This window comes from Anoplophora glabripennis, unplaced genomic scaffold (assembly GCF_000390285.2).
Source record: "Anoplophora glabripennis isolate ALB-LARVAE unplaced genomic scaffold, Agla_2.0 scaffold814, whole genome shotgun sequence".
Classification (NCBI taxonomy): Eukaryota; Metazoa; Arthropoda; class Insecta; order Coleoptera; family Cerambycidae; genus Anoplophora; species Anoplophora glabripennis.
In genome coordinates, this window is record NW_019416908.1 from 116,424 (window position 1) to 183,618 (window position 67,195).

The window sequence follows — 67,195 nt, forward strand, 5'->3', positions numbered from 1 at the left end:
CTGCTGGAGCAGCACCTGGTGGGCCACAAGATTGAAAGGCGTTTTATCTGTGACATATGCGGGGCCGGCCTGAAACGGAAGGAGCACCTAGAGCGGCACAAGCTGGGGCACAACCCCGAGAGGCCGTTCGTCTGTTCCGTGTGCATGAAGGGTTTCAAGAGGAAGGAGCACCTGAACCTTCACTTTGTGATCCACTCGGGTGAGAAGACGGAGATATGCGGCGAGTGCGGCAAGGGGTTTTACAGGAAGGACCATTTGAGGAAACACGCCAGGTCGCACATTACCAGGAGGGCCAAGGAACAGGCCGAAAGGGCGCAGGAGATGCTGACCAAAGACCCGACGGGAAGCAACGGCACCGGGACGGCGCAAGTTACCATTCAAGTAGGCGGGATAAATGTGAGTACGATAATTCGGTATATTGTTTAAAGATGAATGGATGAAGTGAATATTCATGTATTTGCTAACGTATTCCTGCCCTTAAATATCACCTAGTCTCTAGAAAAGTGATTAATTGTAAATCGAACCAGACTGATTATTTAGACCATTTGATTTCCACTAGACACTTGTTTAGATGAATATTTGTGTATTCAATAGTAAATATTTATATATGAATATTTGATAAAGTTGTCTGTCTTAAGATACCTACCTAAAATCTTATTATGTGTGAACAGAGGTAGATCAAATATTTGGGTCCTTTGATTTCTGTTTTACTCTTGTGTAGGATATATTCGAAGTCTACGAATATTCCTTAGAGAATGTTAATGTATGAATATTTGCTAGAGCAGTCTGTACTTACAGTTCACTCTAAATATGGAGATAATTTATTATTTGCGAAATTAGACCGAATATTATGGCTCTTTGATTTCCATTCTACGTTGAAGTAGACAAATAGGTACTCCTAAATTCTATGAATATTCACTAGTAAATGTATATGAATATTACTAAAGCAATATCTTTACATATCACCTCAAATAAGAGATGGTTATGGTTATTTGCCAACAATTAGACTGAATATTTGATATTCATGTTAAACTTGTCTGTAGAGAATATTCATTAATTCTATGAATACTTGATAAGTGATGATAAGTAATGTTAAAATCTCATCTTTAGAAAAATAATAGTCTGCGAACAGAGACAATTTGAATATTTTGGTCCTTTGATTTCCATCCTTGTGTGGATAAATATTCGTGAATTTTATGAATATGTGTTAGTAAACATTCATGTATAAATAAAGCAGCATGTCCTTACATATCATATAAAATGTTGAGAGAAATGAAAATTTGTAAAATTAGACGGAATATTAATTTCTCCACTTACGTAGATGAATATTCATTAATTATACGAATATTCGCCAGTGATTGTAAGAATATTTACTAAAGTAGTCTACCCCTAGATATTACTTAAAATGTCATCTATAGAAAAATAATTGTCTGCGAATAGAGACTAATTGAGTATTTTGGTCCTTTGATTTTCATCCTATTCTTGTGTGGACAAATATTCGTGAATTTTATGGATATTTGTTAGTTGTTATTCATGTATGAATACTTATTGAAGCAGTATGTCCTTACACATCATCTAAAATGTTGAGAGAAATGAGCATTTGTAATGTTAAACCTAATATTCAAATTTTTAAATTTCATTTCTCCACTTATGTAGATGTATATTCATTAATTATACGAATATTCGCTTGTCAACATTTATGTATGAATACTTTGCTAAAGCAGTATGTCCTTATATATCACCTAAAATGTTAAAAGAAATAAGCATTTGTAAAGTTAGACTGAATATTCAAATTTCTAATCTTTATTTCTCCACCTATGTAGATGAATATTCATTAATTATAATATTCGCCATTCATGTATGAATATTTACTAAAGCCCCGACTGCCTTACATATAACATAATATCATTCTTATCTTTTAAAAATTTGTGAACAGAGTAGACTGAATATTTACATTCTTTGATTTCCATTGTACAAGTATGCAGACAAATATTTGTAAATTCTATGAATATGTACTAGGGGACATTGGTTTATGAATATTTGCTGTTCTTACATATCATCATACAACCCAATATTTGGGTCTTTGAATTTTATTCTACACTTGTGTAGACGAATATTCATTAATTCTATGAATATTAATATAATGAAGATTCATGTTTGATATTTGATAATGCACTATGTTAGATATCTTTAGAGAAATGATTGTGAACAAACCTAAACCGAATATTTGGGTCATTTGATTTCTATTCTATGTTTGTGTTGACAAATATTCGTAAATTCTACGAAGTATTCTGTCTTAAGATATAACCTAAATCTTCAGAGAAATTATTATCTGTGAACTACTATATAGAATATGTTCATAAGTCTGCGAATATTCGGTAGAGTTCATGTATGAATATTTGCTAGAGCAGTCTGTACCTCCAGATCATTCTAAATCTGGAAAGATTTTATTATTTGTAGAGTTAGACCGAATATTATGGTCCTTTGATTTCTATTCTATAATTTAAGTAAACAAACACTTTTAAACTTGTGTATAGAAAAATATTCATTAATTCTATGAATATTTGATGTGAACATTCATGTAAGAATATTTACTAAAGCAGTTTGCCCCTAGATATCACTTAAAATGTCATCTTTTGAAAAATAACTGTCTGCAGAGACAAATGGAATATTTTGGTCCTTTGATTTCCATCCTACATTTGTGTGGACAAATATTCATAAATTTTATGAATATTTTTTAGTAAACATATATGTATGAATATGTATATTCTTACACATAATCTAAAATGTTGAGAGAAATGAGCATTTGTAAAGTTAGACTGAATATTCAAATTTCTAATTCTCATTTATGTAGATGAATATTCATTAATTATACGAATATTCGCCAGAGAACATTCACGTATGAATGTTTGTTAAAGCACACTGTCTTTGCATATAGCATAATATCTTTTGAAAGTTGATTATTTGTGAACAGAGGTAGACTGAATATTTGGATTCTTTGTTTTCCATTGTACAAGTATGTAGACAAATATTTGTAAATTCTATAAATATGCACTAATGGACATTGGCATATGTATATTTGCTGTTTTTACATATCATCATAGACCGAATATCTGGGTGTTTCATTTTTATTCTACACGTAGAGGAATATTCATTAATTCTATGAATATAATTATAATGAACATTCATGTATGAATATTTGATAATGCAGTCTGTCCTTAGATATCATCCAAAATATTTAGAGAAATGATTATGTGTGAAGAGAACTAAACTGAATCTTTGGATTATTTGATTTCCATTCTACGTTTGTGTAGGCAAATATTCGTAAATTTTACGAATATTCTCAAGTATTCATGTATGAATATTTACAAACCGAGTTAGACTGAATATTTAGGTTTCAGATTTCTATTTGTGTAGAGGAATATTTGTGAATTATTTATAAGTATTCATCTGTGAATATTTACATTTGCTGAAGAATTCATTCAAAAGCTAATTATTTGTGGATACAGACAGATAAATTATTCTGGTAAATATATTATGTTAAATATTTGCCAAAGAATACGAACTTTTCTCCTGTGTGTGTGTTTTAACTGTATATCTGTACACAAATAGCTCGGAACTGCGATGTTTATCTCTTCTTACCTTTGTTCCAGGTGCCAAACTCCCAGATCCAGATCCCAGTCCAGATCCAGGTGCCGCAGCACCACATACAGGTCTCTCCGCACAACGAGGAGGAAAGCGAAAACCCAGTCAGCACCGTCGTCTTGCCAACAGCCTCCGAGGGTTTGTCCATACTACCCAATTAAGTTTCTTCAAGGCTCGGACTCTAAAACAGTTTTGGTCCTTCGGACCTGTCTATTCAAAAAGACAAAAACAAAGGTCGTTAAGTTTGTTAGGCCTCCGGGATATGGTTCTGTGTACATAATAGCTAAACATTTTTCATATTTATTGCCCGCGGATGCGGTTGAGGTTCGCCGCTGGCCGGACGTATTCGCGAGTTAATTTTTTTTGTTCCATCAGTATTATTTTGCAATATTGATAAAGGCCGAGGGCATCGAATATGTCCGGTCGGGTGGGTTCTAGATGTCGGCCATGCCCTTCATGTTACTACCGAGCTCGAAAATTCTTCGGAATTGTAATCGTTTTTCTTAAATAAAGTGGACCAAAAGTGTCTTTTTTGAGTTTGGCGGAACGTGAAGAAAAACAAGAGCCCAAGATATGACAACCCCTATTTTTATTTAATTTATGCTTTACTATCATATTTTTTACTTCTATGTACAAAAATAATTATTTAAATTTAGCGTAGCAGGTTTTGGGTATTTTTTTTTATGATTATTGAATATTTTTTTAATTGCATCGAAGAATACGGAATTCTTGCGGACGGGTTGTCCCGATTATTGTTAACATAACCTCAATTTCTCGATCGACATACAGGATGTCACGATTTAGAGGCGTACAGGGTTGTCGATGTATCTTGGGAGACGTGTTTCTTTTGGAAAACGCTGAAAGTAATAAAATTCTGAAAATGGTGTTACATTTTCAGTGGCTATCGCTCAAATGTCGTGTAAAATTTTTTTTTATATACTGGGTGTTCATAAAAAACGCTGCGAGATGTACCTCTAGCATTTTCGATCACATTAAAAAAAAGATGGACGTTAACGACTCCAATAACACTACAAACTGACATTTACTGAAATTTTTTTGCTAGGCCTACTTTAAGAGGGGTTTATAACAAATAGGCAACCAGCAATACATTTTTATAGATTTTATTACACAGTTTGTTTAAATATGAATTAATGTACAAATAACATACTTTCCCCCATTCTAACGCAGATTTTCTATAAAATGGAGTTAGTTTGAAACTCAAATTAGTTTTTATTGCGAAGAAATTTGTAATTTACGATGCAAATTATAAATTTCTTCCCACCAAAAAGTTATTCAAGTTTCAAACTAACTCCATTTTATATAAAATCTGCGTTAGAATGGAGGAAAGTCTGTTATTTGTGCATTAATTCATATTTAGATGAGCTGTGGAATGAAATCTATAAAAATGTATCGCTGGTTGGCTATTTGCTATAGAGCCCTCTTCATAGCAGGCGATTGTCAATTATTTTTTAAGTGGAACAATATACAGTGTGGTTAAAAATAAAAGACACCGTTTTTGAAGCTAGAGATTCCAATAAACTATATATACGAGAATATATACAAGGTGCAACAGTTTCTATCTTGCTAACTTCAGGAGCAAATGAAAAGATAAACATATGTCGAAAACTTATCCGTTTTCGAGATACAGGGTGTTCAAATTCCACAACGAAAAAGCATTTTACAAATAATTTAAAACGGTTTGAGCCGGAGAATTCTTAATTAACGTATGTATTTATTTATTTGAGTGTAATAAAATTATTAGAATGTGTAAGAAATTGACACACAGGGTGTTATTTTTTGGGGAACCCCACCACCTTTTACCACCCGTTTACATTTTTATAAGTACGTTGCCAGTTTACTTTCATCAATAGAAAATTAATTTTATTCGAGAATTTCATTTTACATTTGGAGGAGTATTTTTGGCATAAAAATAAGAAAAAAGGTATACATGAACATGAATCCTAAAGTGATCTTGTCTGTTTAAAAAATTGTTCAAAGATGAGTTTTTATACGTTTGAAACCATCGCAGTACCCTTGGAAAGCATTTAGAAAAGTATATACAGGGTGTCGTGCTTAAATATGATACAAGTTTGTAACTTCTTTATTTTTTGGCCGATATTTCAAAATTTTTTTTAATTAATTGTAGGGTAAAAAAACTCTTATCTGACTGTGATACTGCTGTTTTTTATTAATGCAATACACTGCCAACTAGTGCTCGTCTGAAGATGTATCGAATTTGATGAAACTTGGTGATAAGACATTTTAAGGGATTCTGAATGAGAATACGTAATGTTTTTTGAAAAAAAATCCCTAATACCAATTAGCTGTTTTGACGTAAAAAAAACGCGTCCTATTTGCCGTGAATTACATTAATAAAAAGAGCAGCATTACAATTAGATAGTTTTTTTCATCCTACATTCTGAAAAAAGGAATTTTGAAATCGGTCAAAAAACAAAGAAGCTACGGCTTGTATCACATTTAAGCGTGACATCCTGTATAAATTTCCTTATTTTTTTTTAATTTCTTTTTTTTTCTTTTCTAATTTTCGTATTTTTGTGGAATCCTGTACATGACGAAACAAAATCCTTCGAACACCCTGTATTTCAGTAAAATAAGCATTGAAGATTTTTCTGTATCACTTCAAATCCCTGGTACATACCAAATTTTACAAAAAAACAAAAATCTCAAAGTAATTTTTGTATTGTCTAACGTTAATTAAATAACTACAGGGGTACGTTCAAAAAATGTTACTGGGTAATCATGGGGGCGGATCCCAAAAAAGTAACACCCTGTGTGTCATTTTCTTACATACTCTAATATGTTACAGGAATAAATACTACGTAACTAATTGTAAGAAGTTTTTAAAATCGTTGAAAAAATATTTTTTTCGAAGTGCAAATTTAACACCCTGTATCTTGGAAACGCTTCGATTTTCGATATAAAAAAAAAGTTAATTTCTTTTAACTCCTATCTGCTCCTGGGAATATCAATATAAAAACTGTTATATCATGTATATTTCAAGACATACGTTTTTCTTGAAAACGTATATTTCCCTCAAATGTAGGATAAAAAGAAAATGTTTGAAAAGATCGGCATTAATGGTTTCAAAAATACTACAAACTAACACTTACTGTAATTTTTTTCTGGACCTACCTCAGTCACCTTTTTAAATGAGATGATATATATTTTTGTATTTAATCCGATACAGAATTTTTTTGTTGAACCCAAGAATACAGCGTGTCCACGAATGTAGTTGTAAAACTGAAAAACATTTTTCATTTTATGAAAAATTTAATTCTTTTTAAAAAAAAATAATCTATACAATTGAGCACAAGCAGATTTTTTGTACGTAACTCAAAGTGAACCAACTTATACAGGGTGTTCTCTACAAAGAAACCATAGAAATATAGTAGTCGATTTTAACTTTATAACAAAGATAAAGCACTATGCCAGCTGAGGAACTCGTGTCAGCCTTTTTCCAATATTTAATATGTACAGGGCGTCTCAAGATGGTCAACCATTGGTGTCGATTACATAAAAAAATTTAAATGGTAATTTGATATTTATTTTGGGAAATTTTTTTTTGGAATTAATTCTATTTAATTATAAAATAATCTGTAACGTATTATTTCTGAAAAATTAAATAGGTTTTGTTACAGTAAAAAAGAATAATTTATATGTAAGTAAAGTGTAAAGTGCCTCTCACATAAGATATAAAAAAAAATTATGAGAAAAATTACGAACTCAAAGAGTGACCGCAAAAATCGCCCATTTTTTCACAATTCGCAAAGAACTAAAGAAAATAGATAAAACTATGTTTTTACTCTCACATTACTCATAAAAAATTAAGATGAGCATAGCTTTTAGTTTTTTGAAAATTTTCAAAAATCACCCCTATATAGGGGTTGAAAAGACGCCCAAAATGAAGAATTGAATGTTACCAATAAGTATAAAAACTATTAGCATGTGAATTTTTCTATCGAATGATTCTTAATACAAAGAAAGATTTATTCTCATGACTGAAATAAGCGTGTTGAATTAGAAAATCCACCCTTAAGCGCGCTCAGGGGGTGGAATTATCCCCAAAAATAGAGAATATCAGAACTAATTGTAAAAATACCAAAAAAAAATATGTTGAGATAATTTACATGCTACTGTGTAGTTTTTATATCAATTGGTAATATTCAAATTCTTAATTTTTGGCATTTTTTCAACCTCTAAAATTTTCAAAATACTAAAAGCTGTGCTCATACCAGTTTTTTACGACAAGTAATTTGCGACCAATAACATATTTTTATGTATTTTTTTTTAATTCTCTGCAAATTGTGAAAAAACGGGCGAAGATCACAGGTGTTTTTTGCGGTCACTCTTTAATCCTATGTTCCAAATTTGGAAGTAATAGGTCTACTTTGATTTTTTTTAAATTCCTCCATCTCCTGAGGGTAAAGTGCCCTTTTTGTGTAAGAAATCAGGAAGTAATGTTATTACAATTAAAATTTAATGTTAAAATACCAAATTTGGTGTCGGTCCAGTGTGATTTTAAAAATCAATAATTTGTTAAATCAAAAAATTTCAATAGGGACCGATTCTCTTTAGTTCTTCATTTATGAAACTTTTTGATATTTTGTACGAAAAAGGCATTTTATGTACACAGAAAACATTTTGTTCTCCTTACAAAGCCTACTTAATTTTTCAGAAATGGAAATATGTTACAAATTACTTTTTAATTATGCAATCATTTTTCAAAATTCCAAAATATCAACTTAACCCTTTTTCTATTGTCGACATCTACGGTTAAGATTATCTAAGAACATATACATATTAAATATTAAATGTCCTAAAGGATTGATTATTTATAGGTTTATTCTTAACTGACATGTGTATTATTATGTTATAAACATAAATTCAAATCAACAGTGGCAGATCTCGATAAGGGTTGCACAAGTAGTTGCAAAATATTTTTTTTCGTAATCAAGTGATAGGTACAAATATACTACTTTTTTAAATTTTTCACAAAGTTAACGGCATTATGAAGTTTGAAAAATAGATTGTTAGTATCAAATGAAAATTTAAATAAATATAACTACAAAGAAAATTGAATTTCGTCTACTATTTAGTTGATTATGAAATAAAATATTTTGTACCAATATGTGCAACACTTTTCCAGATCTCAGGGTGGGCAACTTCTATTTTTATTTTTTATTTTGCAAATTCCATTCGAAATGTTTTCGTTACGAAAGTTCTCTTTGTAAAATCATATTCCCTAAAAAATGGTATGGGTTCCATACTTCATTATCAAAGTATAAACACTTTAATTTTCACGAATTGCCACTCAAAATCAACCATTATTTTTTTATTATTTCTTTGTGGACATACTGTTAAATCACTTAAAACTATATTTTTATATTTTTGATTACTGAATTTTTTTAACAAGAATCATTTTCATAAAATGAAAACTAAAATAGTTTTCCTTCTTTTCAACTCCATACAGGCTGTATGATAACTTCACACGCTGTATGATAACTTGATTTTCCGATGCATCGGAATAATTATAATTATTTTTTTTTATTTATAATATCAAATTTTACGAAGATAGTTAAAGACAGAAATATATACAGGGTGTCGGCGCTTAAATGTAATACAAGCCTGTAGCTTCTTTGTTTTTTGACCGATTTCAAAAATTTTTTTTTAGAATGTAAGATAAAAAAACTCTAACTGTAATACTTATGTTTTTATTAATGCAATTCATGGCCAACTAGGACGCGCTTTATTTGACGTCAAAACAGCTAATTGGTGTTAGCGGTTTTTTTTCTAAAAAACAGATTACGTATTCTCGTTCAGCATCTCTTAAAATGTCTTTTCACCAAGTTTCATCAAATTCAATATATCCTCAGGCGAGCACTAGTTGGCCGTTTATTGCATTTATAAAATACACCGGTATCACGGTTAGATCGTTTTTTTTTTACCCTACATTCTATAAAAAAAAATGTTTGAAATCAGTCAAAAAATAAAGAACTTACAGACTTGTATTACTTTCGTGACATCATGGAGTACTCGCTTGAAGATGTATCAAATTTGATGAAACTTGGTGGGTTTTTTGGAAAAAAAATCGCAAATACCAATTAACTGTTTTGATGTCAAGAAAACACGTCCTAGTTGGCCATGAATTGCATTAATAAGAACAGCAATATTACAGTTAGATAGAGTTTTTTTAGCCCACATTCCAAAATAAAAATTTTTGAAATCGACAAAAAAATAAAGAAGTTACAGGATTGTATCACATTTAAGTGTGACACACTGTATATGCTATAACTTGGTAATAATATGTTTGTACCACATATAACATTAAACTTTTGGTGATTTATTTGTCTTCATGGCACATTTTTTTTCCATAAATTTTCCACAAGAATTGAAGCTAAAATCAAATTGCCACATATCGTTGAATTCGGAAAAAAAATTTCTACCAGATAAATTATTAAAAGATATCTTTTCATTAAAAACAAAAGAAAAATTGCAATTGACTGTCATTAAGACCGGCATTGGAAACAAAATTATAGCAAATACCAATCTATAATATAGTGAGAGCCATTAATGTTAATCTTTTACGTGACACCCAGTATATTTCCACCACTCAGTCGTACTCCTAAGTTATTTTATTTTATTATTTTTTCTCAGACATATCCTGATCCTGCTGGAAAGATCTTTTAAACCACTATGTAACTAATATCTTTTTGTCTTGACATTTGTGCGACAGTCGATTGATATTACAACACCATTTTCCGAATATAATTATTTTCAGCTGTTTTCATGAAAAACGAAGTTCCCAAGATATATTTTCAGTCTGTACAGGTCATTAACAGACTCAAGGAATGTACATATTCAGAAAATTAACTTTCTCAAAATTGCGTAGATATTCTACGATTTTTTTGTAGTTGCCCTAATTTTTGAAAAATCAGCAATTTTTCTGTGAGAAATCTAATTCTACACCATTCAAAATACATCCCATACCGATTTATGTAAAGATCTGTTCATTTTTATATTTTGAATATTTGAGTATTTGAATATTTTGTTATTTTGTTTTACTGAAAAATTAATCCATACTAAAAAAAAAAGTATAAGTCAAGCCAAAGGGTGTAGAATAATAAACAAAGAAATTGTCACCCAATTTTTTTCAAAATGGCACTTACATAAATCCTGCTAAGCAGGTTCTAATAATCTATTTCATAAAAAAACTTTATTTGGTTTTTATCTTTTATGTTGATGGCCTGTACACCTACAGTTCAGGACACCCTGTATAAATCTTAGTAATTTTAACTTTATTTAAAAAAAATTTTGTCGCTTTTTATTCTTGTCAAAATATGCAACAAACAGAACTTTTTTTCATGAAAAGTGAGGTTATGTCTCTGAGATATATGTGCCTACTTCGTTAGTACACTATAAGTAATTGTTATCAAAATATTTTTACCACACTGGTGCAACATACAATTTTTGACGTTACAAGTGATGAACGAGCAATTTATATTTTTTTATGCAACGATTTAACTTTGAGGCGAGAAATTAAGAAATTTCCAAAAAACGCCATCACTCGGTGGTCACGTTAAAAAATGATTCAAGTTAGATTATCAAAAATTGTTTTGCTTCACTTTTAATGTCAGAAATTGTATTTTACTTATAAGTTTCAAGTTTAATGATTTTTCATATCTCATCTCTGTGAAATCTGCTTTAACTTTCTGTATAAAAATAATATGTGATTATACACCTAGAGTCACGTAATCAATGAATTATAAATATTAGATGTATATATTTATTAGAAGTTAAAATGTTAATTATGGAAACGAATATAAATATTATAGAGGTAAGTTTTTATACTATTGACAGCATTTCTTTATAACTAAAAGGAATAAAATGTTTTCTTTTTAAATCCGTTTCTTTTAATTTAAAATCCGTAAAATGGAAAGAGAAAAAGTAAAACGTTAACCCTTCTTTGTTGCGCACAAAATACTTTTTTAATCTCGTATTGGCATAAAAATTTAAAAATAAACAATATTTAGGTACATATTAAATTGAAAAAAAATATTTCTACTCTTAATAAGTTTAATCAAAGCAGTTATCTCTGTATTATTGCCTGGAGTCATTATCTGAAGTGAAAACGGTGAAATAAAAAATTTATATTGTCGTCTTCTAAGATTAAGAGCGATTAAAAAATCAAGTCACGTAATTGATGAATTATAAATTTTGAGATACCTACATATTTATTAGGAGTAAAATGTTAATTATGGAAACGAATATAAATATTATTACAGAGGCAAATTTTTATAACTACAAGGAATAAAAATTTTTTTTATATAAAATGTAACGAAAAAAATAAAACTAACTCCTCTGCCTTTCGAACCAATGGTTTTTTAATTGTTCCTTACATTTATGTATTAACCGTATTCTATTTACCCTCAACTAATCTGAATCAGTTATTCTCAATATTGAGAAGAGTTGAGCATTAAGTAAGATTATAATTATAAAACCTCAAATAAATAAAAATGAAAAAAATACGTACCTCCAATTCATTAAATGTAAATTACTCAAAAACATGATATTTAAAAAAGTATTTCTACACTTCACTTGATAAATTTAAAACAGTTACCTTTGCATTAATGTTTTTCCTTTTTTTTTGAAAATAGCAATAGCCAACCAAAAATAAAAAATAATAATTTATGTGATGGTTAGCGCCACCTATCCACACTTTTCACAAAATACTTTTTTATATTTCTGGAATCTTACAAATCTCTTCCTTCAATTAGTTAGTTCGATTGTTGCGTAGACAAATTGTACTTGATGTACCTACCTACTTCCGCAAGAAACTGAGTTACATATTTTTAAATATTTTTACATTTTTCCTATTATAGAGTTACAAACATTTACAAAGTATATAATACATATATCTTTTTAGTGACGAATAAAATATATAAAGAAATAATAATCCGGAGTGAAAATAGAGATAACGACGAAAAAAAATTAGTATAAAAAAATTCAGTCATCTTTTGATATCTTTTTGTAAGATTAAAGGTCGATGTCGATGCGTTACCGCGTATATTTCCCTCTCCACGACACCAATGTGATGATTTGGAAGGAATACCATGAATTGCAATTATTTGAATGATGTTTTAGATTTTAAGCTCGGCTTTTAGTAGGTACTTAAGAGTTATGGAGACGCATAACTTGATGGAGTTGTTGGGTTTTTGGAGGTTATTTCTCTTAGAATTCATAATTCTGGTAATCGTCTTTGGGACGGTTATTAAACAAACGGGTAAGCACGCAGTTAAGAAGTGTTCCTAATTGTTGAAATGTAAATATCGTCTTGTTACAGTTCGCAATACCGTAGCTGTTTAAGAATACAGAAAAAAAGGCGGCTCAAGGAAAGTACCTACCATTAAAGACCATAACTATGTCACCTTGTCGGGGACAATGTGTAGAAGAAAAAAAATATTTATTATATAAACAACTAATAAAAATGATTATAAATATTTGCTAGAACATTTTGTCAACACCTTCAAAGTACCTCTTTTCATTATGTTTTCAAAAGATATGAATATGATGTATAATTCACAAAAACAACTACTAAATACAATGCCTTGATTAATTTCAGACAATTTTTTTATACCCATACCTATATGTTAAAAATAACTGACAGAACAATGTATGATATGATAATCGCCGTGGACTCAACGACGCAACAAGTGGCATGTTCAGAAATTGTTTAAACAAGTGTCACCACTTTGATGTTATTGACGTACTTTAAGCAAATGTGAAAGATTATTATCTTCATCAACGTAATACCACGTGACCTCTGACTGATTTAATGCTGAGATTTAGTGCGTAGTTGCATGTCCAATGAAATTTAAAGGTGACTAACATTTTGATCCTATATTTTTTAATTTAGTCCCAAATGAAGTTATGATCTACGCGATAAAGTGCATCCGATATACATATAAACATTATAAATCCCATATTGTAAATTAGTCCGTTTTCATTTCATCCGTTTTGGATTTAAAATCCTTATAGCCAACCTTAAAATAAAGGTTTGAATTTTCAATACATTTTATATTGTAATTTTATTAATTTTCATTTGTTTTTAACAATTTATTAAGCAATACATAAAAAATAGTGCAATTGACATAAAAAATAGTGCAGATTGTCATTTTGGGGCGAACAAGAACATTTTATTGGGGTGCTTGTATAAACGCTATTGATCTACAATAATAACAACAACAACACCAGCAGCAGCAAAAACAATGGCAGTAATAATATAATATTACCAAGCACTAGCACTGCTTGGTCAACCCAGGGACTTCATTCTAAAAAAGCATATAGCGCCATCTGTTGTTTACTATTTTATTCAATAGGTTTAAACGCTCCAGCTTTGTTGTTATTACATATTGATCTTCTTTTTTCATAGTCTTTGGTGTGACACTGTGCGCTCAAATGTCAAATCAGTTATGTTACAATAATTACAAATGATAACTGTTTTATGACTTTATACGTAAATAATTATAAATACTCCTTTAATTTGTAATAACAAAATTGATGTTTTGTGAATGGTGTAGCAGTTGTTAATTTCTGGTGTTTTATTTGATTCACCCTTGTAGTTTTCTTCAGTTCCTTGACCTTTATTTTTTTTGTTTTTTCAAAATCGATCTTTTTTCCAATTTGAAGCACCATGGCCGTGACTGCGAATGAAATTTGTGACAATATCAAATTAGCTAGAGAGATGTCTGTGTTAGGCAACTATGAGAGTGCCGAAGTATACTATGAGGGTTCTTTACAAATGATCTCGAGGTTAATAACAGCAATTCCGGACCCCACTCGAAAAAATAAATGGCAACAGGTATGATCCAACGTAAGAAGGGTTTCATTTTATTTATGTTTTCGTTGTAGGTGCAAAAAATAGTCAGTAGCGAATATGACGGAGTGAAGATATTAAAAACTATGCTACAAACGTTGAGGGTGGAAACGAGTGTGGAAGTTCCCCTTGGAATTCGAAAAAGGGACGATCCCATAGCCAACTTCGGAAACATTATGTCTCCTACTCAGTTTGCACAAAATGATCCTGACGTTTGGCCTCCACCCACTCCAGTAGACCATAGATTTAATGTCCGGTAACGATATTTTTCATATTACTTTATCAAACAAATATATTAATTTTTTGGATTTTTTTGTAGAAGTAACGGTCCTAAGTCGAGACAGTCAAATGTTAAAAAACCAGAAGCTAAAAAGGGTTCAACTTCATCTAGAGTAAGTACGGCAAGGCGGTCTGAAGATCCTAAATTGGGCAGATCTGCCAAGAAAGAGGAAAGGCCTTCGTCTGCCAGATCTGAACGAGTTACAGAAAGCAGCAAGGCTGAGAAAGATCCCGAAAACACGGAAAAAAGCGAGAAGGGTGAATCGGAAGAAGAGAAAAAGTTCGAATGCCACGGAATGGAGAGAGAATTAGCCGATACTTTAGAAAGAGATATTGTACAGAAGAATCCGAACATACATTGGGATGATATTGCTGACCTACACGAGGCCAAGAGGTTGCTGGAGGAGGCTGTTGTGCTGCCAATGTGGATGCCGGAATTCTTTACAGGTAAGGATAAGATTCGATAGACTTTGAATCTTTATTTTTTGCTCGTGCTGTTTGACTTGGAGCCATTCTAAGTACACCTATTTTTTTTTAATTGTATAGGAATTAGGAGACCCTGGAAAGGTGTTCTAATGGTGGGTCCTCCAGGTACGGGCAAAACCATGCTGGCAAAAGCTGTTGCTACGGAATGCGGCACGACGTTCTTTAACGTATCCTCATCCACGTTAACATCGAAATATCGTGGAGAATCCGAGAAAATGGTCCGACTGCTGTTTGAAATGGTTTGTACAACACTTTATTAAATTTTTGTGTGTGACGTAAACGTTGTGTCTTTTAGGCTCGATTTTATGCCCCCAGCACGATATTCATTGACGAAATCGACTCTCTATGTTCACGCAGAGGCTCCGAGTCCGAACACGAGGCCTCCCGTCGCGTTAAATCCGAGTTACTCGTCCAGATGGACGGCATCACCGCTAACAATGACGAACCGGGCAAGGTGGTCATGGTTTTAGCCGCTACCAATTTTCCTTGGGACATCGATGAGGCTCTACGGCGCCGTCTCGAGAAACGTATATACATCCCCCTGCCGACGCGGGAAGGAAGAGAAGCCCTGTTGAAAATCAACCTACGCGAGGTCAAGCTGGACCCCGATATCAATCTCATGACGATCGCCAGGAAGCTGGACGGTTTTTCGGGCGCGGACATAACAAACGTGTGTCGAGATGCCTCGATGATGTCTATGAGGAGAAAAATTTGCGGGTTACGACCGGATCAGATCAAGCAGTTGCCGAAGGAGGAGCTGGATCTTCCCGTTACGATGCGGGACTTTGAGGAGGCCCTCGTCAAGAATAATAAGAGCGTGAGTAAGGAGGATCTGGACAAGTACGAGAAGTGGATGAACGAATTCGGATCTTCTTGATAGTATTACGCCTAAACGGGGGAGCAGCGTCAAGAAAATTTTGTTACGAGGAAAGCTTGATGGTTTTGGAACGTTTCAAAACTTGTAATTTTTCGGATTTCTTCGTTTTGATAGGTAATAGTTTATTAATCGTCACAATTAGGCGAAGATTTTTAACGATTTTTATGATTAATCTAGCGTAGTTTAAGTTGCATAATAAATTTTATTTAGGTGATGGTGATTCTAAATAGCCATTAAATAGACACCGAATGCGGTATCAGTCCCCATATTTTGATAATGAAGCACGAATTTTTATAACGAAAACTTTTATAACGAACGAAAGTGATTGAAAAAATTAAAATAAACGTAGCAAACTGTGAGATTTCGAAAAGGGTTGCACGTATATATGGAATATATTTTTTTCACGATCATCTGATGAACATATTTTATTTTTTAGAAAATTAAATTTTCTTAGCAATAAATTTGAATTTAATACTAATATTTCATTTCTCAAACTTCATAACATAATTTTGGAACCCTATACTTTTGATCCCAGAAATGAAGAGTGGAAAATTTTACGTTCAGATTTGACCTTGAGTGACCCCTCCCTTTTGACCTTGGGGCCCTCACAAGGTCAAACTATTAACAAAAGTACAGGAACGGCAGAATAACTGGCGGGAGAGCATTTTAGAGAAAAATGTTGACCTTGAAATGATCTTCAAGATCAACTTGACCTTGAAATGATCGTCAAGGTCACCATCCAGGGAGAAATCCTGTTGTATTTAACATTTTTCTCTAAAATGCTCTCCTGCCGAGTTATTCTGACGTTCCTCTACTTTTGTTAGTCTGATCTTGTGGGGGCCCCCAGGTCAAAAGGCTGGGGTCACTCAAGGTCATATCTGAACATAAAGTTTTCTGCTCTTTTCATATCTGGGGTTAAAAGTATAGGGTCCCATTTGAAAAATCACATTTGACCTTGAAATGATCGTCAAGGTCACCATCGGATATCCAATCCTGAATCATGTGTATTTAACATTTTTCTGTAAAATGCTCGCCTGCCGAGTTATTCTGCCGTTCCTGTACTTTTGTTAGTTTGATCTTGTGGGGGCCCCAAGGTCAAAAGGTCATATCTGAACGTAGTTTTTCGCTATTTTCATATCTGGGGTCAAAAGTATAGGGTCCCATTTGAAAAATCACATTTGACCTTGAAATAATCTTCAAGGTCAATGTCAAGGTCACCATCGGATAGCCAATCCTGAAACTATTGTATTTAACATTGTTCTCTAAAATGCTCTCCCGCCGAGTTATTCTGCCGTTCCGGTACTTTTGCTATACCCTATATATGCAACCATCTTCGAGATCTTGGGGTCGACAACCTCTAATTTAGTTTTTTTGTGTCGTGAAAGTTTGCTATGTCCCCTTCCCTCATCATCCCTTAAAAAAATGGCATGATTCCTGTGCTTCGTTATAAAAATGAATTGAATTGGATGTAGTGTAAAAAAAAATGTTTTCTGCTTTTTTGATGGTGATACCGAGAATTGGTCAAAATACCTTTTCGGTAAGTTCGGGATATTTTGGGGATAAAAAATGAAATACCTATTTTAAATGTGAAACGTTTTTTATGTACAAGAGGATTTAAACGTTGCAACACAAAAAAAAAGTGTTACGGGATTTAAACGAGACCAGTATATACGACAGTGTTTTGCACCCACTAAAGCCGAATCTAAAGTCAAAATCCCCAGATCGGTTCAAATTTTGACCCTAATCACAAAACTCCTCTAGGAACTGGCTTTTGAGATTTCAAACTAAGTCGTTAGTGATCAGAAAGCGATATCGATTCTGTTTCTGATTTCGTCCATTTTATTTTATTCTTCGTGTTTATGCTTTTCGTCTTTGCTGAGTTTGAGGAGTTAGTGGACAGATAGTACAATAAAGGATTAAACTTTTTTCCTTCCGGAGCAACGGTGGTGCATTGCACAACCGGTATGTTGTCTTGAATTTAGCACCTTGGATGGGATGAAAGAGGGATGGTGGTTTACCAAGATCTACTGACCAAAATTCTTGAGTATATTTCCATTTTTAATATCTTCTTTTTTGTGACCCCATAACCCCGTAATGTCATAACCCCGAGGTTATGACATTACGGGGTTTCGGGGTCACAAAAAAGACACACCCTCACACATCCGGATGTGTGAGGGTGTAGAACCAGGAAACTGGCAACATGGAGGTTTCATACAACAGGGGTCTGAAACTACATGACTTAAGTTGGCAGGATTCCATAACCCCGTAACCCCATAACTCGGGGTATGTGTGGGGTTCTTAACCAAAAAAACTGAAAAATTGGGTCTGTAGTCCTGTCGTAACTCCATAATTCCTTAACTCGGGGCATGCAAGCTCCTGTACACTCATGACCTGGGACATACAAGTTTGGGTTACAGTCATCCTGGGCATTTTTCTTTATGTGAAACAACGTAATGTAGTTCCTTGATTGTATAGTGATCGTGAGTTTTTGCGATAAAGCTTGTTCAAATAACACGTTATGGGTTATAGCTTAGAGGGTTGTGGGGTTATGAAGCAATGCTATCATTGATTCAAATGTTTTTCTAATCACTGACTAATCAAGTAGGCCTCAAGGTTCCAGACCACTTTGTTCTTTTTGTGGCGTTGTATAATTAGTGAACCATTTTATGAATTTTATTGGAGCACTGAAGGTATAACTTGGGTGTTCCTAGGTCATCGTTATATTCTTTGTGACCTTATTAGTCGTAAAGACTAGTAAGGGTTTTTCGAAACTCTTTATAACATCTTTAATGCTGATTTCTTTCCTGATCCTGTTGGTTTGATGAAACATGTGTTACATTCCCTTTGGTCTTCTTTGTTTTCTATCCGACTGAGATGCTGAAATTTCCAGTAAATCGGTAATCATTTTCTTGAATTTATACAGGGTGTAGACGTTTGACTACCATTACTTCAGCATGAGATGGAGTAATCATAAATGAACAAAAAAGCTGTATATTACAGGGGCGTAAGATTAACAGTTTTCAAAATACAGCGAGTATATAATATTGGGGACGAAAAATGTAAACAGTTATTATTGTGAAACATTCAGTAAATTTCAAGACAATCGTTTTCCAATTTTTAAATAAATAAATTAAAAATAATTTAGGTATTAACCAAAAAGCAAAATTCTGTAATTTTTAAACACACAAGTACAAAACAATCTACAACATATCCTCAAAATGTCCATCACCATTTTCGATGCATGTACAACACCTTCAAATCTAATTTTCGCGCACTCGCTGGAAAACACCTCAAGAAAAGTAAATAGTGGTATGCAAAAAACACTCCGACACGGTCAAATCCAGATACTAACTGAATTGCATATTGGTGGTTGCTGGACACCTTAGTACCTCGTGTTAATACACCGCCGCCCTGTTGTCACATTGCTCGATATGAATTTTAAATTTATTACAACGCTAATTATTCTTTAGAATTAAGCATAAAGAAGTTAAAAAAAGGGATAAACATCGTATTTTATGGTATTCTATGCACGCTGTCATGTCAGTATTCCTTAATTAGTCAAACTTTTGTACATCAAGTTAGAGATTTTGTTAATTTTTTTCTCGGAAATGGTTGAGTTTAGGACCCATGTCATATAAGTTTTTTTTTTTTTATTTTAATGTATTCTTTCGTCTGTTAAAATTAAGACAGTCAAACTTCTAACATCCTGTATAACAGAGGCTTTATTGGAAATAACCTGTACATTATGATATTCGTACCAAATAAGAACTCAAATATTGTTAGTACCACTTTAATCCCCTTTGCAGTACGAAATGAATGCTAGTTTGATCATTTGCGTCAACGCCCTTTTTGCTTTATTGTAATCAATAATATAAGGTGTTTTTTTATCGTTACCATTTCGGAACTGCTTCTCAGTAAGTTGTTGAATAGGGTCAGTTGTCAACTTTAAAACAGGTCTGTTATCAAAATTTTAAGAAAAATTTTACAGAATTTCTCTCTGAACACAATGTGTACCACCAATACTCGCCATTATTCCATGGCTAGAAATTGGCCTCAATGATTTGGGATTGAGAGGGATTATCCCTCTTTATCCTGCCTCATCTCATGTAGGCCTGGGCAGCCTTCGTAGGTGGGCCCCATCCGTCGTCTACCCCGACCGCAAATGCGGCCGGTGTAGGCGCTTTGTGGGACCTCCTTTTGTCCTGGCTGGGCCCCGCCGGCTAGGGCCCTTTCTTCTGGCGCTCTTCTTGCTTCGCCGGCTCGTCTGTGTAAACCCCGGGGGTGGTGTCATGTTTATGTGTGGTATGGTTGGGTAGGGCAGTGCGGCTATGCAGCCTGGGATGCGCTTTGCTAAGGTGGCCCTTAGGCTAGCGCGCGAGGGGAGGGGTAAGGAGGGTATGGGGGGTGTGTATGTGTGTGTGTGTGTGTTTCATTGTCTTAATTTCTTGATCCTGGCTGTCTCTGAAACAAAAAAGGTTAGCGGGCTGGGGGGGGGGGACCACCAATAAACAATTTTCTATTCAAATAAAGTTTTAATCTGTACTCTAAAACTAATCCATGTGCTGGTACATTTATTGCACAGTTGAAATATTTTCATAACTATTACGGAGCTATTTTAAAATTGTTTACAAAATTGCGATAATCCTTTTTATATTTTTATATAAAATTACAGTTATCGGTCTCCAGGAACCGTTAGGCGATATTGCATTTAGCATATTAACTATGTAGATTTAGTATTTTACTATGTATTAACTATTCACCTAGCTTTATACTATAAATAAGCCTTGGAAGTGGAATCTCTTATTTTGACTGGCTAACAGATAGTATATTATGAAGATTACATTGTTTAAAAGGATTTGTTATAAAAATATTTATTGTCAAAACAATTTTTAATTTTTAAGTGATTTTTTTTACTTTTTCATAAAATGTATGACAATTATTGAACAAATAAAATAAATCAATTATTTTTAGTGTCATTGTCTTCAATTTTTCAAGTTCTGTGGAGCATTTAATATCCTTTTGGTCGCAGGATGCAAGTAAAATATATTGCCGATTCCGACGCTATAGGACTTTGCTTTAGTACTCAGTATTTTCGCTCGTTTTTCACGTTCAATCTAAGTGCAGCTTTCACGCGGCATTATCTCTTTATGGTCCATTCAGCAAATATAAGTATTTACAAACAACAACGTTTAAACATGACGAAACAATGCTGTTTTTAAATAGGCGCAAAATTTAGTACACATAAGATCTATGGTTACAACATTTTTAAATGTTTTTATAACATTTTTATTTTGTGACGAGTGAACCGTCTTTATTGTGACGTCATTGGTATATTGCATCACGAAAATGAATAGATAGTTTCAAAACGAAATGTCATCGGATGGTTGTTTTTTCTAGTCTTACTTTTACATTCCTCTCTGTAAATTTTAAATTTCAACCTATAGGACTTATTTACATGTAAACTACGTTCGATGTATTAAAATGAAAGAATTAGTATTTTTGAAACAGGAATGTAATAATACATTTCAACCGTGGTATGAATGAATTTCATCCTGTCTGTGATGACGTCACCTGAGACCAGACCAAACGTCAAATCTGTACTATATTCACACCACGGTACATGGCTATGTGCCAGTGTATAGTATATAAACATACTATTTAAGTGTACGTAAAACGTGTAATTTTCGTTTTTCATATTTACATGTAAAAATAATGTCTAGTAAGTCAGTTTAACTACCTATCTACATATGTAGAATCTAAACGTGAACATAACCGTAATTCGTAAATATTGTGTCAGGAAAGAAACGCTACCTTTGCGTAATAAAATGATGTGAAGATGTGTAGGCTCTGGATTATTAGAAAAACGAGAGAAATTTGCTTTCCACGTCAATATCCGCCATGATTTCATCAGTCTTGGTCTCAAATGATGTCACTAGGTACATGCACGCGAATTAAATTTATATGATTTAGGATGTTCTGTGGATTTATGATTTTAGCTCACTGCTCAGTCAGCCTACTTTTACTACTTTTTCACTTTTTCGTTTTTTTAAAAACAATGGCGACGAGTGTGACGTTTCCGTTACCATTTTAGAACAAAAATGTAACATTTCGAACCGATTGAATTTACTCGCAAAAGGACAGCTTACTGGGTTACGACAACACATTTTTCAAAATCATAACATAACCCCAGATAATAGCGCATTCCTTTCTCTATGACCATAACCGTAACCTTTTTTATGAAAGTTGTGTAATGTAAGTTTACGTATTCGTAGTCGGATAAATATTATTATTATCATATTTAAATAAACAATTAATTAGAATTAGAATATATGGAAATAACCAATACAAACACAGATAAGTAGAAGCATCATCCAAATCATTGCCCCATTACTGTTTTATACAAAATCAAAATCCCAAGTCTAATTAATTACAATTGAAGAGAAAAAAAATACTCATTACACAACCTGTCACTCCTGCGCGTATAAAAGCAAGCGCGCGATTTAAACCACGCTTATTCTCAACTTACTTCTGTTGATAATAGCTACCTAGTTAATTCAATATGTATGAAAAGATCATCAACGCCGACATGCAGGGGGATGTCCGGATAGTGGACCTCCGCAGCGATACCATTAGCAAACCCACCCAGCAGATGAGGGAGGCTATGTATAATGCCGTTGTAGGGGATGATGTCTACGGGGAAGACCCTACGGTGGTGGAGCTGGAGCGGAGGTCAGCTGAGGTTCTGGGGAAGGAGGATGCTGCGTTTGTAGTCAGCGGCACCATGGCTAATTTGCTAGCTAGTAAGTGCTATTCATTAGTTTTTTCTTGAACGTAACTAATATTAGGTGTTTTCATTACTCTTTATGTTCATGTGATTAGAGTTTACAATAACAAAGTACCATTTGATTTCTGTTATAATTTCCATGATTCATGAGTTCACAAAGGCAAGGATTAGTATTTTATAAATATAAAATAGTTAAGTGATGAAATTAAGTTATTCTTAAAGTAAAAAATTAGATATTTAAATATCAAATACACGTAATCGTATTATAATCCTATGCTGTTATTATTTGAATGTTCTAAATATTATAAAAAAGTAATATCTGGTGAAATTTCAGTCAACACACGTGATATCATAATTTGTGTTTTTTTTTTCTACAAATACTTTTTATGAGTACCTACTTTGAAAAATAGAATAAAGGACTCGGTAAAGAGTTACCTAAATTAAATAAGTGCTTTTGTACTTAATTCTATTAATTCAACCTTGAATTTCAGAGTTTTATTTAATTTGTTATAATAAAAACTTGTAGTTTTAGGACCATAAACGTTTAATTCAACAACTTTAAAAACCATTTTATTTTTACAAAAAATATAAACAAGCTGTATAGAAAATAATCTTTAATTTTCAATGTATAATATGTAATGTTTTATATGAAGAACTGTTTAATCAAATCTTGATATGACCACGTGAATGAATATTGCAATAATTTAATGGTTCAACCGCAGAGTTCAATAAACAGATCAATTCATGACCATTTCGATAGTATTAAAAAATGTGTTAATAAGTAATAAAATTTACGATAACTCCAAAATCACTGGTATTATCTAGATATTTTTTTAAATGTTTATATTTTCACAATGTTGTTTGCTGTTTTGATATTAGATTCTTCTTTTGTAACTTGTTTTATTCTCTTTCGTACGATTAGCTTTTTATTTATACTGTTTGGAAATGTGTGACCTCAGGCTTTTGCAATCGTAAGTTTTGCAACTGAATATCTCAAAGGAAAAGAACGATTGTAAGTCATCATTCTTGTTTGTTTTCTATTTCCATTTAAAAATTGACGGTAATCTCCACAAACAGATATGTTTAATTTTTCAATATTTTTTGTATGTTTTCAAACGTGTACCTAATTAATAATCGATAGTATTTTCAAGAGGTTAATAAATCATTTTAAGTGCAAATATATTGGAGTATTAAAGAAAGTGCTCTTGAGAAATGCCGTGTAATGTAATAGATCTTTCCAAATAAGTATTGTGCTTTGGACAGGTTGTTTCTAGGCCTTTTTAAGGCTTTCTAAAATCTTAGCAACTAAATGAAAATTGTCAAGTAATTACAGAAAACTTGCGTTATCTAACATGTAAATATAGATTTTTGTCAAGGCAAATTCGTCACCTTGTTCGTCACACACCTGATAAAATCATAGATATTATCGTTGCAAATAAATAAATGTTTAATAATAACATATATGGTGGAGGAACATAATTTTCTGAAAATATGAATCCATGATTTAAGCCTAAATGAATATTCTGTAACAAAATAATTTGTTTACCTTTCTATAAAAATATTTCAATTTTAAAATACGTTATTACTTATATTAATTTATTTGTTTTTATTAGTACAAAGGCAAACTATTTTTTATCCCCCCGAAATTTCATTTTGTGAAAGAAATAATGGTAAACACTAGATTAAAACTTATCTTTGAATGAAATTGAAAGGTGTTGTACAATCAATCAATTTAGAAAGCATCCTTCTTTAATGAAGACCAACAATCAGAAGTGAGCATATAAAACATATCCATCTGCTGCCTGTAATAGGAAATTATGTTGAAAGTAGATTAAGGCTCGGTATAATTAAGATAAATTGTTAACACTCCTGTGTTATTATCGTTAATCGTGTATATAATTCTAAAAGAAGTTTCATCATGCTGTCATTAAATGTTTTTTCTTCCTATTGAACCATGATTTATTGCAAATGTATACCACGAATGAAAGTACATCTGGTATTTGTCAAGGTTTATCATTATATAATATATTTATAAGGTTTCATGCATTGAATAGAATTCGATTTGAAAAAATTATCGAAAACAAGCATATAAAAACATTGTTTTGTGTTTTACAGCCAAATAAAAAAAAAGGATAAAAAATTGTCACGCCACATTTCAATAATCAGAACATGAACTCAAATCAGCATGTCAAAAAAATCAAAAGTGAAAGGTGATTTAATTTTATCTACTTTAGGAGATTGTACCATTACTGTCTCTTATTTACTTTTTACGAGTATAAATCACATTGTTGCAAAATACAATGTTTTTACATATCTAACCCAATTTTTTGTAACGGGTTAAGGATGTTAAATAACTGCAATAACTTTTCAGTAATGGTTCATTGCAACCAAAGGGGCAGCGAAATGATATCTGGCGACAATGGGCATACGTTCCGTTTTGAACAAGGTGAGTGGTTCTACTGAACTACCAGATCTAACACTCCTTGACCATTTCGAAAACGTCATTTAGTATTTTTCTCCTAGGTGGCTCCGCCCAAATCGCTGGAGTTCAAACGGCTCTAGTGAAGAATAACGAAGACGGTACTTTCAATCTCGACGAACTGCGGCAAAGAATTAGGAAGAACCCGGATTTCCACGAACCAGTTACTTCTCTCATTGTAGTTGAAAACACTCACAACTTGTGCGGTGGTAAAGTAAGTTGCCTATAAGAAAGGCGCTCCTGCATGTTCATATTTAAATATACTTTAGGTTTTGCCGTTGGATTGGTTGGAGAAAGTGGGTAACATCGCGCAGGAAAACAACATCGCAGTCCATATGGACGGGGCTAGGATTATGAACGCTGCCGTTTACCTGCAAGTGCCCCCGAAGAGGGTGGCTAAGGACGTAGATTCGGTTTGCTTTTGCCTGAGCAAGGGTCTTGGCGCTCCGATTGGCGCCATGTTATGCGGTAGCAAAAGTTTCATCTCAAAGTGAGTGGAGCTTTGTCGGGTTCATAATCGATATTTAATATTTCTATTTCAAGGGCCAAGCGTTTCAGGAAAGCCCTTGGAGGGGGCTGGAGGCAAGCGGGGATTTTGGCAGCTGCCGGCTTGGTAGCGCTAGATACAATGATAGATAGACTCTATAGGGACCACGAACACACCTACAGAATAGCCAAAGGTATGTGTGAATATGTTTATTTTTGCTTTTCGGTTATTAACGGTAAGGTGTATAAAAAACGTTATACTTTGAATGTTTGTATCATTTTACAATTGGTCAGGGTTTTTTTATAAAAGGAAAAACTAATGAAATTGTAGGTATTACTTTGTGGAATATACATTTTGCATTAATAGTATTTAAGTGCTCGTTTTTTCTTTAAAATTTTCAGTAATGAAAAAGAAAACAATGTTATTTTTTTTTTAATAATACAAATTTTTTTAACAACAACGCTTTTTGAATAAGTGGTGGCATGCAGTTAATAGGTATATTTAATATTTAATAGCTTTTAATATGACAACAAAGACCTCTAATTTTGCCAGTGATTCAATATTTTTGGGTATCGGTGGTCTTAGGCCTGTATTTTGCCAAATTGGATTAATCAAAAAATTTGAAGACGTCATTTTGATTTTGACATCACCGTAAATTTGATAAAACTGTTTAACCAAACTTTATTAATGGTTTTTTGTTTTCCAATTATGGTAAATTTATTATTACATAATATTAATTATTGGTAATTATTGGTAAAAAACTAAATATTGTTTAAAATAACAAACTGGTAACTTTTCATTCTCTTCCTAGATTATCTTTTATTTATTATTTTAATAATTTGAAAGTTCATTTTGATGTCATAAAATCAGTTTGATTGAGAAAATTTGACTGAAATTCTCTTCGTGAAAATAAGGAACAGTGTGACATCTATTATATTAATTTTAATTCACTCTTAATAGGGAAGCTTTCAGTATCATTGCTTTATATTTGAATATTTTTACATTATTTGGTAATATCCTTTAAAAAAAAGTAAATGGCTGTTTATTTGTAATATGGCGAGCAGAATAGTAAGTCAGACATTTTCGCTACCGCCGTTCAACAATATCCTACATATCAAAACTTGTACTTGTTACTTTCCCAAAAAGGAAAAACTAGATGTAGGTGGCATAAATCGATGCTGGGTGGAGCATTAACTCTCAGAGTAGTTGTTTCTCACAATATCGTTAGTTATAATTTTTTTTATTAAAATTTGCAGTAATGAAAAAAGAAAAACATTTTAGTGTTTTGTATAAACATTGTATTGATAATCCTTTTTGAATATGTTGTGGCGAGTAGTTGGTATATTTAACAGCTTCTAATACGAGACAGGCTAATTTGTTCAATAGTTAAAAATTTTTGGGGTATTGCTGGACATCTAGGAAGAATGTAAAATCATTCTTAGTTTTGCACAACTTTCTTTTGCTAATTTATCTTACCAAAACCTGTTTTCCATTTACAAATTTTTTGACCAAGAAATTGTTCCAGTTTGCAATATTTGTGATATCTTTATACAGGGTGATTCATTAACAATGGGAAAATAGAAAGTTGCAGATACTACATCTTCATGTTATTACAACAATTAACAATAAATCAAATGAAATACCTGAAAGTTCGAAGAATCCACCGTTGACACTGATACACTTTACACAACGTTTTCTGAGAGACCTTCGAGTTTGAAACAACATATTGGGATTGCGTTGACTTCGTTGGCAGCAATTTGTATTCTTTCTTCATACGAATCAATAGATTCTTTGTAAACGATATCTTTCATTCGAGACCAAATAGAAAAATCAAGAGGATGAAGTCCGGACTTCTGGGTGGCCAAGCAAAAATGCTTCCACGGCTTGAAGAAGTTCTACTTTATTCAAGAAGAGACATGTGGTTCATGCACGACGAAGCTCCACCGTATTTTTCTCGGCCAGTGCGTGCATTGCATTAGATTCAGTTTTTGGAAATTGCTGGGTTGGCCATGTCAGCATTTTAAATTGGCCACCCAGACGTCCGTACTTCAATCCTCTTAATTTTTCTTTATGGTCTCAATGAAAGATAGTATACAAAGAATCCATTGGTTCGCGTGAAGAGTTGTAGCAAATTATACAAATCGCTGGGTGGATTCTTCGAACAATTACTTTAAATCATAATTACGTATTTCATTTGTTTTATCGTTAATTGTTGTAATAACATGAAGAAACACTTGGTTTGTTTCGCTTTTAATTTCTCGTATTATCAAAATGTAGTGTTTGTTAAATCGATTTGTCTCAAAAACGGATCAAGACACCGAAATGAAGCAGGTTTAGAATCAAGTTTCATGTTAGACATACAGGGTAAAGAGTTATTAACTAAATTTTCGGTAAAATTGGTCATAAGTGGCACCCTCTATGAGCAACGCTGAAATTGCATCATGCATCTTATTCGTTGCTTAAAAAAAATATAGTTTCACAAATTTTCAAGTTCCTAACCTAGATATTTTCAGAATAATGGCAAAAAAAATGATTTAAAATTTTAACTTTCAACACCCTGTATTTCCGAAACTATCAACTTTCGAATAAGGCATGCTTACGCCAATGTTAACCATGTTACGTGTAGTATCTTCAGTTTTCAATTTTCCCATTGTTAATGAATCACCCTGTATAGGTACTTGCTATTAATTGACCAACTTGTTAAAATTGAGGGGTACCTTTTAAATGAAAAAACAAGTGTTGAAATAATTGTAGAATGATACTGAAAGTCACCAAAATTGCCCAATAAATTGGAATCGGTTCTATTGCCCCCAATTTTTTTGGCCAATTCACATATTGTATATATCTTTGCTGGTAAATGTATAACTGGTTCTAACACAATTCTGTTACAACTATAAGTTGCTACTAACTTCATAAAAACGCTTAATTAACTTTGATCTCATCATTAAAAAAATCGTATCATAGAAGATTAAAACAGCGGGCTCAATAACGCACCTTGTGGGACACTCTGTATATACTGAACATGTATATAGCATGTAGCGGTAGTGCATAGTATTCATTAAGGGGGACCTAACTTGGCGACGGCAGCACGTACCTGGGCGATTCTAACACCAAACGGGCCTATTTTGGTAAACAGACCCAACGCCTTACCATCAAATTTTTCAGCCATCTACAACATGAAGTCCAACATCTTCAAGGTGGACTTGGCCACGGTGCAGACGAACATCCTCCTGATGTACGTGGATTGCAGCAAAGTGGGCATTAAGGAATTACAGCGTAGATTACAGACAGTTCTACAGACAGATAGTGTAAAGGCTAGTGTTAGGTGCACGTCATTGAATTACAACTGCGTGAGGTTCGTGTTGTACTGGGAAATCACCGCGGAGGACGTCCAGTTGGCGTGCGAGAAGATCCAGCTCGTTATAAAGGAGTATGACGAGAAGTTTAAGCTTTAGGGGCGACTTGGGAGTTGTATGGTGTTTTTCAAACAGGGGTTAACCTCGATTATCAGTAATATTGCTGTCGATGGATAGCCTGGGTAGTTATGTGTTTGGTTGTGATAAATTATTACTTTTTATATACAGTGTGTCTGGTTTTTCATGTTAACACCCCCATTAAATACAAGTAGGCTAGGGGAATCTAGTGGGACTATTTTTTTATGGGGTCTTGAGAGGTATTTGCCAACTACTAGTTTTTCCATTGTTCCACTTCTGGCCTGCAGTGATTTTTTTTTCAAGTTTTTCAGAAAAAATTAGATTGACAAAATAACACCATATGATTATTTTACATCCTTCAAAATAGTTGTGTGCAAAATTAAATTTTGTTGGGCCTGTTTAAAATGTGTAAAATCAAAAACAGGATATAGTTGAAAAATATTAAATGAGAAATAGTTTTCATTAATAAAATTTATGCTGTTACTGTTATAATTATCATTATTTGTATTTCTTATATTTAACCTCTTTGCTTTACAAAACCTTCCAACTACCGAACTAAATACCTTTTGTTTTACTCCAATTGTTTTTGATGTTATGACATCCTAGATGTGCGGCAAAAAATTTTATTTTGCATTTTTCATAACTAATGGAGTGTAGAAAAGTAAATCAATAGATAATCTTTCTTCAAATTTGGTTTTTGATTGTTTTTTAGGACGTAGAATATTCCTATGCTGTTATTTTTTTAAAAAACATCCATAACATGATTTTCTGAAATACGCATATAAAAACTAATAGCAAGCCATGCATTCATGGCAATTTGGAGCCAGTGGTCCCCAAGTGATGACCTTTCATGTCTTACCTATAAAAAAGTACTCCCATTTATTTCTGCACAGCCTACTTGTGTTCGAGAATAAAATATATTTGAGATGTACAATTCCAACGGATTTTTTTTCCTGCTATTTTTTTTATTGAAAGCAATTTTTCGGAAAATAACTAGTGACTTTTTTTTATTAAAAATATTGATATCTAGCTTTAATTAGCTTCACTTAAAACCACAATTTTCCAAATTTTATCAATTTCTAATGCAAAATAATTTTTTTATATAGACTTCAGGTTTTAAATCTTTTAGTTTTATTTCAGTGTAAAAATCTGGGAGGCATTGGAAATACTTGAAAATTAATTGAACCTATTGCACAGCTTAAGGGTTAAGTGATATGATTAAATCTATGTAGCCGGATTTTTAATTCATCAAAATCTCTAGTGATTTTTCAAAAAATCGCTTCTAAATAAATAATGGCAGGCCATGGATTTCTAACGACACTGTTATGTTACACTTATATCTGTTTCGTGCAAGAACGACAAGTTCTGTAATAAAGCTTTAATGAATATATAAAACTCTTTTAAATGCTTTTGAAATAATTTAGCAGTTTTTTTACTTTTGTTATAGGTTTAGCTTTTATGTGTTTTTTTTAGTAGGACAAATAATACTAATAATACTTTTATCTTTTTCATTTTCGTACATTATTTTTTGTACTTTTACAATTTTCCAGTAATTTGTTAATATGGGCAAGTACTTTTACTAATAATGTTAAGTTGTACAGTGTTTTATGAACGAAATAAATTTAATCAACGTGATTGATAGAAGAAATTAGTGGGACTTCTGAAAAATACAATAAATTGAATTCCCGTTGTGCATTTTATTCCTAGAGAAAAAAATACCTGCTTCCCCTCAAATTAAGGATAAAATTATACTGTATTGTTAAAAAGATAAATAAATAAAAATTTAACAAAAAAATTATGTCTTGTCACGCTCCAAACTTAATTTTTATTTTATTTTACATTTAACATTAGTAAGACTGATTTTTTTTTATAGTTTTACACAATTATAATGCGTGTTTTTTAATATTTCTAGCACGACATGTCGTGTCTTTTTTGTTACTGCAATTAGGTAAAAAGCAGTTAACTGTAGATGGAGGGAGCCAAAATATTGATATTTCGATAATTATGTCTGTAAAATACCGATTGGTATAAAGATACAGGATGTTAAAATTTACCCTTTGATGGTGGTGGAAATTGTAATACTCCTTTAATTTTGATCTAGCTCCTATATGGCGTTACATTTAAAATGTTAAAAAAAACAGTAAATGTTTTCTTAATAAGAATAAAATATACTGCGTCCCAAAGCGAAAAATGATCATTCCAAAAGACTTGAAAAAGTGTGAAATTTTTTATTTGCACTTTCCTAAAAAATGCAATTTTGAAGCAAAATCTTCCGTAGGGTTTCTATTTTTATAAAACTTTAAACATAGCACACACTTTACTTTTAGATTTAAATTAAAAATATGTATTACAAAGGAAAATAAAAAACGAACTTTAATTTTGTCACCCTGTATGTTGTTACCTGTGAACATTTTAAGAATAATTGATAAATATAAAAATTGTGACCCCTACTCTCCACAGCTGTGTGTTGTACTATTACTTGTGGTTCACCCTATTTATATAGTCTTAATGTACAGGGTGGTTGATTTTCGATAGTTTTATAGGGTACAGGCCAAAATGGTGTTAGATACAAAAAATCTGATATCGATGCCCCGGCCTCTTCTTTTGAGTTTACTTCGCTGGTACCAAAAGATCTTGGATAACTTGATTAGTTTTAGATATAAAGGGTTTTCTTCAAAAAAGTTTGAACATTATTTCTATTTTTTATGACGAAGCCATTGGTATACTAAGATTTTTTACAAATCGCAGTTTTTCTGGTATTATACATATAAACATAGATTTTTTTAAACAGAACACCTTTCAAAATTTATAAAACCAAGTAATAGTCGTTCAACAACCTTTCAATCAGTCAAAAATAAAATAACTGTCAATATTAAACAACAAAAGACAAAATACTAAATAAATTGCATGGCCAACTGGAAAAATACCTATACATTTTTTGCATTTGTCCTCATTTAGGTAAATAAAGAGTATCTATTATTATATGTGAGTAAAAGGTAAAAAAATGCTATTCACTGGGATGGTCAAGTACAGGGTGTTCTATTTAACAAAACCTATGTTTATTTAATATCGGAAAAACTGTGCCATTTGTAAAAAATCTCTTGTACGCCAATGGTTTCCTCATAAAAAATAGAACAAATAATGTTCAAATTTTTTCTCCTAAATTTAATGACAACAGAGATAGAGGTTAAGTAAATGGGGATTTTTAAAAAAAACTGTACCTATATCTAAAACTAATCAAATTAGCCCAGATCTTTTGATACCAGCGAAGTAAACTCATAGAAAGAAGACAGGACATCAATATCAGATTTTTTGTATCTATCGCCGTTTTCACTATTCTTTTACTCTATAAAACTATCGAAAATCAACCACCCTGTATAGTGTGTGTCACTTTTCACAGAGTTAACTTATCTCTTTTTTTATTTGAAATTGAAACATTTTAGCATGAAATAATTAATTGCAAAGCGATTATTCTGAGTTGTAATATTAAAATTTATTTCTCTATTTAAAAGTTAATGTATGTTCTTCATTAGCGTCTCTCCAGCATTGAAATATCTAAATATTTTTAAAACTGCTCTAGATATGAGTAGTAAAACGGTTATTTTTTTATTTAGGTAACCGTTAACAAAAACTATTAAGGTTAGATAAACTTTTTCTTTACTCTTTTTTTTTACAATGCTATTCAATTCTCGAGCAAATTTTCTTTATGCAGTTGGTAATAAAAATTTAGCAAAGGAATCTGTCTGCCCCTAAGTTTTTCGCATTTATTTCAAAAATACATATCAAGAGAACAAAAAAAATACTGTAAAAATAAATAACTGAATAATTATCTCCATTTCAATTTACCAACTTTTCTATGCATTCCACCTTTTTATTTCTTTTTTTGTTTTTTGGCTGGTTACTTTGCTACATGTATTCTTAATTTATTAAATTCTCTGTAATAATGAAGCCCATCTTTATAAAACTTACTCAATAGGCCTTACAAATGGAAATAATTACGGTGAGGGCTGGTGAAAATTAAAGTGGTCATATTTTGATAATAAAACATTGGACCCATTTTTAGGGGATTGTTTTTGAGCCTACAAAGAGAATTTCCATGAAGAAAAAAAATTTGGAAGGAATTTGTAAAATTAAAAATTAAAAATTGGGGTTGCCTTCCTGGGATCTTGAAAAGGGTTGCACATATGTGTGCAAAATATAATTTTTTCAGCCACCCCTATTTTAATTGTAGAATCGGATGCCAATGACTAAATTAAATTTGGTTATATCAGAATAGTTGCTTTGCAAGTAATTATTTCATACAAAAAATCGTTATGGCTTAAAATAACCGAGCTCCACGAAAAGTGAAACAGTGTAGAGTACTAAACGATGCTGATATCTTTTCATAAGCTTTTTTTTTCACAGCAATTTCAGACCTGAATTCGCCCGTTTTCAAAATAGACCTCAAATCGGTACAGACGAACATCCTAATCTTGAAACTGAACAGTTCCAAATTTGTGGCCAAGGATTTCGTAAAAAGAATTACTGATGTTCAGGAAGACGATCCTATCAAAGTGTCCGTTAGGGCATCTTCCCGAGATAAGCAACACGTGAGGTTCGTCACGTACTGGGAAATTACTGATGATGATGCTGACTTGGCTATAGCAAAGATTTTGTTCGTCATTAAAGATTTTGAGAATAAATATAGCGAATAGCGTCAGCTTTGTTATAGTTTCAACGAATATTATCAGTATTTGAATTTTGAGGATTGTTAAACGGTGATTTGTTAGAAAATTTTTTTTTCAGAGATTTGAGTGTTGTTTGTGTTCATTTTTTTAATATTAAAATGGTTATCCGGAGATCAATAAAAGGGATGTGATAACTTTTGATGTTTTATTGATTTAATTTTGACGTCTTTACTGTTTAACTTTGTAAAGTAGATATTTAGAGGATTTATCCACAATGCTGACGGATATAAACAAGATTTGTAACAGGATAAGAATCCATTAAGTATAAAAAAATAATAATTAAATTAATTAAAAATTTAAAAAAAATTTAAAGTAACTCACAAAAAATGATCAGTAATTCTAGATGTTAGTAAACAAATAATGTTTGGATACAATTTTACAAAATTCAAAATTAAAAAAAGATAATGTTACCAACATACCTAACGAACCAACTTAAAAAATCCCTGAAAACTGGGAAAGAAATCGAAATTACCAGTAAAAGCATGGGCGTAGCAAAGGAGAGCAGGGGGCGCTGTCCACCCCAGATCTAATATTAACATCTTTGTCAAATCGGTAAGTCGGTGACTGCGTGACGTCTTTTTTATTTTTTAGGATCAAAATGTGTTCAAATTCCATATCGGAAAGTCGCTGATTGCGAGAGCTTTTTTTTTTAGAGGTTTCCATAGAACATGATGCCTACCCCAAGCAAAATTTGTAGCTACGCCCATGTGTTAAAGTTTCTTTTCAATTTCTGTTATTATCTTTCATTTTTCATAATATCTTTGCGTCTGTTTATTTGTATATCAAAATTAAACTGTCATCTGTCACGTTATTTCCCATTTTCATAAAAGGCAGATTGAGAACGCGGAACTGAGAAATCTGGATAAGAATCTGCCAATTTTGTGTACATGAAGATTAATACTGAGATTATTTTCTATAAACAATGATACTGTGGCAAAAAACAGAGTTCGCAAAAGTTTTTTTTACCACAATCGTATTTTGTAAAATTGTAAAGATCAGTGATTGAAACTTGAAGACTGTCTTAAAACCATTTTTCTTTCCATGCTCAACTTCTATAGGCAGAAAATGACTAGTTATTATATAATATAATTATATTTTTATTTTTTTATCATGAACCAAATTTCATCAGAGAATATATTCCCACCATTTTTCATATTTCCCACCTTTCGAAGATATCTATTTCCTTCCATCTCTTTTCTCATTTCGATTGGCGATTGTCAATTGTCAATAACGTCAATTGTCAAAAGTAATTGTTGCTGTTGGCCGTTCTCCATTTTGCCATATTGCAAGTATAGAAGTAAAATTTTTACTAACTGAACTAGCCAAAATCAGGGCTAAATAGAAGACTATGACTGACCATCAGTCAGGAGGCGAGCCTCATCAGTTCACCGCACCCGTTATTCAAGACAACCCTACCGGATGGGGCCCCTGCGAGATGCCGGACCAGTTCAAGGATATGCCCTATCAGCCCTTTAGCAAAGGCGACCGTTTGGGCAAAATAAGCGATTGGACAGGAGCTGCGTTCCAGGACAAGAAATACGCAAGTAAGTTACAATTTTTTTGACCATGCTATTTACATGAACTATTTTGAGGTTAGGTTAGAAACACATTTTTGCAAATTTGTAGTAAAAATGTATTATATGTATTAAATAAGTAAAAAATATTTTTTTCTTCAGTCCGCCGTTTGCAATTCGAAGTTCCCCCGCTTTGTGATCATCAGAAAGAATTATTTATTAAATATATGTATATTTTTACTTGAAATTTGCGAAAATATGTTTCTTAAACAATGTTTACTGTACAGTACAGATATCCTGAAACCTACATAAATTTTTTTGACGATTTGGGCATTTTATCCTATACTAAATAATTACTTTTCACATAATTATACTTCGATTTCTTGTGGTTTTCCAGGCAAATATGCTTCTCAGTTCGGTTCTGGCAGTCAGTATGCATATTACCACGATGAAGACGAAAGTACTTTTCATCTTGTCGATACGACTCGTATCCAGAAACCTCCTTACCAGCGAGGTCGTTTCCGTGCCAACCAGCGCAATATGCGTGGTAGGGGAGGTCGTGGTAATATGCAAACGGGCGGAATGCAGTCTTTAGGCAAAGGTCTCAAAGCCAGAGACACTTACAAGAGGAGTCAGGTGAAGAGATGGGGCCAAGGAAGGGTAAATTGTTGAATTCTTCTTTAGTTTGTTGTAAATAGTGTGAAATTTTTAGCCTCAAATCAAAATAAGGGATGCATCGGTCACTGTCAAGCCCGACTGGAGTACCATCGAGGAAATGGACTTCCCTAGATTGGGAAAACTTTCCCTGCCAAGCATTAAAGATGGTAAGACAAAGCGTTTGTTGATCGGGATGTGAAATTTTATGTTTACGTTTGTTTCAGGCGAGGATACAATTTGTTGTGGAGAATTGGAGTACTACGACAAATCCTATGATCGTGTCAACGTGAAGAACGAGAAACCATTACAGAGCGTCAACAGAATCTTCCACACTGTAAATAATTCCTAGAATAAACGACTGTCGAGAAGCTCATGTTAAAATATTTTGTAGGTCACCACTACCGACGACCCCATCATCCGTAAGCTGTCCAAGACGGAGGGCAACGTCTACGCTACCGATGCCATTTTGGCCACTATTATGTGCTGCACCAGGTCCAATTATTCTTGGGATATCGTCATCGAGAAGATAGGTACGTTGTCGGCTCGTCCGTGAGACTGTAATAATAAAAAAAATTATTTGCAGGGGACAAATTGTTCTTCGACAAAAGGGACAATACGGAATTCGATCTGTTAACTGTGAACGAGACCTCAGTTGAGCCCCCGCAGGACGACGGAAACTCCCTGAACTCGCCCAGGAATCTGGCTTTGGAGGCGACTTTCATCAATCACAATTTCAGTCAGCAGGTACGTGGTTTGTGATTTGTTGAGGAAGGGGTAAGTGAACTGATGGAATCGTTTCAGGTGCTGAGAACGGGCACCAACGAGCCCCGTTACAAGTTTGAGGAGCCGAATCCGTTTGTTTCCGAGGAAGAGGAAGGTGAAGTTGCTAGTGTTGCGTATCGGTACAGGAAGTGGGACCTGGGAGGCGGAATCGTGAGTACATTTGATTGTTATTGTTTGATCGAACTAGAAACTTAAACTCTTAAAACTAACACTTAAAAACCTCCGAAATTCGGCTGGTTTTAAGTTTGGTAAAATTAAATTTTTAGATAAATATGCGTGGGTCGAAGGACCAAAAATTTTATTTTCACTGGTGCTTGATGTATAATAATATAATTCCAGCTAAATTTCAATAAACGAAAAATTATCAACAGCAACTACATTTTTATCCAATCCAATGACTTTCAGAGCAGATACAAGTTTGGTTATCTGGTCTGAAAGAAATTGGATTTGATTGGCGTTAATGGGCTGAAATTTAGAAAATAAGTAGTACAGATTTAAATTTTTATCCATAAAAGATCCAGCGCTGGATTTACACTAGGAGCACTAGGGGCTAGTGCCCAGGGTGGCAAATTCCCAGTGGCGGCAAAATTCGGGCCTTGAGAAAAAACATTTTTTTGCTCTATCAAAAATTCTTCAAAAAGTTGCATTTACAAATAAAAATAAATACAATAAATGTACTTATATATTTATCTAAAAACATATATGATTATAAAATCATCTATAAGTGAATACAGGGTATAGCAAATGTACTGGAACGGCAGAATAACTCAGTGGGAGAGCATTTTAGAGAAAAATGTTAAATATATAGGCTATCCGATGGTGACCTTGACTTTGACCTTGACCTTGAAGATCAGTTCAAGGTCAAATGTGATTTTTCAAATGGGACCCTATACTTTCGACCCCAGAAATGAAAAGAGCGGAAAATTTTATGTATGACCTTGAGTGACCCCTCCCTTTTAATCTTGGGGCCCTCACAAGGTCAAACTAACCTGTACTTTTGTTAGTTTGACCTTGTGGGGGCCCCAAGATCAAAAGGGAGGGGTCATACCTGAACGTAAAATTATCCGTTTTGTTAATTTCTAGGGTCAAAAGTATAGAAAAATCACATTTGACCTTGAAATTATCTTCAAGGTCAATGTCAAGGTCACCATCGGATAGCCAGGGAGAAGTCCTGAAACTTTTATATTTAACATTTTTCTCTAAAATGCTCTCCCGCCGAGTTATTCTGCCATTCCGGTACTTTTGCTATACCATGTATTTATCTAAAAACATATTCAATTTTTAAAGCACAAACAGATAGCTGAGTACCAAATCTAGATTTTACTAGGAATTCGAATGTCGTTTCAGAAGAAAAAAAAACTTTTCGAAACTTTTCGTCAACAATATTCTCAAACGGATCAACTGATTTTGATGAGATTTACAGCATTTGGTGTAGTTGTTTGAGCTTTAGCTTCCTATGATCTCAAAACGTCGAGATCTGATGAATACTCGATTTTTGAAAATCTGCCTGAAATCAATAACTTCCCAATTTTTGAAAAATTAGTGGTTTTTATAGCGGAAAGACAAAAAGTATTAACGTTTTTCATGGTTTTTATACCCCACCACTTCATATGCTGCTGAAACCTCAAATGCACGTGCACACCCATTTTGTTAAACCTTTCTTGATTCATTCGTGTACATGTTTTTTTTCATATCATCGAAATTTAACAATGGAAACACATAAACACCTATAGTAGGATCATATTCGATGCAAAGTAATAAATCATTGCCTGTCAAGGGATCCAGTGCAGTACGGTTTTAAGGGGTTTAGAAAGTGAATAATTGCTTTATGCATTATGAAGGGATTAGTTCACGTCTGGCACCCTGTTTCCACAAAAATCTCTATACTCTCATAAACTATTTACTTTAAATGTAATAATTTATTATAAATCCAATTTGTTTTTAAATTCCACATATGTACTACATTTCACCTCTGTACGCGCCACTGTTGTTTACTTGTTTTTTTGGAGGCAGTCTCTGATTTACGACCAAGCTCGCCAGGTTAGTATTTGACGTATAACCGACCACTTCGTACACTCGATGCACCTGGGCGACTACAGCTACTACACAGTGCATATGAAGTGGTATTTCAGATTTTATATTCAATTTTATTTTAAATTTGAAATGGTTCATCTTATGCTTCCTAATGATGACACGATTTTTCTTAGACAAAAGACCGACAATTTTTTGCTCTAATTTGTATCGAATACGATCCTACTATATACCATCACTAAACGTTGACAAGTGACTATGAGGTTATACACTTCCAAGGGTCGATCAATAATTACCCATGTTAGGAATGAAACTGCAAGTTTTTCACAATTTTTCAACATAATCTCCTTTTAGCTTGATACACTTTTCACAACGTTTCTGCCATTTCTTTAACCCCTCCAAAAAATATGATTTGTTAAAAATTCACTTCTGTTTTTCTGAAAATTTGTTCAGTCATCTTGGATCCGCCATCTTGAGTTTTGCAAAATTGACCTCGGACCCGTGATCAACGACCTCGAAAATCCCCGTACACCAAATTTGGTGCGAATGTGTTATTTTTTGAAAATTTGGTCGGCCATCTTGGATCCGCCATCTTGAATTTTGCAAAATCGATTTCAGATCCGTGATCAGCGACTCCAAAAACCCCCGTATACCAAATTTGTGGCGAAACTGTTATTTTTTGAAAATTCTTGATATCTGACCTTAATTGACCCGTTTTTTTGAGGTTAGAAAAAAAACCATCAATTCTGACTGCAAATTCACATTCGGTGGGGTCTTCACCATATAAATGAACATTTAAATATAGATTTTTTTTTGTATTTTTCCCAGCACTCATGAATTTTTGCTATTTTTGACCTGTTTTTTGAGGTTAGGAAATTCCTATCAGACAGGATCCGTGATCAGGAGGCAAACATATTATGTCGCAAGAAAAGTACTGATAACTTTACTTTTTTTGTGTGACTTGTGTAATCACCCATTCTTATGTCTCCAAATTAACAGTGGCTACATGTTTTTCATTGGCCTAGTTGTCATATCACATCAGGTGGATTGATATTACAGAAGTTCGTCTAAATTAGGGCAGAGTCAGAGGTCATTGGCATTGAGATTCACAAACTAACCACAGTGCTTTAAAAAAATGTTACACTTTTAATAATGACAAGTTTAAAGAATATTTCGGATTAGTTTTTTTATGAATTTTTTGCTAATAAAATAACTATTTTTACTTACAATTAATAACACATGTTTATCCACATACTAATAATTATTTGTCAGTTCCGAATCCTGTTACAAATCAAAGAAATTCATGAAAAATGGAAATTATTTGAACCTTTCCGAATTTATGCACCCATCATTTGTCGCATGAAAACTGTGCTTTCATTTTGAAATGAACTAATCTTCCGTATAGTTTGAAAAACAAATTTTAACTCAATTTATCTGCCTTAAAAAACACACCCTGCCCACTTAAAAAGTTACATCCTGTATGTACATAGTTTCCGCCTCTCTAGGATCGAAACTTTTCAGGTTTTGGTGGCTCGTTGCGAGCACGACGCAGTCGTCCAGTCTCCGAACGGGGAACTCCAATTCCTCTCGATCAAAGCCCTGAACGAGTGGGACTCGAAATTAGCCAACGGCGTCGAATGGCGGCAAAAACTAGACACCCAAAGGGGCGCCGTCCTGGCTAACGAACTGAGAAACAACGCCTGCAAACTGGCCAAGTGGACAGTGCAGGCCCTACTGGCCGGCAGCGATCAAATCAAGTTTGGCTACGTGTCCCGCGCCCACGTCAGGGACAACAGCAAACACGTCATCCTCGGCACGCAGCAGTATAAACCTCACGAGTTCGCCACTCAGATCAACTTGAATATGGACAACGCTTGGGGCATTTTGAGGTGCATCATCGACATCGTCATGAAACAGAAGGACGGGAAGTACTTGATAATGAAAGACCCCAACAAGCCTATGATTCGTCTGTACGACATTCCCGATAACACTTTCGAGTCGGACGGCGAAACCGAGTCCGATGACGACGTGCCCGAGACTTCGACGGCCTTCCCTCTGTACTCGTACAATTCCAGCACTAAACATTAATATTTTTATAGTTCTCTTATGGATTTGAGGATATTTATTTCATCCGTATAAATAATAAATTTTTTGAATGTGAACGTTTTGTATTTCAAGAAAGAACTCTGATCCTTTTTTCCTGGTTTCTGACACCTTCCTTTGAAACGTCCCATTACAAGAACTTTACTGCTGATGCAAGGATTCGAGGTACGTGGTACATTTTTTTCGTTATTTAATATACTACATTATGGTATATATCATAAATTTTAAATATTATTTCATGACATATTTAAAAAATCATGACTTGAAGACGGATGTGTTATCAGTTGTTATACGTTTCTACAGATAATCAGTTTGAACCAGTGTGCCCTTATTTTGCTTTCACAGGTCATGTGCCCCATATTTTATAGTGCATGGCACTTTAATACGAAGTCTCACTTATTTAAAGTGTATATTTCTTTAATAGAAAGGTTGTACATATTTGTTTGAGAGTACTCTATTTAAAGTTTGTATTTCTCCAAGAAAAGTCTGTTTAAAGTGTAATCCATTAAAGTTCATATTTCTTTAATAGAAAGTTTGCAAAATTAAAGGGCATATATCTCTAATAATCTTCTATTTTCAGTTCATATTTAGTCAATAGAAAACCTTTGTTTAAAGTGCAATTCGTTATGGTAATTTACGTACTTAAAGTGCATATTTCTTTAACAAGTCTATTTAAAGTGCATAATTTTTAGTTAGAAAGTCTAAAAGTGTACATTTTAATAGAACATATGTATTTAAAGTTCATATTTCTTTAATAGAAAGTTTGAAAACCTAAAGATAGAAAAAATGTAAAAATATACCTAATAGATATTTTTCTATTTACAATGTGTATTTCTCCAACAGAAAGTCCGAGTTCAAAGTGCACACATCCTCACTATCATAAGTTGCACAGTTCTTTAATGGAGAGTCTTGTTTATTTAAAGTGCATACTTCTTTAATAGAAATTCTGTATTTAAAATTCATATTTCTTTAATAATTTTTTCCATTGAAAATTGGTATCTCTTCAATAAAAAGTGTTTCAAGTGCACATTTCTTCAGTATAGTAATTTGTGTACTTAAAAACCATAGTTCTTTAAAGGAAAATGTTTATTTAAAGCACATATTTTCAACAGTCCTAATATATTTGTTTGTTTAAAGTGCATATATAATATAAAATCTTTATAAAGTGCACAGTTTAATAGAAAGTTTATGCACTTATATTTATTTTTAAATTAAATTAAAATACACATTGAATCAATTTGTACACTTTAATAGAAAGCAGAATGAAAATAAAAAAATGACTGCATATTGCAACAACTGTGTAAAGTGCTTATATCTTTAACAGAGTATCTAAAGTGGGTAGTTGTTTAATAAATTGTGTTTAAAGTGTATGCTTCTTTAATAGAAAGTGCAAAATTTCTTAATAGAAAGTCGGATTATTTAAAGTGCTTGGCTCTAATGAAAGTACTGTATTTAATGTGCATATGTATTTTATAGTCTTCTATATAAAATTTATTTTTCTTCAATATAAAGCATATTTAAAATGCAAGTGTATGTTTCTTTAATAGAAAGGGCATATTTCCTTAATAGAAAATCGGATTATTTGAAGTGCTTGCCTCTTTAATGAAAGTAATGTATTTAAAGTGCACATTTTTAACAGTCTTCTATCTATTTAAAATTTGTATTCAATAGAAAGCATGTTTAAAGTGTATGTGTATGTTTCTTTAATAGAAATTGCGTATTTCCTCAATAGAAGGTTGGATTAATTTAAAGTGCTTGTCTCTATAATGAAAGTACTGTATTTAAAGCGTATATTTCTTTAACAGTATTTGAAATTTGTATTTCTTCAATAGAAAGCATATTTAAAGCGCATACTTATTCAATATAGTAATTTGTCCACTTTAATAGAAAGCAGAAAGAAAATATAAAAATAACAAACTTAATAGAATGACTGTATTTAAAGTTCATATTTCTTTAATATGAAGTTTTTATATTTTCAATAGAAAGCGCACATTTCTTCAGCATAGAAATTTATATATTTGAAGCGCAAAGCCCTTTAATATGTTTTGTTTGTTTAAAATGCATATTTCTTTAATATAGTCTTTATAAAGTACACAGTTTAATAGATAGTTTATACACTTAAAGTACATATTTCTTCAATAGCCTTCTGTTTAAAATTTGTATTTCTTCAATAGAAATCATATTTAAAGTGCTTGCCTCTTTAATGAAAGTACTGTATTTAAAGTGCATATTTCTTTAATATCATACTCGATTTAAGTACACTTACATTGTTGTTACATTGCTGTTACGACTTAAATTTTCATAAATTAAAAATATTCACACATCTAAAGCTACTATTTAAAGTATTTCAAAATACTTTGGCATACTAACGGATATTATAATTGAACCTTCAGTTCATAGCCTGCGCGTTACATTAGCGTATTATTACTACTATATTAAACTCTCACTATATCAAGAAAAAGTGTAGGGAAGCGTAAAGTGATGGGAGATATAAAATTGCATACAGCGTTCATAAGTTTAAAAATATCTGAAATCTCATGATTTTTTTTACAAAAATAGTTTTGACAAAAATAAATATAACTATATACATGTTTTGTCAGTGCACGTGACAGTTTACTGAAGCGATAACGTATACAGGGCGTTATAAGTTAAATTCGTACACAAAGTTAGTCCTTGGAATGTTTACGTTTTTTAAATGTAATTTAATTGGCTAATAGTTACCGTTTAGGACATTAATTTGAGCACCCTGTATATTTTGGACTAATAAGGATTATTGGAAAATGCACTAATCGATTAAATGATTTTCAAAAAAAAGTGTTTGTATCGCTCCATAAAGTTTTCTACTTATACTAAATTGTTCCCTGTACGTTTATCGTACTTTCTACCAACGGATATTGGTAACTGGGTGTGTATCTATAGCATACTGTCCGTTACTTCCCCGGGATTCTCGAGAGCGGCCTTCCTCTCGTGTATGGCATTGACGAGCTTCCTGTGGGGTCCTATGGGCAAGTTGAGGCTCTTCAAATCGTTCTCCGTCAAAATTATCAGGGTGTCCAGGTCAATCTTCTGTTCTTCGAACTTGGGTAGGTATTCCCCGAGGCCGAAAGCCGTCAGGAATCGCTCTAGGGGGCCGTTGGGGTCATCGTCTTCGCTAGATGTGGAATCTGCAAAAAAAAAAATTAGACTAAGTTCGGTATATTTTTTTTTATCGGAATCTGGGGCCACTAGCATAGACAATAGGCAACTTGGGGCAGCTGACACCTTTGTTCGGAGATCTTCAACTTTTACTATGATTTTTACCTGACAATTCGTCATCTGTCGTATGCCTAGGTCCGTAACTTTCACCAGATCCAATAGAACTTTCTTCCTGACCGCTTTGGTTAGCGTAGAATCCCCCAAAAGAATTTGTGATGCTTTTCCTAAAAAAAAAACAAGTTTTTCGTTAGGTATCTCTGCTTATAATATTTTTACATCGATTTCCTACGAGATAAATCATACCTGATGACTATGCTCCCCATTCCTGGTCTGATGAATATACTGGGTGGTTCCTGGTTCAAACTGTTATCCCCGTTCTTACGCAGTTCCTGCATGAAATCCGGTTGAGAAATGGACCTTGTTAAACCGCTACTAGGCGGAGGAGGTGCATTGTCGATGTACTCGGCTTCATTGAAGATTCCGTCGAGACGGCCCCTTTTCGTATATTGTCCAACGTTTTCGATGGTTCCTCCATAAAGTACCTCCGAGTCTCTTCTGATGCCCTTTAATGAGTTCACGGTTCTTTTACCGTCTTCTATTTCGCTAACCTTAAAATAGTAAAAAAATGTGAGTTTCTGAAAATTGAAATTCTTCGAAAATCTGTCAAAAATGTTAAAATATCTCGAAAATTGTTGAAATTTGTGCACTTCTTCTTACCTTAAACTCGTCATCGATCGGTCCCAGCCTGTTATTTTTGGTTGCCAGAATTTTGCGCTGCACGGAACTCATGGAACCTTTGCCGCTGGTCACAGTGCCCCCGTTGATGATTGCGCTGTACGTGTTCCTCCTCTCGTTAGTGCCGATGTTGGCTAGATTCGACATGGAACCTCCTATTATCCTAGACCTCAGGGTTTCCATCATGGTCGGTCTGTAATCCCTGTTCTTTCTCCTCTCCAGTTTGTCATTTCTTTCTTCAAGTTTGGCTCTCCGTTTGTGGAATTCCTGGAAACCAAAATTAATGGATAAATACTAAATCTGGTCTTTGATATAAATAAAAAATTAAATATAACTGTAACAGTGGCACCAGCTGAGGCGTGTCAGTGCGCGTCATAAGCGTACAAGTGTACGCTGGCCACTTCCGTAGGTAGTAACGCCTCGTTGCTTACCTTTATCCTCTTTTTGGCGTCCTCCTTCGCCTTCTCCTGCAGGGCCCTGACTTTCTTCTTGTCCTGCGCCTCTAATTTCGCGTGGATGCCATCTATGTACCTCAGTATGTCCTCCCTGTTATTTATCCCGGCTAATTCTTGGGCCGTGCGTCCGTCGACGTCGGTAGAATATATGTTGGCGCCGAAATTCACCAGGAATGTGACGATGTGTTTGTGTCCTTGGGCGGCCGCTAGGTGGAGCGCGGTGTTGCCGAACAGGTCGGCTTTGTCGGGATCCCCCCTAATTAAAAAAGAAAATGACGTTAAAAGTTATTTTGTACAGTCGCACATTGTTCTTATTTTTTGTAAAGTTACAACTTCCAATACGTGTAAGTGCTGCTAGGTATAAAATAGTTCTACTAATTCATTACTGTCTGGGTAGGTATTTCGTTTTGTTCCGTTTCATACCTGTTTTCAGCCACGAAAATTGAATAATTCCAAATATTTCGAATTTTCACCCCCAAGCACTGCACTGCACTGCTAAGCAATTTGTCGACAATTAAAATTTATGGCTGGTTGCCCAGTCTGGCTGTGTTTGTTTGCCATTTGCCCGCGCGCACATTCTTCAACTGGGCGACCAAACCTGTATATAAGTATGGCTCAATAAATATGGGAACAAGTTTTTCAAATATTTCAATGCCGAGTTGTTGCGTAGCGACCGAACCTGATAATACCACCAAACTCTTTGGTCTTAAATTGAGGTCGGAAAGTCTATACACAAATCTGATAACCAGTAGCGGAGATACTGAGAAATATCGTCACTAAAAATCCTTGAATTTTGTTCCCACTAAATAATTTGGAAATTTTATCACCACCACATTTAAGTTTGTCAGAGAATATCATTAAGACCAAATTTACGGTGCATTTATATATTATACTTGTCATCTGATATTTATACAGGGTGATTCAGAACTTATCCAAAAAAAAAATTTGGATATACAGGGGATCCTTACAAATACAATTTTGTAAAGAAAAAATCAAAAAGGGCAGTTTGAAAATTATTTAAAAATACACTTCTGCACGGCACTGGAAACTGGTCCACTGTAAAACCTGACCTGGCACAATGCGACCGGCATGGCAGTGTGATAAAAACGGACAAAAACTTTCGCAAGGAAAGAAATATGTAAATAGAATTTTATCGCACCTATTTTATATCGGCAAATTCAACTGCTTTTGCCTTTATTAATTAATACAATTAATTTGTGTTTTTAAATAATAAAATCATTTGACTTATCCGATGTTACAACAATTGTTCAAAATTTTATTTTAAATGTTGTCTTGCCTCACCATAACACAAATGTTTCACCATAAATTAAACCGATATCCATCAACTCCGAGTTACTATACACGCAAACTATTTTTGACACTAACTACTAAAAAAACTATTGTAAACATCACAGATAACAGGTAAATACTATTGCAACGACGATTGAAAAATCCGATTTCAGTATTCGGAGTCGCTGAGGCCACGTGGCTCTCCACGAATGACGCTAGAGAGACTACAGTTGTCCAGCTATGTAGTCGTTGAATGTACTATAACTTCAATAATTTTTTTCGCGGAAACTATAAGGATTTTACAATTTTTTTTTACGATATTGACTCCATTTCTCATGCCGCATCTATTCCCACATTTTTTTGGATAAGTTCTGAATCACCCTGTATACTGAGCAAATAAAATTACCTATAACCAGCTGTTAATATTTTACTGTGCACAAATCATTAAATATCTGTTATATGCACCTACTGTGCATTATTATACTCACAATGAAAATTATATACTCTACAAACGTGTATTAAAACGTTTTCCCACATTCACTGCGTTTCTTAAAGGCTGTTTCAATGATGCTCCATTTTTAAATCGAGTTTGCAGTTTTTGCAGTTGTTTTGATATTTTAAGACAAGCCATAAACGAATTAGTACCCTTTTTTCCAAATGGCGGAAGTTTAATCAATTAATAGCACGATTTTATTATGGCAATAAAAAAAAACAGAAACGAGGAACCTTGTATATTGTTTCACCTCGTGGATGACGTGATAAGTAATTTATGAACAACAGATAACATTAATAAAATCTGAGAATGTTGATTATAACAAAATTGGTTCTAGGAAAGTGCATGTAATAAAATACAAATTTTTTATATTAATTATATTTTATCATTTTTCACGTATGACCTGATCTTAAGATGGGGCGACATCTTTATCCTCGTTTATCTCTTATAATCATAGGCGCCGGAAATTATAATTTTTAAATGCTCAAGTCGGAAATAGTAGGAAAAATATAGGGTATTCTCATACTATAAATAAAAAAAAAAAATTTAAGTCAAAAACGATTCGGCCGAGGAATCTCCTCTTCAAAATAATGGTACAAGCGTAGCATATGTAAATGTTATCAGCACTTTGATCTTATTGTGCATTTGTCGTAAAGGGCGTAAAAAAATTGACGTTATTGTGCTACAGCTAGACCGTCCCTGGCAAACCAAATAAGCCAAATTGTTTTCATGAGTCAATTTTTAAGGAGTCTTATCTGTCACTATCTACACTAAGTACATATTTTAAAAGTTATTATAAAAACCTTGATTTTCAGGGGCGTCCTTTAGGGGTTCGTAACTCTGTATGGAGGCCCTCTAGGGAAAATTTTTATAGGGACTTATCGGATTATTTTAACGTCTCTTGTATAAATCCATTTATTCTGGGACAGCCTATATAGTTCTTCTATTCTGCACGCCCCTGCTATTCCAAATATCATTTCTACTTTTATATTTACATAGACTTCATCAGTAAAATTATTAAAAAAAAATGTACGTGTCCTCTGGTAAAGGTTTTTGTTTTTTTCAATTTATGCCCAATATTTTTCCACTTAACAAAAGCAATGAACGTAACATATATTGAAATATCAACAGCTTTATGCAAAAGTATTGTTCATAAGCTTCCTGGAGACTTTAGGGATAGGGTTTCATTTGTTCGAAGCATTACCTTTGCTGTGGTATTTTCAAAATATTTTTTTTACACCACGCTGAAAATAGCTTGAATATTTCCACGGGTATTGTTTCAAGTGTATCAGAAACAGACTCACGCACGAATAAGACCTATCAGATACGCTAGAGAGACGCTTTGAAAGTACAACATTCAAAACGGAGCCTCTAAAAGATCTAGGATACAACGTCATCAAAGTGTGGGAATGAGAGTTCCGAAAGGCGATAAAAGACAACAAAGAAACTAGTCTTTACACTGAAAAGCACCCCTTACTTCTAAACACACCATTAAATCCACGGGATGCTTTTTATGGTGGCAGATCAGGGAACATCTCCGAATATCACAACAGTTAGGCAGTGAAAAAATAAAATATCTGGATGTGTGTTCCCTATGTCCCTGGGTTTACAAGTGCGGCAGGTTTCCCATAGGTCATCCAAAGGTATTGACTGGTAAAGAATGCAACGGTATGAATCTGAAAGAAACAAATGGGCTTTTAAAATGCGAACTTATGCCACCTCAGTATCTATATCACCCCGTTTTACCGTAAAAGATAAATAATAAACTAACGTTTATACTTTGTCGGGCCTGTGGAGAACATAATGCAAAAAAGCACATGCTGTCATGAAGAAAATGAAAGAGCTGTAACTGGAACATTGGTAATCGACAAGGTACTAAAAGTCGTGGAAAAGGGATATAGATTAATGGAGGTGTATGAGGTCTGGAGCTATGAGATTCAAAAATTTGATAAAATTACAAAAACCGAAGGGTTCTTCATGACGATGATGAATACATTTATAAAAGCTAAGCAGCATGCTTCAGGATGGCCCAAAATGAGTAACACGATAGAAGAGCGCAGTAAATATATTGAAGAGTTCTTGAAGCGAGAAGATGTCCAACAAGAATTTCCAGGTGTTCGTTCGCTGTCAAAATTAATATTCAATTCGTTTTGGGGAAAGTTGGGCTGAAAGAAAACCAAACTAATACAACAATAGTTAACCATCCCCGTACAATACCTTAAGATATACCTTAATAATTAACTGGAAAGCCTGTGACCCTCTCACCACTGTTAACGTGTGTATATCAGCATATACTACAGCGTAGGCAAGACTCAAATTGTATAGTTACTTGGAACAGTTGGGATCAAATCTCTCTTTGGACTTCTCGGAAATTATGGCTGAGCATTCTACTCGCCAAGCAGTTTCTAAGACTGAATCGTCACTTTTTTTAATCACAACTTACAAGAAGCTTAAGTTGTGGCAAAAATATTATCTTGGAGAAATTTCTAATGAAATATTTATTACACGAATTGTGGAGGGGGTTCCTGCATACTGAATACGATGCACAGCCTGCTACGCGCGTCTTACGATTTCCACTCATCTGAATTTGCTGGTTTACATGTACTGTAGCCGTACCACGTCATATTTATTTACATATCCTTCTGTACCCTAAAAGTAATATGGCTCTAGGTGTTGAATAGAATATTGTTAGTGATGATCCACAAATTTAATCTTACTGTATTTAAAAATAATGAACATGTTTGTAACATTTCTAGCGATTTACAAATAGCAATCAGCTGTGTGAGTTGTGACTCAACCAAAAGTGAAAATATGTATGTCGTAGTAGAGAAAAAAAAAACAATTACCCAGATTACGAAGATTAGGTACTTTGTCCTGAAAAATTCATAGTATCTGCGCGCGCGCCTTTGTGTTTAGGTGGGTTTGCTAAAACAATAATATCCTTATATTATTTAAGCTGTTTTAATACTGACAATCAATCATCAGTAAAAATAGTTGATATTTTAATCTTTACGTATACGCTCTTATCTCTGTTTCCATCTTTATCTTAAAAGAAGTATCTATAGAGATGAGTACTGCTGTCATGTCAGTAACTTACATTTAAAATTAAATTTCGGTTTTCACATAACTTCTCGAAATAAGTATGACTATTTTTTTATCGAAAAAGTATTAAGCCAGATAGCGTAATCTTTAAATTAGAATCTTATTAGATGAAGATAGATTAGAAAACAGCACTAGTTATATTCATTCTATTTGCTTTTTTAGCACGTTTGTTGTTTAATTTTTTATATTCTAGATCTGTCTGTTTTTGTGTTTGATTTATATCAATTATTTCATAATTTTTGCAGTTTGTTTTAATGGAAAAGTTTTCAAGAATTGTTCCATTTAATTAGTATAGTACATTTATAGATTTAAGAGAATGACTATCTATGTAGAGATGTCATAAAACAAACTGTAGATCTAAACAGATCTGCTCTGTGTTTCAAGAATTTACGTCTATCTAACTAGTCTATAATTAAAAAACTGGGAGATTTTTGGTTTAAGAGATTATGTACTTAAACCAGCTAATGATTAAAATACATTTGTTGATAAATATATGGGATCTTTGATCCTGAAAAACATTAATTCAACTTATTTTCTGGTATATGTGTGCTCTTAGCACAATATAAAACAATTGGAAGCAATTAAAAATTGACATTTTTTCGATTCTTTTTTTTTTATGCATATTAACTTTGTTTTGACGCGGAAGTTTATTTCAATTAAAATAAACGGATGATATTAGTATTTCGCTAATAATACGCATGTTTTTTACTTACAAACTACTTTTAATTTTGGCGATTAAAATAACTGTACTTTAAAATTAAAAAGTGTACAGTTTATATCAGTATAGGTTGCGCTTTTTTGTTATTCAGACAAAATATATTATTTGACCATTTTTTCTTCTGGAATTATAATAAAAAAATTCACGACATGCATCCGGACATTTTGGTTTATTCTAAACAAAATTGTAACGAACGAGGTGCAACAAGAAGTTATGAAGGAACTTATCCCAACAGTCAACCGGATGGAAAGATATTTTCAAGGTTGTTTCAAAGATTGAGAGAAACGGGTAGCTTTCGCCCCTGTCATCGAAATGGTCGACCAATAGTCCGCATGGTTAGACAAGAAAGAATTGTGGATATACATAGTTGAGGAAAATCCTAATATCTGTATCCTCCAAATAACACAAAATGTTGGAGTAAGTTCCTACAGCACATTTTTTATTGCATAAACAACAAATTTATCTGTACTTCTCAGTAGAAAATTTTCACCATTGAGGACTCGAATAAAATTTGGATTCGGTATTTTCAATTTGAGTTTAAAATGAACACTGGATTTGGAATAATTGCGGATCATTTAAGTGGCCATATTGACTAAGACTTAACACATAATATTATTTGAAGTTTCTTCGTAACGATTTATTCCAGTTATTGGAAGATGTACCACTAAATATTCGTCATGACGTGGTATTTACATGATGAACTGCATACAATCCATGGTCACCTCGTAGTCCGGATTTAAATCCAGTGGACTTTTACTATTGGAGCTACATCAAACACCTTGTGTATACAGGGGCAGTAATTAATATTAGGTGAACGAGTTATGAAATAATATTTTACTGCTCTTTTACTCCTCTCCCGCACAAGTCTCCGACTTCTGGGCTAATTCTCGTAATTAGAATGAGGAGTAGAGATATTATTATTATTGTGTTTAGTTTTGACTAATTACTAATCAATGTATGCGACATATTTAAATAGTATAATCAAAATTACGACCTATTATACTGACCAATGGCTGGTTTTACAAGAATCTCATCTATTTATGATCCCATCGGAAACATTTTACATCAAATAGGTAGCCTTTTTCTTAAATCTATGAATGTACTTTACATTATATGGCAAGAGCAAGAGCGTACGGAAAATCAGCCTTAAAGTACAAAAAGTTGTATTGAAATACACACGTAAATAAATTAGTGTCGATGTTTTAGATGTTACACTGCTATAGAATGACCAAGAAATTGTTCGGATTGCTAACAATAGTAATCTTTTTGATTTTATCACAACATTCCATTTATTCGATAAGTTGTATCATAATATCTTGAGATACGGGTATGAGTTGATTCACAAGACGAGGTTTCCTGTAATACGTTTAGAGAAAAATTTTTTTTTGGCTTACCCCCTTCCGCATAGCAGCCTTAGCGCGTCCAAATTCCCGTGAAAAGCGGCGTACAATGTGGGGGTCATCCCTTGTTCATCTCTACAGTTGCAGTCCCGTTTGGTGGCTTCTTTAAGTACCTCCAACATGCCATCTTTGGCAGCTCTAAAACGGAGGTTTCAGATGAAAACAAACAGTCCATCTAGAATTTTCAAGTTAGGCAAAAATATTTTCATAAGAAATAACCCTTGATTGAGTTTTTGGCGTAAGATTTCATTAATTTTTTAAGTATTGTTCGGGTGGCAAAATATTCAATAAATAAAAAAACAAAAAAAAAAGAAAACGTGGTCATAAAACTTTAATGCGTTTTTTTCTCGGCAATAGTATCGACTTCGAACAAAAAGGATCTTTAATGATCTTTTAACATGAAAATTAATGTTTAATTTTTGAAAAATCAATAAATACCATTTACGTGCATCAGGTCAAAATTTGAGGGTTTCTTCCACAATAAGTCTACCAAATTGAAAAATATCTCTTAACTGAAAAAAAGTTATGGTAAATTATATTAACGGAAGAACTTTCAGCTTTCAGNCATTTGTAGGCATATCAGTGATTTATTTTGACTTATGTGGATGAGTAGTCCAAAAATTTTCGAAAAAATTGGACTACGGTCGACGTTTCCCAGAAAAATTGTAAAAAAAGGAAAAATTTGGAAAAATTGAACTTTTGTGAAAATTTATTCTATAAAGGGTTATAATAAGCAGAGTACTATCTAAAAAAATAAGTTTTAGAAATTATTTTAATACAATTATCAACAAGCTATTTCCAGCAGCTGATAAAGATTCTGAATATCTTCACAATGACCAAGAGCATATGCCTCTAGAATCAGAAGCATCAGTTATCTGAGTTTCCATTAAAATTAATTTACCACATAATTTTTTCTGAGTGTGATTTTTTAGTTCTTTATGTTGATATTTGGTTAAAATACATTTTAAATTAAATTTTTTAGTTATTTACTGATGAAATTTTAAAATTTAATTTCTCTTTGTTGTCTTAAATTAAAAAAATACATTTACTCTTTGTTAATTTGTTCTTGAGTTCTACTAGCTTGAGATTTGAATATACAATTTGTTAAAATATATTATTTCCAGCAAAATATATCTGGAAAATTATTTTGGTATGTATTTTGTCAAGCGTTTTTATTTGGACTTTCCTCATTTTTCCAATTTGAAATCTCTAAACAGGTTTTCATTTCATATGACTTTATCCGAACTATTAAAATTATTATACAAGGAAGGGGCCGGTATCTTAATACCATCAACTATCTGGCAAAGTATAAGTTGGAAATATGCGAGACTCCTAATCAAACAACGACAATTTCCCGATTTCCAAACCCCGATTTAGCAACTTTTGCGTCCATCTCACTATCTAATGATTAGATAAATAAAAGTATCGATACAGTCGTAAACGATTTTTTATTGCTTTGATAACGTTTCTCTTCGCAATTGGAACCCATCGATCTATTTGTTGGAACGATCCGATTAATTTTCAACGCGTTTATGTAACATTTTCCCTGATCCGCAGCATCCAGCTAAGCGGACTTCCGGCCAAAACTGCACGGAAATCAGCATCTCACTTACTTGTGAAATCTATTAGTTGACATCTCTCATTTGTTTATGTTGCACTGGTCACTCGACTTAACTCTCGTTTTTAACTTGCGCCGCGTATTTTTCAATGAAGTAATGGCTTTGTAGGTACTCTCTCCAGCACTATCAACAAAACGCGAAACAATATTTACATGTCGGTATTGAACGGATCTTCAAAAGAAACGACTACGTTTCTGATAAATAACAGGTACTGCGGTACTGATATCATTAACCTGTGTTTGCCCACCTGGCATAAAGGTAGACGGGGTCGGCCGCTCTCGATTCGACGAGAGTAGGCGACAGGTTTGCCTTAATTTAAGCGGAGTTGATCGTGTTGGTGATGCTAGCGCCATCTATGTGAAGGTAGATAGCTTACAGGGGTCGTCGTGCCCATTCGATTTGTTCTTCCAAAGCTACAAAGAGTTTTCTGCGATAGGATTGGAATCTATTAGTAGCTTTGATATTTTGAAATGTGTAGTGTAGATTCTCGTGCATAGATAGCGCTGCAAATGTAATATTACAACTTTCGCTGGACTACATATTTAATTATTTTTACATTTCTAGTTTTTAAACATAACTGTGTTGTGTACTTCTAAACTTTTAGTAGATAGAAATAATTCAGTAAATTGTTTGCAAATTCGTAGCATGTTAATAGGACTATCGCTTATTTCGTGAGTGTTCTTAGAAAAAGTAGCAAAACTCTTCAAACAAGTTTCTCTAATGTTTAATTTTGGAACACTGGTCCGTACGAAATTCTTGATATTTGTTTACTGCAGTTTCTAATAGCCAAGGTTCAGAAACGTATATATANTTAAACAAGTTTCTCTAATGTTTAATTTTGGAACACTGGTCCGTCGAAATTCTTGATATTTATTTACTGGAGTTTCTAATAGCCAAGGTTCAGAACGTTTATATACAGGGTACAATTTTTGCGCAGACGTTCTTTAGGGTGTCTAACCTAAATTCGCAAAAATAACAACATCAAAGTTTTTTGCAAATATTTCGCGTTCCGTACATCAGATATCAATAAGGTCGTTGTGAACGTTGTAGAAAATTTAATTATCTACAAGATTGGGCCCTTGCAATTTTTCCCAAAACCTCGTCCTTTTCAAAATATTTAAAGTCAAAGTTAAAAAACAAGTTTTTTCGCAAATATCACGCGCCCAATGCTTTGGACGTCATGGAATAGGAAATAATATTAGTATAAGATTGATCTCCTGCATATTTTTCGAAAATTCTTCCTTCCCGAGATGCCAGATTGATGATTTCTTGCCGAATTTTAATTATTTGAAAAATATATTTTATAAATTATTTTTTAAAATATATTTCGGTTCAATTTTAAATATTTCAATTCATTTTCAAAAATATTTTTTAAAAACTGTAAATTTACCAGTCTTGCAGATAGCTAAATTGTCATTTTACAATGACTTCATCAATGACGTCAGATGCGTAAGCGAGATATTAGCGAAAACCCGTTTTCTTTGCAACTTTGACCTTGATTATCTCGAAAAAGATAGTTGGAGATAATTGAATTCTCTACAACTTATGTTAACTTTATCGCTGCCCACTGCATTGAATGTGAAATATTCGCGAAAAAACTTATTTTTTAAACTTTGACCTTGAATATCTCTAAAGGGGCGAGGTTTCAGGAAAAAATGCAAGAGACTAATATTGTAGATAGGTAAGTGAATTCTCTACAAATTTTGTTAATTTTATCGCTGTCCAAATTTCAATTCTCTACAAGATAGGTCTCTTCATTTTTTCCCGAAACCTTGCCCTTTTCGAGATTTTCAATGTCAAAGTTAAACCTTGTTTTTTTAACTTTAATCTCGAAAAGGGCAAGGTTTCGGGAAAAAATGAAGAGACCCATCTTGTAGAGAATTGAATTATCTACAAATTTTGTTACCTTTATCGCTGTCCACTGCAGTGGGCGCGAGATATTCGCAAAAAACTTCTTTTTAAATTTTGACCTTGAATATCTCGAAAAGGGCGAGATTTCGGGAAAAAAATGTAAGAGACCAATATTGTGGAGGATTGAATTCTCTAAAATTGTGATCAATTTATCGCTGTTTAATGCATTGGACGTGAAATATTCACAAAAAACCTTGGGTTTTAAACTTTGACCTTGAATATCTCGAAAAGGGCGAGATTTCGGGAAAAATGCAAGTGACCAATATTGTGGATAATTGAATTCTCTACAAATTGTGTATTCAAGGTCAAGGTATCTCGAAAAGGGTGAGATTTCGGGAAAAAATGCAAGAAATCAATCTTGTAGGGAATTGAATTCTCTATAAATTGTGTTACCTTTATCGCTGTTCAATGCATTAGACGTGAAATATTCTCGAAAAACCTTGGTTTTTAAACTTTGACCTTGAATATCTCGAAAAGGGCGAAATTTCGGGAAAAAATGCAAGTTACCAATATTATAGATACTTGAATTGTTTACGTATTGTGTTAACTTTATCGCAGTCGCAGTTGGACGTGAAATATTCGCGAAAAACCTTGTTTATTAAACTTTGACCTTGAATATATCGAAAAGGGCAAGGTTTCGGGAAAAAATGCAAGTGACCAATATTGTAGATAATTGAATTCTCTACAAATTGTGCTAACTTTATTGCTGTTCAATGCATTGGACGTGAAATATTCGCGAAAAACCTTGTTTTTTACACTTTGACCATGAATATCTCGAAAAAGGCAAGATTTCAGAAAAAATGTCATACATATTTTTTAGTTTTAAAACCCCATATCTCGAAAATAAAGCATTTTAAGGTACATGTTTATAGGAACTCTTTTGTTTTTATTAGTTCACGACAAAGAATCTGCTTCTGAAGCTTGCCCAAGCGTTTTAGTTGCCTTCTGCATATATAAATCATTTTTTGGAGTTATTACTTTTATCATTTTTCATTTAATTGTTTTATGAATTAATACACTGAATTGATTGTTAAAATTTCATATTGCAAAGTAAATCTGATATTTTAATTTAAATTTTTTCAGTATTATTAACTGGCTCATTGGAATTTATTTCTAATTTACTTCTGGAAGAAACNTCATATTGCAAAGTAAATCTGATATTTTAATTTAAATTTTTTCAGTATTATTAACTGGCTCATTGGAATTTATTTCTAATTTACTTCTGGAAGAAACTAAGGCACTGTGGCATTGCCGCTACTTGTGTTTTTAACAAATGATATACCTACGGAAAAATAATTGACACAGTTTCTATTAGCATATCTAATGAAACAATTAAAATTTTAGTAAAGTGTAGGCGTAAAACACAGTATTTTCGAAATAATGTAAAATTAATTACAAATGAATTGGCAAATGTGCTCTGACTATGTGTCTTACTGTCAGGAATTTTAATAACTATATAACCTTTGTGTCATATTTCGCTGAAATTCTCTACTAGGTATAAGCTCCGTAAAAAAAATCCGTAATTAAACTAATATGTCCTTATACATATAGAGTAGCGTGAATTACATTCGTTAATAAACATTGTTCATCAGGCTTCTTATAGAAATAGAATTGTTTTCTTTTTACTTTTGTCCAAATTATACCGGGTAGGAAAGTACCGATGGTCTATCTGAAGTTACGTGAGAGCGATAAAGTAAGCCATAGAAATCCATGTGATAGACAAGGATGGGTATAGTGAAGGCGTTTAATAGTCACCGCCCATTTCGCCCTACCACAAATAAGAAGTGGACCTTATTTTTTTATAATTTTTATAATTTTTTATATTAATTTTTTTTAACGTTTAATGTAATTTTAACAGAGATAGACTAATAAGGTTTATCGAAAGGACAACAATAGCGACCTAAATGCGCGGGAATTTCTTTAATTTTCAAACTTTCGAACCCTTCCGGGCCCCCTCGCTCGCCGCCGCTGGAAATCACTTCGCCCGCTGCCGTCGTCCTAACGTGTTTCGCGGCATAATTGAACTGTGAAATATCGCCCGGCGCTCCGCCCATCGCCGCTCGCGGTTTCTTTAGTTTCCACCTTCCTCCCACAATAATGGGCACTCGCCCCTCGTTCGCGTTGCTCACTCACAGCCCAGACGAAAAAAATCGAACCCATTTGCCGGCTATTACCAGTTCCAGTACACAAGTGCACTTTGGGGGAAGAACAAGCTTTGGAGGTTCAGGCGTATCAGTTCTGATATAATTCGTTGTTTTCGTTTCATATTTTCACGGATGGGAAACGGTTTTTTTAGTTTTAGTTTTCTAGGCCATGTAGAACCGATTTTATAGGTAAAATTTACTGATATAGTTTGTAAAATCTGTTTTTTGTCATAATTTACCTAGTCTGTATTTATCCCTTTGGTATTTTTTTTTGCGGACGCCCATGCAAATAGTTAAACTTGTATTCTTTAAAAAGAAAAAGGGCATTTTTTGATAGACTTAACTGACCGAGGGATTATAAACAAAGAAACTGGAAAACATTCATAAAATTAATATTTTTTTAATTAATAATTTAACAAATAACCTACTTAGTTATTGAAAAATAAGACACACAACATTGACTTGCTACAAAAAGTCAACAATCTGTCAAGTAAACATGTCATAATTCATAATCTTCACAGGCAGAAATAAAATAGATCGCAATACACAAATAAAATATTGAATATGAATTGAGAAATATGGATTTTGAGTTTATACAAATACATTTGAAATAAAATAAAACTGGAACATAAATGGGGTATATTACAATTCTGATGATTTTTTCTTCAAATTGAACAAAGCTGCCATTAGTATTGCCATCTAATAATTTGTGGGACATCTTGAAATCCCATCGAATTTCTCATTCTATACATCCATTTTAGAAATTTTATTTTAATGATAATGCAAGGAAAAGTTGCTGGCTCAGTGATAAGTGATAGATAGAACACAATAGCCTAGAAATAACAAGGGACACGGGAATAAAACTCTAACATTTTTTTATTTTAATGCGTGGTGGTAATAGTTTAATTAACTAGATGGATTTCACAGGGTCTAACGGCACTTACAGTGTGCGATAATTCAATAAAAAAAGAAATCTAAATAAAAAAACTTTGAATAAATTTGGAACGAATACACTGAAGATGATTTTTTCGTGACAAAACGTCTGAATCTGGTTCGGGCCGAGGCAGTACAGTATTGGGGGTCATGAAGGCTTGCAAAAAATGTAATAAAATATCTAGGGTTGTATTTAAACAAATGAAGTTGATGATGGTCCTGGAAAGACGAAACGTTACATATAAAAATTGATTATGCCATTGGATAGAGGGCAAACAGTGGCCATGAGAAATCGTTCTTCTTTTTTCAATATCACTTCAAACAAGGCTGCAACGAAACAAAAACGGATTTCCAAAATTTCGGGTCTTTTTCAAATATTTCGAAAACTAAGTATGTTAGCCTTGATTTTTTTAGAGGCATACCAAATGTTAGTTCCCTGATTATTATTTGTACATTACGCTCAAGGCAGATAAACCCAACCAACCTTATGTCGCTGTAATCGTAAAAAATGCTCTATCCAAATATGTAAAAATGTATCAAGTATTCTATTCTAGTCCTATACCTTAACTTAGTTGTGTTCGTAACTTTGGTTTAAAAAAATCTAGTTTCCTTTAACTTTTATCCTTACACTTTTTTCTTACGTTGAAAAATACGGAAATAATTAGTGAATGACACTTATGGCGAACCACCCTGTATATACAGCGGCTTTTTTCTTGCATATAGCGACATAGATTCGTGTGTAAACTTAGTATTCTCTTCCTCAATTTTTTTTTCTTCTAAGGCATTTCAAATATTATTTAACAAAAATAAAACTCAGTTAAAAGTGAGAAAAATAAAATAAATGACTTCATTTAAACATTTAAAAATAAATTTAAACAATGAAAGACACACGTTTTAAACGAATATTAAAGTAGAATATTTTATGTAGGGTATGATACCAGAGATGCTCAATCAGTTAAAACAATTTTGATTGTTATTGATACCGCTACTAAAAATACTGAAAAGCGCGCATTCTGGGAGCCTCGAAATACAGTCGACATACCTCTAGACACTATTATTATTATTAATTCGTTCTACTTACCATTAAAAAATCCTCTCGAAGTTTGTAAACACCCTGTATATACACAAACATTTTTTTTTATTAGTATCTGATGTATATAATGGGTAATTGAGGTTTGCACAAGCTTTTTAATTACATTTTGTATTGATAACCAATGACACTAGAACAAAAGTCAGTCGGCGAAAATTTTTAGAAATATTTTGAGGATAAACTGAAGACGAGAAGTTAAAATTTATTATTTCAGTTTCTAAGTAATCTTTCTTTAACAATATTCACATTGCTTCAATCTTCAATCAACACTATCTTTCATTACTACTTTGTATCTACCAAAACAGATATAAAAGGTGTTTAAAATGTGGAGAGTATAGAATGCACTGGTAATAAGCAATTTTTAATAATAATAATCGTTGAGACTGTAAAATACCGCTTAAAATTAATAATAATCAAAATTGTTAAAACTTATTGACAACCACTGGAATCGTTCGCGAGTTACATACCGCATAAAAAGAGATAAATAGTTGAGGTCGCAAATGACATTTCTGCTTTTTCCCGTTTTTTTAGTAAACAAAAAAAATGCTAGTTCTATTTTAACTAATCATCGGTTCTGTTTTAGCTTTCTTTGAGGAATAATGTGACTTTTATTGTGAAAATTATTGCCCACTGAATAAGTGTTTTAAGTGAACAAATTCATTTTTCTAGATTTTTATTTTAATAGTGTTTTATTTTTGTGAAATTAGTGTCTCTATGGTGTGAGTGTGTATTGAGTGAGAATAAACAACAAAAATGACCCACCAATGCAGTAACAAATTAACGGTCATAATAAAATAGCCAGCGGTTCCAAAAAGTTTTCCGTATCATTGTGGCCAGCCAGTAGGGGTCAAAAGAGAAGGAAACTATTTTATTTGTAAAAACTATTTCTGCCAATTGTTAACGCATCTTTTTACTCTTCAGATGTCTTCTCTAAGTTTGCGAATACCTCGTATATTGGGAGAGGTGTCTTCGTAAATAATTTGTTTGCGTTTTTTTAATTCTCCTAATGGCGTATTGAGGGACTAGATCCCCTAGGTCAAATATTAACCGTTCGCAGAAATATATATTTCCCCGATAATTTCCTGGGTGTCAGGGGAATGATCACAATTAAACGAAATAATGTCCGGCCGGTAAAAAATAACTGTGATTTAACGGAGAGCCGTCCGTGGTTCGATTTCACAACACGCCCAGAATCGTTTAATTCCATATAAGAGCAAAGCGAAGAAGAAGATAATGGGCAGTTTAGGAGAGCAACGCTGCCGCCAGCGGCGCACCTCGGGAAATTTAGTAGAAGGTGGTATTTCTTTATTCGGAGAATCCCAACTTACCGACGTCAATTTCTTGTAATAATTTCAATTTAGTTTGTAATAATTACGATGTTAACCTTTCAGTACGATCTGCTATATACAGGGCGTAGCTGTAAGTGGGGGTTGGTTCTTTAGAGTCCCTATGAAAATCTTAAATTCTTTTTTTTATCAAATAATTAGTTTTTAAAAATATTTTTTAATTTTTGTTTACGGGGTCACTGGGCACCACCAGGAATTAGCGTGGTAAGTTGTATCAGTACACTATCAGCGTTGTCATTTGTTACATTTTTAAATCAACTGTTACAGAGCGACTTGTTATTTTAAAGTTAACATATTTTGTTGATGTCAATGTGGACGATGTGTCGAACATTAAGAAAACATTCTTTTGTTTTTTGAAAATTATTTTTTTACATGATCTTTTTAATATTAATTAACACTAGCAAGTAGATGCGTTAGTAATTGTAATATAAAACTAATTTGTTGTATGTACAAAGAATTAAATCGTCAAAATTTTTAATGCAACCACTAAAAATTATAGAAAATACATCTAAATCTCTGTTAAAAATGTTTATCTCTTGCCTACTTTTGACTTCTTTTGCTTTATACCACATAGAATAGGAATCAATTTCGAAAATTTACTACTTAATATCAATCTTATTGGTAGGATCACCAACTGTCCAGAATTTACACCATTTGAGCTAATTTTTCATCAATTATCCTGCGTCTTGCCATCATTTCTTGCAGAAAGCTAAATTTCTTTAATTTTATACCAGTGTGTATTTTCTTAAAACAATATTTTTGCATGACGTTTGTATATTTGCAAAAAATATAATTTTACATAATAGTAGATGATATACAGGTTTCTTCACGGTAAGTGGCCTATTAGATGTTTCAGAGGAACCAGAGACAATATGACTCTGAAATTTTGTTTACGGGGGTTATCAGATATGTTCTCTTCAATGAAAATAATGAAAATCAACGTAGCACTTCCGGTTATACCGAAAGTAACTGTCATCTTCGTTATTTTAAATGGAACACCCTATATATTATTGCATTATCGACTAGATAAATTAAAAATAAGTCAAACATGTTAACGCTTTCCTGTACCTAAATCTAACCGTTTTCGAGATAATCGTCATTTTGCAAAAAAATTGACAGATGCAAGCGGTTCAAAAATTCCTTATATATTTCTTCGTTCTGGGAGCTTTCACTTGCTTTTTGGAATACACAAAAAACATAAGATGCACTACTTTCCGCTATCAAAATTACCTAACGAAAATTGTACATTTTTCACGTTACATTTTGAAAACTTAAAACAGACAAAATTTTTTAAATTCAAATGGAACACCCTGTATTTTTCTGCATCATATTATAGAAAATTAAATTTCCATTATTAACTGTCTATTTTAATATTCAATAAAGATATCTAGTTATTTCGAATAAATTATGGGTTTTATAAAAAAATTAATAAGCTAATTCAAGTCTGCGTGTATTTTTTGTTTAGTTTAATTCGTTATTTACATTTTAATATTTACATTTTTAGTTGATATCAACTTAATCTAAAAGGACATATTTTTATTTTACATCTATTTTAAAGAAAAGTTTTTTAATAAAAAATATTTAGTCTTGGTTGCTTCATAAAACAAATAAAAATGTTCTTTAATATTTTTCGCCTTTGTTCTGAATTTTTAGCTGCTTCGCCCAGAAAATAAGAAAATAAAAGTTCTTCGGTATCATTACATTTATTGAATATAGACTCTATACACTTGATGACTTTAGCTAAATAATCTAACAAAATATGTTCATTTATTACTACATATTACACTTTTCTGTTTGCGTCATTCTACGAAAAATTAATTTGCCTTTTCATACCTTTTCCAGCATTTCAGTGATAATAATACATCACTGACGGAGCAGCCGCTTCTTTAACATCGAATTGAATGCTTTCTTGGTCACTTTAATCGCTATTTATCTTTAAACGATTCAGAAACTTGTAGAGATATAAGCGTTAAAACGTCAAAAACTGATCTGAAGCTTCGCATTGATCAATTTATTCGATACGTATCTAGCTGCACCCTAACGCCTGCCCTGTCGGCCTGGGGTACCGGTGAGCAATCCCGGTTTTTAAGAGACGTTGGCCATGGATTTCACTGTTGTTTGTGCGTGTGTGGGTGAGTTTGACCCTTTGTTTGGTCGAGTGTATGACACGTGTTTTTTGTGACAGTCAACAGCATTGTGAATTGTGAATATAGAGCGCCACAAAGTTTCCGATGTCTAATCATCTCGTAGAATTCTCTAATCTAACATAAAATCTTCTAACCTAAAATAAAATCATCTAATTTATTGCAAAATCGTCTAAGCCAAGGTAAAATTATCTGTCCTAACGAAAAAGCTACGTACTCCAACAAGAAGAGGAGCAGTATTCGTTTACTGCATTCCAAAATCCAAATTTTTACACAGAATCGATTAAAAGTTTCACTTACAATTAACAGAACCTTACTGACTAATTATACACATGATCTATTATGTATTAGGGGGCCATTAATATGCTCTTCGTTATCCCGCTCATAGACCTAATAGAATATCTCGTACGGCGAGTATGTATGAGAGATCGGGAAGATAAGACACAGACCATTGCATGATTTATACCCGACGATAAGCCACAACTGATCAATCGGTCTCGCGGTTTGGGTTAATTAATTTTTGAAACGCCTCTATTGTGTGAGCGACGATAGTCCGTTTGGGATGCCTTTTCTCGCAATTTTGCGGAGATAAGACCGAATCTCAAATGTCTATAAGTTACAAGTATTTTTTTTTAAAGGACATGTTGTTTATTCTCAATTTAGGAAAATTTTTGTACTGATTTTACATTCTATTATATAAATTTCATCGAATGTGAAACTTTTAATAACCTGATGGCGTGTTCGATGATTGAAGCTGAAACCTTTAGAAGAAGGAGAAATATGTTTAACTTTCAATGTCTGATAACTATCTCTAAACTTACCAGCCCTGAAAAAACGTTTATTGTAAAATTACATAGATATAATACATATACATACATACATATAAAGTTGGTAATTTGACAGACCAAAAGTCATCTTAATACACTGCATATTTAAATACTTATATTTCTGTATCAAATCAATGATTTAACATAACATAATCTATATTTTCTATATCATCAAATCAGCATGGTTTTTTCCCGAATCGTTCAACTTTATCTAATCTGGCCGAGTTTACCCAGTATACGGCGAACTATGTTGATGACAAAGGGCAAGTTGATATCATTTACACATACTTCTCAAATGCCTTTGACAAGGTTAACCATAGTATATTGCTACGTAAGTTTGAACGGTATGGTTTCAGTGATGGCATACTCCGCCTTTTCAATTCTTACCTATATCATCGAAAGATGTATGTCTCTTATAATGGTTTCAAGTCGAATACTTTTAATGCGGCATCGGGAGTACCTCAAGGCTCTAGCTTGGGGCCACTCCTTTTTATATTATTTGTAAATTACTTATCTCTAGCGTTAAAGTCAAATCATCTTATGTTTATCGACGACTTGAAATTGTTCTTGAATATATCATCTGCGGCTGATTGTTTGTTATTGCAAAATTTTGTGGATCATGTTTATATATGGTGTCCTGATAATTATTTACCTGTTAACACAAAAAATTCAAAGTGTGTACGTTTACTCTTAAAAATAAGCCCCTCATATTTGATTATAATATAGGTACTTATGTCAACTTTAACTCGTTTTCAGAACATTAAGGATATTGGTGTAATGTTTGACAGCAGATTGTCTTTTGCTGATCATATTAATACAAGTATTAAATCCACTTATAGTATGCTAGGCTTTGTTATAAGAAGTACAAAATCTTTTACCGATATAGGTGCATTGAAGAGTCTATACTATTCACTTGTACTTCCTAAACTCGAATATTGTAGCCTTATTTGGCTGGCACCCATGTTATCAGATATACAGTAACCACTTGGAAAGAATACAGCAGCGTTTTCTCAAATTCCTGTCTTTTCGTCTTGACAATTTTTATCCTGACAGGGGATACAACCACCAATTACTGTTACAAAGATTCAGAACGTAGTCGCTGAATACTAGAAGGGTGGTTGCAAGTTTATCTTTTTTATATAAATTGTTTTCAATTCATGGCATGGTTGATTCTCAGGCTTTAATCTATCTTTTTAATATACGTGTTCCGAGACCTGGCTCTTGTGAGGGTTCGCTGTTTTATTGTCGAAATGCTAGAACAAATGTGCTTGTAAAATCTCCTGTTTATTTAATGGCTGATAATTATAACCAAATAGCAGATCAGTGTGACTTATTTTAATGTAATTTTATTGATTTGTGAAGTAAGAATTCTTAAGTTAATTGCCTCCGATTACTTCAATAAATTTCAATATTAGATAAAGATTTTGCTTTTTTCCTCTGCTTATTTTTTTATTTTGTTTATTTGTTTGTTTTCTTTGTTTTTTTAAAGGTCTAATATAATATTTTTATTTCAGTGTTCCATTAATGCAGCTTAATAGGACATCCACAATGGTTTAGTGAGTGAAAGAGTGTTAGTGATAGTGACTATAAGTGACTAATCGGATTTAATTATGTTGATTGCCGTGATCAACTTGGTGACTAAATTCGTTGATGTTGATATCCGTTGATTGGCGAGTTGAACCAGGGACGAGTATCTCTAGAAATATATAATAATTGTTTGGGTTTGAAAAAACGACTTGCATGCACTAGATGACATTTCAGAAATATACATTTCTGAATACCTAAAGATATACATATAATATAATTTAAACCAATTAATTTAAACAGATTTATTAAAATAATAATGCAATGAATAACGTTAATGAAAATATACCGAATTTAATTCTAAAATTTTTCTTACTCTTGTTAGTTTTTAAAAAGCTTGTTTTCAAAAAAAACACGGATAAGTATTGTAGCTGTTAATAATCATCGAAAATTCAAAAGTTGGCTATGAACGTCAAACTTGACGATCAGAAAAAGTTGGAATAATAATAATTTACGGCATTTCTAAAGTAAATAGGTTATACAAAAAAAATAACGTCGACCTAATGCCGTACAAAAATAGCAATACCGGAAGCCAGGTAAATTTTTGATTTTCCGAAAATTTTGGCCCGGGTTTTGGTGATTTATTACAGTACCGCATTTATACTGCAAGTTTCGGATCGATACATATAGTCCAGGCATTATAGACAAATGCTTACAGAAATTATTACCTGGACAAAAAAAATATGACCGTATAGAAAATTAAATTTTAAATTGAGTTTCTTGTTCTTTAAACTCGATCCAATATGGCGAACATGGTTAAAAAAAATCGCAAAGTTGAAAAAAACGGTTTTTCTAAAATAACTAAAAAAATATAGCACGGATTGAAAAATTTTAAATGAGAAAGTTGTAGGTTTTAAAAAGATCTATCGACAGATTTTTTGAAAGTATCGATTGCTTTGTTACTTTTCGAGATATATCGAAAAAACCGTTAAAAATCTTCTCTTTTCTCTTCTTCTATAACTCGTTTACATTTACGTGCCCATATTTGCTATTTACTGCAAGCATAGCCCGCGGCAAGCCAAAAAAGTA

General features: G+C 32.9%; 5 protein-coding genes and 1 long non-coding RNA gene across 11 annotated transcripts in view; 5 read left to right on the forward strand and 1 right to left on the reverse strand.

Annotated features, from left to right (window-relative positions):
- Positions 1-4,769, forward strand: part of LOC108914134 (zinc finger protein 773-like) — a 29,721-nt gene extending 24,952 nt beyond the window's left edge. For all 3 annotated transcript variants that reach the window (XM_018719860.2, XM_018719858.2, XM_018719859.1), the window contains exons 4-5: positions 1-396; positions 3,654-4,769. The exon at positions 1-396 is cut by the window's left edge and continues 588 nt beyond it. In XM_018719860.2, the coding sequence (XP_018575376.1) occupies positions 1-396; positions 3,654-3,806 (549 nt within the window). In that variant the 3' untranslated portion in view covers positions 3,807-4,769. The remainder of the gene's footprint in view (positions 397-3,653) is intronic.
- A 7,758-nt stretch (positions 4,770-12,527) lies between these two features.
- LOC108914127 lies at positions 12,528-13,280 on the forward strand. Its single transcript, XR_001964663.1, has 2 exons — positions 12,528-12,946; positions 13,007-13,280. It is a non-coding gene; the product is annotated as an uncharacterized LOC108914127 (long non-coding RNA).
- Positions 13,281-14,124: 844 nt separating this feature from the next.
- On the forward strand, positions 14,125-16,851 carry LOC108914123 (katanin p60 ATPase-containing subunit A-like 1). The gene is made up of 5 exons (XM_018719842.1): positions 14,125-14,524; positions 14,575-14,795; positions 14,859-15,265; positions 15,365-15,543; positions 15,600-16,851. Exons 1-5 carry the CDS (start codon positions 14,357-14,359, stop codon positions 16,179-16,181), a joined length of 1,557 nt encoding a protein of 518 aa, XP_018575358.1. The 5' UTR covers positions 14,125-14,356; the 3' UTR covers positions 16,182-16,851.
- A 5,362-nt stretch (positions 16,852-22,213) lies between these two features.
- Positions 22,214-34,230, forward strand: LOC108914128 (probable low-specificity L-threonine aldolase 2). 4 transcript variants are annotated; one of them, XM_023455669.1, is made up of 7 exons: positions 22,214-22,433; positions 22,723-22,981; positions 25,337-25,411; positions 25,489-25,658; positions 25,714-25,934; positions 25,988-26,124; positions 33,770-34,230. In XM_023455669.1, the coding sequence occupies exons 2-7, from the start codon at positions 22,741-22,743 to the stop codon at positions 34,057-34,059; spliced, it is 1,134 nt and encodes a 377-aa protein (XP_023311437.1). In that variant the 5' UTR covers positions 22,214-22,433; positions 22,723-22,740; the 3' UTR covers positions 34,060-34,230. The 4 variants fall into 4 exon arrangements, with proteins under 4 accessions (XP_023311437.1, XP_018575366.1, XP_018575364.1 ...); XM_018719850.1 differs by having other exon boundaries at positions 22,753-22,981; XM_018719848.1 differs by lacking the exon at positions 22,214-22,433 and having other exon boundaries at positions 22,440-22,981.
- A 1,093-nt stretch (positions 34,231-35,323) lies between these two features.
- Positions 35,324-41,239, forward strand: LOC108914121 (eukaryotic translation initiation factor 3 subunit D). Its single transcript, XM_018719840.1, has 8 exons — positions 35,324-35,636; positions 36,004-36,266; positions 36,319-36,430; positions 36,488-36,597; positions 36,655-36,793; positions 36,847-37,007; positions 37,065-37,196; positions 40,599-41,239. The coding sequence occupies exons 1-8, from the start codon at positions 35,441-35,443 to the stop codon at positions 41,163-41,165; spliced, it is 1,680 nt and encodes a 559-aa protein (XP_018575356.1). The 5' UTR covers positions 35,324-35,440; the 3' UTR covers positions 41,166-41,239.
- A 1,174-nt stretch (positions 41,240-42,413) lies between these two features.
- On the reverse strand, positions 42,414-54,426 carry LOC108914131 (ankyrin repeat and SAM domain-containing protein 4B). Its single transcript, XM_018719853.2, has 7 exons — positions 54,182-54,426; positions 52,563-52,706; positions 45,542-45,821; positions 45,093-45,377; positions 44,679-44,983; positions 44,481-44,599; positions 42,414-44,344 (listed from the first exon to the last, which is right to left on the reverse strand). Exons 1-7 carry the CDS (start codon positions 54,202-54,204, stop codon positions 44,094-44,096), a joined length of 1,407 nt encoding a protein of 468 aa, XP_018575369.1. The 5' UTR covers positions 54,205-54,426; the 3' UTR covers positions 42,414-44,093.
- Between the last annotated feature and the right edge of the window lie 12,769 nt (positions 54,427-67,195).

What these genes read in the sequence shown, in the direction of transcription:
- LOC108914123 (XM_018719842.1), top strand. Translation starts at nt 14,357, where the DNA reads ATGGCCGTGACTGCGAATGAAATTTGTGACAATATCAAATTAGCTAGA. An exon ending in GACCATAGATTTAATGTCCG is followed by an intron (nt 14,796 to 14,858) that starts GTAACGATATTT and finishes ATTTTTTTGTAG; the next exon opens with AAGTAACGGTCCTAAGTCGA. An exon ending in GATGCCGGAATTCTTTACAG is followed by an intron (nt 15,266 to 15,364) that starts GTAAGGATAAGA and finishes TTAATTGTATAG; the next exon opens with GAATTAGGAGACCCTGGAAA.
- LOC108914128 (XM_023455669.1), top strand. Translation starts at nt 22,741, where the DNA reads ATGTATGAAAAGATCATCAACGCCGACATGCAGGGGGATGTCCGGATA. An exon ending in TACGTTCCGTTTTGAACAAG is followed by an intron (nt 25,412 to 25,488) that starts GTGAGTGGTTCT and finishes TTTTTCTCCTAG; the next exon opens with GTGGCTCCGCCCAAATCGCT. An exon ending in ACAACTTGTGCGGTGGTAAA is followed by an intron (nt 25,659 to 25,713) that starts GTAAGTTGCCTA and finishes AATATACTTTAG; the next exon opens with GTTTTGCCGTTGGATTGGTT.
- LOC108914121 (XM_018719840.1), top strand. Translation starts at nt 35,441, where the DNA reads ATGACTGACCATCAGTCAGGAGGCGAGCCTCATCAGTTCACCGCACCC. An exon ending in CCTGCCAAGCATTAAAGATG is followed by an intron (nt 36,431 to 36,487) that starts GTAAGACAAAGC and finishes CGTTTGTTTCAG; the next exon opens with GCGAGGATACAATTTGTTGT. An exon ending in TCAACAGAATCTTCCACACT is followed by an intron (nt 36,598 to 36,654) that starts GTAAATAATTCC and finishes AATATTTTGTAG; the next exon opens with GTCACCACTACCGACGACCC.
- LOC108914131 (XM_018719853.2), bottom strand. Translation starts at nt 54,204, where the DNA reads ATGTCAACTAATAGATTTCACAA. An exon ending in TCAACTAATAGATTTCACAA is followed by an intron (nt 52,707 to 54,181) that starts GTAAGTGAGATG and finishes CCTCCGTTTTAG; the next exon opens with AGCTGCCAAAGATGGCATGT. An exon ending in AGGCTGCTATGCGGAAGGGG is followed by an intron (nt 45,822 to 52,562) that starts GTAAGCCAAAAA and finishes TTTTTTAATTAG; the next exon opens with GGGGGATCCCGACAAAGCCG.